Source organism: Hylobates moloch, unplaced genomic scaffold (genome assembly GCF_009828535.3).
Source record: "Hylobates moloch isolate HMO894 unplaced genomic scaffold, HMol_V3 SCAFFOLD_11, whole genome shotgun sequence".
NCBI lineage: Eukaryota > Metazoa > Chordata > Mammalia > Primates > Hylobatidae > Hylobates > Hylobates moloch.
Genome location: NW_026652286.1, coordinates 40962548 through 41034636, shown reverse-complemented (window position 1 = coordinate 41034636; position 72089 = coordinate 40962548). Strand labels below are relative to the sequence as shown.

The 72089-nt window shown below is 38.5% G+C and overlaps 3 protein-coding genes and 1 pseudogene across 3 annotated transcripts; 2 read left to right on the top strand and 2 right to left on the bottom strand.

Annotated features, from left to right (window-relative positions):
* The first annotated feature begins 7297 nt into the window (after positions 1-7297).
* LOC116476570 (olfactory receptor 2AG1) lies at positions 7298-9050 on the top strand. Its single transcript, XM_058446576.1, has one exon. The coding sequence runs from the start codon at positions 7910-7912 to the stop codon at positions 8858-8860; it is 951 nt and encodes a 316-aa protein (XP_058302559.1). The 5' UTR covers positions 7298-7909; the 3' UTR covers positions 8861-9050.
* Positions 9051-13745: 4695 nt separating this feature from the next.
* Positions 13746-22670, bottom strand: LOC116477317 (olfactory receptor 6A2). Its single transcript, XM_058446558.1, has 2 exons — positions 22504-22670; positions 13746-18861 (listed from the first exon to the last, which is right to left on the bottom strand). Exon 2 carries the CDS (start codon positions 18683-18685, stop codon positions 17702-17704), a length of 984 nt encoding a protein of 327 aa, XP_058302541.1. The 5' UTR covers positions 18686-18861; positions 22504-22670; the 3' UTR covers positions 13746-17701.
* Positions 22671-66172: 43502 nt separating this feature from the next.
* Positions 66173-67845, bottom strand: LOC116476568 (phosphorylated adapter RNA export protein-like; annotated as a pseudogene).
* An 844-nt stretch (positions 67846-68689) lies between these two features.
* LOC116476569 (olfactory receptor 10A5) lies at positions 68690-69652 on the top strand. Its single transcript, XM_032166718.2, has one exon. The coding sequence runs from the start codon at positions 68699-68701 to the stop codon at positions 69650-69652; it is 954 nt and encodes a 317-aa protein (XP_032022609.2). The 5' UTR covers positions 68690-68698.
* Positions 69653-72089: the final 2437 nt, after the last annotated feature.

Here is a 72089-nt window from a genome sequence, read left to right as displayed (position 1 = left end):
GGGCAATGGTGGGTGACCCTCCTCCAGCCTCGATGCAGCCTTGCAGTTTGATCTCAGACTGCTGTGCGAGCAATCAGCGAGACTCCGTGGGCATAGGACCCTCCGAGTCAGGTGCGGGACACAATCTCCTGGTGTGCCATTTTCCAGGCCCGTTGGAAAAGCACAGTATTAGGGTGGGACTGACCTGATTTTCCAGGTGCCGTCTGTTACCCCTTTCTTTGACTAGGAAAGGGACCTCCCTGACCCCTTGCGCTTCCCGAGTGAGGCAATGCCTCGCCCTGCTTCGGTTCGCACACAGTGTGCTTCACCGACTGTCCTGCACCCACTGTTTGGCACTCCCTAGTGAGATGAACCCGGTACCTCAAACGGAAATGCAGAAATCACCCATCTTCTTGTTGCTCAGTCTGGGAGCTGTAGACCGGAGCTGAATAGGAACACTTTTACACTGTTGGTGGGACTGTAAACTAGTTCAACCATTGTGGAAGTCAGTGTGGCGATTCCTCAGGGATCTAGAGCTAGAAATACCATTTGACCCAGCCATCCCATTACTGGGTATATACCCAAAGGACTATAAATCATGCTGCTATAAAGACACATGCACACGTATGTTTATTGCGGCACTATTCACAATAGCAAAGACTTGGAACCAACCCAAATGTCCAACAACGATAGACTGGATTAAGAAAATGTGGCACATATATACCATGGAATACTATGCAGCCACAAAAAGTGATGAGTTCATGTCCTTTGTAGGGACATGGATGAAACTGGAAATCATCATTCTCAGTAAACTATTGCAAGGTCAAAAAACCAAACACCGCATGTTCTCACTCATAGGTGGGAATTGAACAATGAGAACACATGGAGACAGGAAGGGGAACATCACACTCCAGGGACTGTTGTGGGGTTGGGGGAGGAGGGAGGGATAGCATTAGGAGATACACCTAATGCTAAATGACGAGTTAATGGGTGCAGCACACCAATATGGCACACAGATACATATGTAACAAACCTGCACATTGTGCATATGTACCCTAAAACTTAAAGTACAATAATAAAAAAAAAAGAAAAAAGAATATGGTATGAATGACAAAGAATGAATGAATGAAAAAAATAATTTTGTTAATGATATTTAAGTTTTTATTTCATCTCCAAATTATTTAGCTGTATTATGTATGTTGAGAGTTTATTATGTTTTCAAAAATTTTCCTGTTAGCATTTTTAGTAACCTTTGAAAATATATTATTATTTATTGTAATTGCTTGACCATATACTGACTTCTTATACATATAGTAATAAAGAGTTTTTCTGAGCTAGCTCTCTAGTTCCAGTAGTCTCTCAAGGCTCTCCTTTTCTGTTTCTCCTCACTGACCTTTCATTATATTTTATTATCTGTTATTTCTGATAAGCTTTTCATTCATCTGCCAAATGTCAAAAAATCTCATTATATTCATTGTGGTTATATTTAACTCATAAATTAATTTGGGAATGTTGGCTCTTTGCAATATTTAGTCTTCTGCACCAAGAACATAGTATCTTGCACAGCCCTAATAAAACCTCTTTCTTATTCTCTGAAAATACCATTTTATACCTTCACTCTCAGCTTCTGAAACTGCCTCATACATCATTGGAAAACTAGAAGCAATCATATAGGACTTCCTCATTTTCCACTACCAATTTACCACACATCTTCACATAGCTTTTCATCTTTGAAAATGCCTATAAGAGGCGAAATCCTCCACTAATGCTGTTCATATCTTATTCTCTTAATACCCAAAGAAATTGGTCTTGCAATTGCCTGATTCTCTTCTACATCATCTCTCTACTGGAAAATTACTATAGGTTACACACATGCTCCAGTATCTTCTATCTAAGGGAAGTATTCTGTCAAAATTACATTTCCCTTACAGTTCCCCCAATTCTCACAGCAAATCATCTTGAAAGATGAGTCTATACCCAAAGTTTCCACATCCTTTTCTACCATCTATGGCTCATGCCACTGTAATCAGTCTTCTCTGCCCTCAGCCCCACATTACTACAATTGTGCTTGTCAGAGTCAGCAATAACGTTCCTACACCAAACTCAGTATCACTTCTTTTATATATATAATACATATATATTTTATTATACTTTAAGTTCTAGGGTACATGTGCACAACGTGCAGGTTTGTTACATATGTATACATGTGCCATGTTGGTGTGCTGCACCCACTAACTCGTCATTTACATTAGGTATATCTCCTAATGCTATCCCTCCCCACTCCCCCCACCCCACAACAGGCCCCACTGTGTGATGTTCCCCTTCCTGTGTCCAAGTGTTCTCTTTGTTCAATTCCCATCTATGAGTGAGAACATGCGGTGTTTGGTTTTTTGTCCTTGCGATAGTTTGCTGAAAATGATGGTTTCCAGCTTCAGAATGATCGAATTCTCTCAAATGTGGCTGAATGTGTGAGCAGGTTGAAGATAAAGAAGTGATACTGAGTTTGGTATCACTTCTTTATCTTCATCCTGCTCACACATTCAGCCACATTTGACAGAATTGGATCATTCTCTCCTTTTGGGAGCATCATTTTTTACTCTCAGGCCACTACAGTCAACAGGTTTTCTAAGTACTCCACTGGATTCAGTCTTTACTTGGCCAACTTCTTCTCTTCAACATGACATCTAAATATTGAAGCAGCTTGTGGCTCCATTGCAAGCCTCTTTTTCTTCTCATTCAATATTCTCTGGCAATTTCATCATCCCATAGGTTTAAATGCATATCACCTTCCAAGGACATGACTTCCTCTGAAGCACAAACTCATTTAGCTAATTGCTGATGTGACCTTTCTGCCTGGATGGCTAGTAAGCATTTCACTTTTAATCCAAAACTGAGTGTTTGATTCAGTCTCCTACAATTTGTTAATACCACAATTTTTCTTGTTATAAAAAACAGCAGGCTGGGCGCGGTGGCTCACGCCTGTAATCCCAGCACTTTGGGAGGCCGAGGCGGGCGGACCATGAGGTCAGGAGTTCAAGACCAGCCTGGTCAACATAGAGAAACCCCATCTCTACAAAAAATATAAAAACAAAATTAGCCAGGTGTGGTGGCACACACCTGTAGTCCCAGCTACTCAGGAGGCTGAGGTGGGAGAATCGGTTGAACCCGTGAGGTGGAGGTTGCAGTGAGCTGAGACCATTCCATTGCACTCCAGTCTGGATGACAGAGTGAGACTCCATCTCAAAAAAAAAAAAAAAAAAAAAAAGTTCTGAAGATGGATGGTGGTGATGACAACACAACAATATGAGTGTACTTAATGCTGTTGAACTATACACCTTAAAAATGGTTAAGGTGGCCCAGAGATAAAAGGATGGTTCAGCATACACATCAAACAAAGTGATACATCATATCAACAGAATGAAGATTTCTTGTAATCTTATATATTTCAACAAGATAGACATGTTCTAACATTAACTATTCTTCAAATGCCTTTTGAATCAGATTTACCATCTTGCAAACTTTCTTATTAAGTTAACATATATATCATTCTATATTTGTGGGCATCATATTTGTAGCTTTCCAAAAATTATATTTTGACACAAAGACTTTATGACTCAAGGTTTATGACTCATGTGTCTGACAAAGAAAATTATTTTTTTATGTTTTATAAACAGTTAAGTGGGAATTTTCATATCATTACCTATGATGACAAATGAGTATAAAAGGGCTTAGAGATTAAAAGCTATATTCCATAGTAAATAAAATACATCTTTATAATTTACGTATCTCAAAAAATTTTTAAGCAATTTTGTAAGAACATTTTCAATGTTACCATGTAGAGAGCACTTAATTGTGATAATGTTTTCAGTCTCCAACTCTAAGCATGTATGCATGCATGTGTTTTCTTAGACGACTTTTTGTTTCGAATTGTACCTCCTTTATTGGCATGAATAATCCTGTTTCCTTTAAAAAACTCTTCTTTTTTCTTTGCGTGTTAATTGGGAAGACTTGAAATGTAAGGCCTCAGGCAATATTTCATTCATTTTGAGTTAAAATTTAAAAAGCCTATTCTTTACAGCTTAAAATAAGCAAAATGGAAATAAAATTGGGAATGCAAAATGGTTCGGTCATATGGAAAAGTCTGGCAAAGTTTTATAAACCTAGACATATACTTACCACATAACCAATCAGTTTTACTCTGAGGTATTTTCCCAAGTGAATAGACAATTTATGTTCATGTCAAAACCTGTACATGAAAGTTTATGATGGCTTTTTCATAATCAACAAAATAGGAAACAACAGAAATGTCCTTCAACTGGTGAATGGATAAACAAACGATGATAGATCCATACAATTGGGTACTATTCAGTATTAAATGAGGAAGGACTGCTAGTAGATACAAGAATATGGATGCATCTCCAACATATTATTCTAAGTGAATGAAGCTAGGCTCAAAATGTGTGATGTCATTTATATGACATTTTGGAAAAGACAAAATAATAGTGACAGTAAACAGATCAGACAGTTGACAGGGGCTTGGGAGGGGGAGGGGAGGAATACAAACAGGCACCTGAGAATTTTTGTGGCTGATGAAACTTCTGTGTCTTGATTTTGGTGGTGGTCTCATGACTATATACATTTGTCAAAACTTGTAAAACTGTATATTAAAAAAGGTGAATTTTACTGTATGTAGATTGCACTTTAATGAATAATGAAAAAAGGAAATTACAGTGTTAAATAAATGAGTATGAAGCTTTTAATATTCTGTTTCTACAGACTTCAAGTACCCACAGGAAAATTCCACTCATGTTATTATTTTTGTGAAGAATTTTAGTTTGACTCTTTAAAAAATATAAACATATTTTATTTTTCGTGAATTAAACTTGCCAATTCACTTATTGAATCAATTTCTAAGTTCATTATTTCTCCTTGTATACATTTTCTAGGTGCCACTTTTCTCCTCGCTGAAATTATTTTATTGGGAGTGTTTGGGGATAAACTTTTCAATGTCATTTTTACTTTGTCCTAATTCATTAATAATGGCTCAGCTGTGCCTAGAATCATAGGTGTGCAGTTAAGTTTCCTCAGCACTTTTGAATATATTTCTCCCTTGTCCTATTGCTGCTATTGATAGTCCACTATAATCTAGTTGTCTTTACTTAGTGGGTAATCTGTCTTTTATTTCTGGGAGAATATAAAATGTTTTCATTGATATTGATACTCTACAAGTTCAGTACAGTATGAATTCCTTTTTGTTTTCGTGCCCAATACTTGGAAAACTGTCTATTTACTCTTTAAGTATCACTGGTGGAAGAACACAGTAACACCAAGACATATAAGCCATACTGGATTGCCAAAGGTCAATGAGGGGAAGACCTCACATATACAGACTCCTCAGGGAGCAGTCATATTGAATAGGAAATAGTCCAGGGTGAAAGGACCATAAAGAAGGAAGCAGCATGCCACATAAGTAAGGAAACCCACCTTATTTTCTGGGACAGAGGGCTGGCCACATGAGGAGACTTTGTGTCCTGCTCTATTTAGTTAATTTAGAAACAAGCCATCAGTGCCTCCCTTGTGGAATAGAAACACAGAGCCTCGGAGCTTATATAGTGAAAGAAGAATACAGGAATACCAGGCCAGGAAACACACCCATGAAGATTAATTGTCATCCTGAATCTGGGCCAGCATTTCCAGGGAAGCCATTTGAGTTGAGAGAATAAGTCCCTCGGAATATAGGGGTAAAATAGAGGGAAGAGATCATGGATCAGAAGACAGGGCAGCCTCTCTCAGGACAAGGCTCTGGCTCACCTTTGGCTCCAGGGAGAGTGAGGCAGGGGACAACAGAATCTCCTTTGGGCAGCTCTTTCAATATCGACTCAATATCTACTTCCTCCAGGACCCTGCAGCTTTTATCTCTGCTCCCTGACCCCAGCAAGAATGAAGGAAAGTCTGAGTATCTGAACCCAAGAACTCAGTCTGGTAACTGCTCTAGGGCTAGAGGGGCTCTCTCCCTGGCAACCTGTATGAAAGTAGTTTCTACTAGTTCTTCACAGGTGTGAGACCAAGAAAGTAATCTTCTTCCTATATAGGAAACTACCCAAATTCTGTATTAGCTGTCTGTCTGCATCCACTGCTATCTCTAGGGTAGACCTGCAGATAAGTGGAAGGAATAGAAGGGCCCTGACATCTGATCTCACTAGGACTTTTCAGACACTTAACCCAACTTGGCAAAATTAAACCAACTGAACACTGCTGAAGAAAGCCATGTCCTTTCTTCCCATTTCGACTGGAACATCCTTGAACTTCAAACAATCCCTAGGAAAGTCTGAGTGGTCGGATAGCTAGGCTTCTCACAACCTGAGGTAAGGACTTTGTATTTATTTCAGGGAAAGGTGTGTCTCTAGGTAAGTTGAGTAGGAAAAGTGGAGTCCAAAGCATACTCTGAGAACTTAAACTACTCGGTCTGCCAGATTCCCTAGTATAATGTTTGGGCTTCATAGCCTATTCCAATTTGTCTATTCTTAATTTTCTGAACCTGAAAAGAGAACAAATAAGCACTGTGCTACAGCCCAGGCATGGGTATCTGCTTCCTGGTGGAAATTGCAATACTTGTCTTTAGACCCTGTGTGCTCTGCTGGCTGCCAGTAACGCGTTTTTGCATCTATCAAATGATGAATATCCTAAAGGGCCATCTAAAAAGTGACGATATGTCAATTGCATGTTCTTATACCTTTTAATCATTAAGGTACTAATGGCCCCATAAGAGGCCAGTGGAAACCAGTGAAATATGAAAACATAGATGCCGTATATGGGGAAATGATTGACAGAGGATGCTTCACTTCAAAATCTTTAACTGCATGTTCAGAGTTGGCTTTATCTATCCAGTTTCACAATGCACACAGACTCCTGTCAATCTTAGGCCCTTGTCCTTCTCCTTGGCTTCTCCATGGGATTGGGTACCACAATGCCAACAGCTGCTTTCTGGAAAAGGAGTTCCTCCCTATTCCTGTGGTCCTTCTACCAAGTTTAAATGTTCTGGCCCCGCAGAAGGGAGAGTGAACATCTGGTCAAAGGCAGGAGAGGGGATAGAATTATTGAGGATAATTACAGCATATAATGATGCTCTCTTGTTCCCTTTCATCATTTCTCCCAAACACAAACATCCTGATCTTCCTAGGAAGGACCTCATGTATTATATTTCGGAGCCCTTCCAAGCTCACATCTTAATATAACCTGTTTTAAATAAACAGGTTTGCATCGACCCTAAAGTATTTAGCTCTAAATGCAACACCTTCTCAAATACAACATTCTCTTGTCTCAGACAGTCCATTATCCCTTCTCTCTCAAGCTTCTGTAGAATGTGGGGCTGGCCAAGAGAGAGGGAACTAAGGTGGACAAGTTTTAGCCTACTAATGAGGCTTTCATCTACCGCCTTGAGTAATGCAAACAAATGTGGCTGTAAGTTCTATGGAAAAAGAAGTGAAAGTGCTTTATTGAAATTCAGTCTCTGTACCTGTCTGGAATTTCATATCGAAACAAGTCTATGAAAAAAACTAACTGGATAGTTACAAGGATAATCAAGGATGTGTGTGGCAGAATATTTCTTTAATCTTAAGAGAAAGATAATTTATTGTTTTTGGAAAGATACATGTTCAGGTTTAATGTCCTAAATAATATTTTATGTGTGATCTCTTAATGCTTAGTTATTACTGTGATGTCTGTTCTCCATTAAGATGGAACTTTTATCAAAATACAGTGAGAAGTCAGACATTCAGAAATCAAGAGGCAAAGTCAGTTATCAGTGGAAAGGGTATCATCTCAGTGGATTCAGGTCCTGGGGAGCCTCTGATATTACAAAACTAGAGTTCATCTTAGCAAAAATTCATGAAGTATCCATCTTGTTCTAGGTGATGAAAGAAACCACAGCATGGAGCTCCGGAACTCCACCTTGGAAAGCGGCTTCATCTTGGTGGGGATTCTGAATGACAGTGGGTCTCCTGAACTGCTCTGTGCTACAATTACAGTCCTATACATGTTGGCCCTGACCAGCAATGGTCTGCTGCTCCTGACCATCACCATGGAAGCCCAGCTCCACGTGCCCATGTACCTCCTCCTTGGGCAGCTCTCTCTCATGGACCTCCTGTTCACATCTGTTGTCACTCCCAAGGCCCTTGCAGACTTTCTGCGCAGAGAAAACACCATCTCCTTTGGAGGCTGTGCCCTTCAGATGCTCCTGGCACTGACAATGGGTGGCTCTGAGGACCTCCTACTGGCCTTCATGGCCTATGACAGGTATGTGGCCATTTGTCATCCTCTGAAATACATGACCCTTATGAGCCCAAGAGTCTGCTGGCTCATGGTGGCCACGTCCTGGATCCTGGCATCCCTAAGTGCCCTAATATATACCGTGTACACCATGCACTATCCCTTCTGCAGGGCCCAGGAGATCAGGCATCTTCTCTGTGAGATCCCACCCTTGCTGAAGTTGGCTTGTGCTGATACCTCCAGATATGAGCTCATGGTATATATGATGGGTGTGACCTTCCTGATTCCCTCTTTTGCTGCTATACTGGCCTCCTATACACAAATTCTACTCACTGTGCTCCATATGCCATCAAATGAGGGGAGGAAGAAAGCCCTTGTCACCTGCTCTTCCCACCTGACTGTGGTTGGGATGTTCTATGGAGCTGCCACATTCATGTATGTCTTGCCTACTTCCTTCCACAGCACCAGACAAGACAACATCATCTCTGTTTTCTACACAATTGTCACTCCAGCCCTGAATCCCCTCATCTACAGCCTGAGAAATAAGGAGGTCATGGGGGCCTTGAGGAGGGTCCTGGGAAAATACATGCTGCCGGCACACTCCACGCTCTAGGGAAGGATCATGGCTAGCTTCCAAAATTCCTTCTCCTGAGAGTCAAAAGATTCATGTTATGAATCAAATACTAATGGTAATACCAATACAGTGCAGAGTATAGCATTTAATAGAAAAGTGAAGGAATATAACTGGATTTGTCAAATGCTCTTTAAATCTTCTCTCCATGAAGTAATTTATAGGGCATGATTTACGCTATCTAAAATTACTCTTCACTCTATTTAAAATTTAATCTTTATTTTCCCAAGAAGGCATTTAGTTTTATGGGTTCCCACCTTGGGACATGACCCCTAACCTTGGAAGTTTATATTGGATCAGAGAAAGGAAAAGAACCAGAGAAAGGAAAGTTTCAAGTGAGTGGCATAAGCAAAACCCAAACATCAAAGGGGGAGATGTCTAGAGATTTGCACAAATTTAGACCAACTGACCTTATTAAAAGGTTATATAGACTTCTTGTCTAATGCCCCAACTGGTAGTAGTTTGCTTGTATTTGCATTGTACTTGCTCTTTTTTTTCTTTCTAAACATCAGCCGTATGAAACACTCTAACAAGTGTCTTTGCTTGTTTGTTTTTGTTTGTTGGTTTTTGACATGGAGATACTTTATAGTTCCTAAAATGCAATTATTAATAAAATGAAGAAAATAGGAGGTGAAGGTAGTCCATAAACAAGGTTCATGATAAACAACTCTGCTTATTTCTTGCTAATAAAAAAAAAAACAAGCAAAATAGTGGTTTTCCATTATCCAAGGCTATCTTGTAACATTCCAACCATTGCAGTGTTCACATGCGTGGTGGGTGTGTTAAGTCAGTGTGTCTGTGTGTTTGTGCTAAAGAAGGAGAGGACAACATAATGCATTTTCCCACCAGCTTAATTATAATGCACGACTATTAGTTTGTTTATAAGTCTGAGAATATTGAAAACAAAAGATGCGAACAAAAGCTGTGAGTTGCATTTTGAAGATTAAAAATAATATAAAATGATTTAGCTAATTAAATGACACTCTTTTGGGGGATATTGCTGTTTGAAGATTTGCTAACACTTTTCAAATCAATTCCTATAGTAATTTAAAACAGTAACTGAGACTAGGTTCAGAAAGCATAGTAGTATATCATGTTTGGAAGGCAAGGCTGAGTAGAGATAATTCCTACACGTATTTATATGAATTTCCTTCCATTTTAATACAGGCATGCATTTTACTGAGTTGATGTGTGTGTGTAAAACAGATTTTTTTTAACCTACTAGCATATAGTTATTTTCCTATATTATATAGTGGCAGTATACAGCACTGCAAAGAGTCTAGGGTCAGTTATCAGCGTACAGAAGTTAGAATTGAATACACCCTGCTTATTTCTATAAATTTTAGCATATTACTTAACCTGTTTGTGCCCAAGTCTGTAAGTTTGCAAAGTGTAAATTGACATTAACAATAAGACCTACTTTGTAGTGTTGTGAGGATGAAACAAGTTAGTAAATATAAATATAAAGACATCTTTATACTTGTAAACAGCGTGTGTCATATAATAAGTATTTAATAAATTTAACACCTACAGAATAAATGGCCCTGAAAATACTGTTGAGTGATGGTATAATGTTACATCATATGGGTGTTTTGTAACATTATTAGCTATTTTATCATTGTTTTATCTTTAACATTGTCGTGTGTGTGTGTGTGTGTGTGTGTGTGTGTGTCTCTGTGTGTGTATGTGTGTGTGAAATCAGTAATGTCAATCTCTTGGATGTGTGACCTTTTTTCTATAGAAAATTCCTATGAGTGAAATTACTCAAACCAAGGTTAAAAATCTGTTTAATACTCTTCATATGAAAAGACAAATTGTTTTCTTAAAATGTTAAATATTTTGCATTCTTACCAGCAATATATAAGTGTACTTAGCCCACTACATATTTTTTTCATGTTAAATTTTACATATAAGTAGTCTTCACTAATTGATAAGGTATAAAATTTGCCTATTTTAATTTGCTTAAGTAACTTGTTCACATTTTTCTTATTGATTTGTTGAAGTTTTTTACAGGTTAGGAACATGGAGACTTTGTTATATTTGTGGTAATAACTTCTTTTCAATTTGTTATTTGGCTTCTAATATCTGCATGGCAGAGATTTTTAGACAGAGAAATATTTAAAATATTTGTATAGTGAAGGATATCTTTTATTTTATTTTTTTTCCAGTGATTTTTACTGTTAGGATGTAATTTTCTATTCTCATTGACGTCTTTGCTGTCCATCACACAGTTCAATTTAGGTAACAATTTATATATTTTATACGTTTTGTCACTCACTCTATAATTTATGTTTAACTTTAACAATAAATGTCGAATTTATCTTTACATGTGAAAATGGTGATGTTTCAACTTTTGTCAAAGCTACCATTTTTCTAGTAATATTTTAAAGTAATCCTTTCATTTTCTGTTATTTTACTACCTTCATCAGACATGTTCTGGTAAGCTATATTTTGGCTAACTCTTCAGTTCTAGCTTCTTTCTCCTCTTTACTCTTTTGGAAGACATTTGATTCTATCATTCACATCTTAATAGCTCACTTGTAATTTGATTGTGAATATATTTAACTGATAAATTAATTTGTAATTTGAGCTTTTTTTTTTTTTTTTTTTTTTACAATACACAGTCTTGCCTTCCTGAACATGGTGCATGACTATACTTCTGGAACCTAGTCTCAGTCAGTTTTAAAATGACCATTCCACACCATCATTCTAAGCTGATGCCTTGCCTCACACTTCACTAGAACAGAAGCAGTTGGCTACAAAGCCCTCTTCAAATCTTCCACATATCTGTGCCTGCATGTACACTTCCTGTTTTCCCTCATTATAACTGCTTGAACCCGGGAGGTGGAGACTGCAGTGAGCTGAGATCGCACCACTGCACTCCAGCCTGGGCAACAGAGTGAGATTCTGTCTCAAAATAAATAAATAAATAAATTAATTAATTAATTTAAAAAGTAAGAAGTCTTTGCATGACTCCAATCCCCCTCAGTAACTGTAGCATTATTTTCAGCTTCTCTTCACAGAAAAAAAAAAAACAAAGAGAACATTTATGCCCATTTTCTGCTCTGCTGATCTTCTATTCACATCTTAACCCACTTTCAATCAAGCTCTGGCCTCTTTCTATGGACCTGTTCTTTGTCAAAATTATCATTAATGTGCTAAATAAAATGTTCACCTCCATATTCTCCTCCATCAACCTTTCAGCAACATTGATATAATTGACCACACCCTTCTGTTGGGAAATTTTTCTTCTTTTGGCTTCCAGACACCACACAACTCTGGCTTGCTTCTTTAATCCCTAACCTTTTTTGCCTTATTGGATTCGTTTTTCTTTCTGAATATTTCCACATTCAGATGATTCCAATATGGACTTCCCTGTCTTCTCAATCGAGAATCTCCTCCTGAGTAATTTCATCCACTTACATAGATTTAAGTTCTGTCTATATGCTTTTGAGTCCCAAAGACATCACTACTTGTATAATCCACAGGCTCAAAAAATTAGCCAGGTGTGATGGTGGACGCCTGTAATTCCAGCTATACAGGAGGCTGAGGCAGGAGAATTGCTTGAACCTGGGAGGAGGAGGTTGCAGTGAGGCAAGATCGCGCCATTGCACTCCAGCTTGGGCAACAAGAGCGAAACTCCGTCTCAGAAAACAAACAAACAAACAAACAAACAAAAAACAATGAGATACCACATCTTGCCTGTTAGTATTATTTTTGAAAACCAAAAAAGTCAAAGCAAAACAAGTGTTGTTAGGTATGGGGAGAAAATGGAACCCGTGTACACAATTCATGGGAATGTAAAATGGTACAGCCATTATGGAAAACAGTATGGAGGTCTAAAGATTCAAACTATCACTACTGTATGATCCAAGATTCCCACTTCTGACTATATATCCAAAGGTAATTAAATCGCTGTTTCCAAGACATATTTGCACTCCATGTTTATTGCAGCATTATGCAGAATAGACAAAATATTGGAAACAACCTAAGAGTCTATCTACAGACCAATGGATAAAGAAAATGTGGTCTATTTATAAAACAGAATATTATTTACCCTTAAAAGGGAAGGACACTCTGTCATTTGCAATGACATAGACCAACCTGGAGGACATTATGCTATGTGGAATAAGCCCAACACAGAAATACAAATGCTGCCTAATTTTGCTTAATGTGGAAACTAGAAAAGAATCTAACTCAGTAATAGAGAGTACAATGGTGTTTGCCAAGGGTTTGGGGTGACTGTGGGAGGAAATGAAAAATATTAGTCAACAGATACAAACTTTTATTTTTAAGATGAATAATTTCTGAGGTTCCAACATATAGCATGGTGACTGAAGTTAATAAAAATGTGTACTTGAAATTTGCTGTAGAAGTAGATATCACGTGCTCTCACAACACACACGCACAGAGGGTAAGTATGTAAGGTGATTGATATGTTGCTATGTTAATTAGCTTGCATGTGTTCATCACTTCACAGGGTATATGTATATCAAATAATCACATTTTATACCTTAAATACATTCTAGTCATATTTGTCAACCATATCTCAATAAAGTTGGAAAAAAAAGAAAACCATGGGCAAATTATACATAATAATAAACATAAAAAATCCTTTGAAAACATTTCTAAAGCTCCTTTGTCCTCATTACAGAAATGTAAAATATTACCTCTGCTGGAATATGAACTACACCCAGGATTTGAGTAGTACAAATTAGATGAGACGACTTGCAGTGTAGAGCCCTCTAGGCTTTCAGCCTAGAACAGGAAGGAACACAGAGTAATGACAGCAAACAGTGAAACTATAGGATAATAATTCCTCCTCAGTGACAAGAGGCCCCACCACTGCTTTGGACTCCAGGAAGCACTCAGACAATAACATCTGTGAAGTGTGCCCTGCATGCTAAGAAAAGGGTGAACTGACAGATCCTTCTCTCCATCAAGTCATCCACAGTCCAGTTATTTCTGTCTCTGCTGCTAATTGTGCCAAAAGTAACCATAAAATCTGGAGTCAACTGCTAGAAGTTCTGCAAGAACAAAGGCCAAGGAGATGCACTAGTGCCTTGGTGAGTAGCTACAGGGAGCTACAGGGAGTAGCTACAGGGAGCTGAAGCAAGGGACTGAAAAAAAGTTAGCTACAGGGAGCTACAGGGAGTTAGCTACAGGGAGCTGAAGCAAGGGACTGAAAAAATGAGAAGTCTTGGAAAATGTTCTCCAGTCCTTGAGGATATGAAGTCCTATGTGTGACTGATATTTGGTGGAGAAGAATGGACCTAGCTCTTTCCCCACTCCAACCAACCAAAATCTTTGTCGAAAAGCATATTGTGTATTGTCACTAATTCTGGGAAGGCTGGGGCCATTGGTTTTCATGAAGTGTGACTACGAAACATGAAAATCAGACAAAGCAATCTTGATCTGAGGAATGCTTCTAAGAGAAAATGAATACACCTGCCCTATAGGCCCGCTTCTCTACCAAGCACATGGAGATGTCCACTCATTCTTGCTGGCACCAAATGGTGATATTCAAAAGAGTTGGCATAATTTTTTAGAGTTGCTAAGTATATAAAGCACTAACTTTATCAATTTTGTTAATTATACTTCACTTCATCTCTGTCTTATCAATTAGCTAAATAATAACAGCATCAATTCATGAATATCATGATAATAAAAAATTCAGGTAAATATTCAAAAAAGTCAAGTGTTGGCTGTACATATTATTGTAACTATAAAGGAAGGGAAAATATATCTTTATTTTATGAAAGCCAATAAAATAAATCAAACTTCTCTTAAAATATTTGGTAAGAAAAACTAATAACGTGTTGCTTTTTAAAATAAACTTTTAAATTTTGGAACAATATTAGGCTTACAGAAAAATCGCAAAGATGCTAAAGAGAGTTTTTCACACACACATCTCTCAAGTTTGTTTCTTCTAATGTATTCATCCTTCATTAGCATATATACTTGTCAAAATCAGAAACCAAAATTGATACATCGCTGTTAAACTATTCAGATTTTGCCATTTTATTCAGATTTTATTATCTTTTCCATTAGTATTACTTTATGTTCCAGGATCCAATCCAATATACCGTACTCCATATGGGTATCTTGTCTCTTTAGTCAGCTTTGATCTGATATTTCTCAGTCTTTACTTGTTCATAACCGTAAGGGTTTTTTAATGAAGGGAAATAGGGTTTACAGAGCTGCAGAACAATTGTTATTTTTAAAATGCTGTTTATCAAGAAGGATTTTTGTTTCCTGATCCTGATCGATGTGATGTTTTAGCAAATAGCGAAATACACTGGCTTATTAGTCTCAAATAAAAATTGTTAATCACAATCTAGAATTCACCTGTACAAGGTTTGTAGTGGACAAAAAATTAAAATAGGGATGAAAAGGAAAATTAAGAATGTGCTGTGAAGAAACTTAAAAGGCAGACTGAGAAATCTGGAGTTTACTCAACATTGGAAACCACTAGACATCTGGAGCACAGAAGTCATTTATATTAATCCTCACTTGCCTGTAGTTGTTAGTTTCCTCTGGCCACCCTGAATAACCCGGGTAGATCCAGTACTCCCACCTCTTGTACTGATGCAAGAGATTAGAAGCTTCTCCAGATACTGTATTAGCAAAGGGGAATTATAAAAGACTTGTATTATCTAAGCAATACTTTGAAAGACTGGCAGATTACAAAGATGGTTGAAAACAAACAGGATCAAATGGAACAAGGATAAAATAAATTTCTATATCTAGGTTTATGGGAAAAATCAGTTACATAAATGGAGGATGGGGGATACTTAATCTGATGATCAATACTTCACGTGAAAAAGTTTATGAGGTTTTGTGACCTCAATTTCAATATGAGTCCTGAGGGTCATATGTTTACTAAAAATTCAGTCCCCATTTGGAGAGGTGTCAATCTCACCATAGTACACAGGACTCAAACTCATTCATGGTTTATTGAAAGGTGAGTATGTGAGGAATACTGTGCTAAACCCTATTCCAATACTTGAAATCAGAATTAGAGGTGTTTTAAAGCATTTTATACTAAAAAGCTTGGAAAATAAAAGAAAAGCACAATGAAGAAATTCAACATTATGCTTTTACTTCCTATTAACTGGAGTTAACTTACAAGAGAGTTTATATAAGAGTTGTAAATAACAATGCCTAGAGGAGGACTCTCCCATCCCTGATCACAACCCCATTTCAGAAACTTCTTCTATGGGGACACTTCGACAGTAGACTTTTGATGAACTTTATATCCAGTCATTTAAAAAATTATTACAACAAGATACTTATACTGTTTAGGCACAAACAGATATGCACATTATATTAAAACTTTTAATAAGTATGGGCTAGCAAATAATGCATGATATCCTTGGTAATATCCTTTTGTAAATTTTATTAAGTAAAAGACAGCAATAAAGTTAGATCCCACATCTTGAGCAACAGTTGGATCCCATATCTGGAGATAGAATCTTCACTGTCTTCAGAGTTCTGGTTGTTGGGTGACAGTAGGGAGCTAAATTTCTGAAAATCATACTGACATACCCTGTATCCATCTCCCTGTCCAGATAAATAAAGTTATATATAAGATGGGCTAAGAAAAAAAGCATTTAAATAAATATACTGATGGCAATTGCTTAGCCACAGAATGCAATTTACAGGCGTAAGCAGTCCAGCATTATCTAGTCAGCATTTTAGTCATATTCTTTCTAGTCTTGTTTAAACAAGCAAATATGGCTGATACTTTTGGCTGATACTTTTGATACTGTTATATAACATAATATTTTTATTAAGTTAGAAACATTTTTTCTTTCATTAACTCTATTTAGATCACTTTATTTCAATTTCTGCATAGTTTTCCATGTAACATATGAGCTACAATTTATTTGACCAGTGCCCTGTTTGCAAAAGTTGAGCATATTTTGCTTATTTCCTTTCCTTGTTTCTGTATTTATAAGTAAAAGTGTCTATCTGCACAAATCTTTCTGAATCACAATGGTTGCAATATTTTCAGGATTTGTAATACATATTTTCAAAATTTTTTTCTGGCAAGGCTGAGCCAATTTGTATCTCTCTGCATACTAGTAAAGTATGAGGAGTTTACTTGCTGCACCTGCCAACCCCACATATAAGCATGACACACATGCCTTGCCTACATGGTTCCAAACTATATTCATTCATTATACGTATTCATAGCCATCATGCACTAGATACTGTTCCTGCCCATGGTAATAAAAGGATGTAAAAGAAAATCTGATCCTGTTGCCATGGTGCTTATAGTCTAATCAGGGAGACAGAGTATTGATGAAACAACTGCACTCAGCCACTAGTTCAGTGTGGACACTGACCACAGTAAATTTGAAAATAAACCTAGAAACCATTATGTTTTGATAGGTGATATGTTCCCAAAACAAAAATTCCTAGTTTCTTATCTCCTTGCCTTGTAACACACACTAGAATGATACCTCCTGGGCCTCTGCTACCTAATAGAGATCTTATCAAAAAGTCTTGTGCTGCTTTTCCATAATGAAGCCTGTGCTTCCTTGATTGGAATCTTGTCTATGCAAATTACAAAGGCACAGGCAATAGTGGACCCAGCTCTATCCTGTATTTTATGGCCCTGTCCTGCAGAAATCCATTTTCTAGCTTGCAACCTATTCCTCTTTCTCCTCCTGGACTAGTTAAAGCAAGTATTCCTAGTTCCATAGTGATGCCTTTGAAACTCTGGCCCCCAATTTAGGCCCTAAGAACTCCATTGGACTTCATAGAACACATTGATCCCAAGTTTAATAGCATTTTATCAGATTTCACACATCCCTTCTATACATTTCTGCTAGCTTTCTTGGGGTCAGGATCCTGGTGCTGGTACAGGTGCAGAGTACAGCATAGGGCTCTCTTGACTTCTTGATTGCGCAGGCAGTAAATGATGGGATTGAGCAATGGTACAATGACAGCATACAGTACAGAGACCAACTTGTTGGTGTCAAAAGCTGAGAGTGCCTTTGGCCGAGCATAGATGAAGATACTGGCTGCATAGAAGATTATCACGACAGTGAGATGAGAGGCACAGGTGGAAAAGGCCTTATAGCGTCCAGCAGCCGAAGGAATGTGCATCACAGCACCAGTAATGGCCACATAGGAGGCCCCAGTGACAGAGAGTGGCCCTAGAAGAATAAAAATGGCCAGGATGAAATCTGTAAGCTCTGCCGTGGACATGTCAGTGCATGAGAGGTTGAGAAATGGAGAGACATCACAGAAAAAGTGGTTGATGATGTTGGGGCCACAGTAAGAGAGGCGAGAAATAAGAAAAACTTTGACCATGGAGATGCCAAAACCTCCAGCCCAAGAGCCAGCAGCCATCTGCACACACAGCTGGCCACTGACAATGACTGGGTAGTGGAGAGGATAGCAGATGGCCACATAGCGATCATAGGCCATAACAGCGAGAAGGACACACTCAGTGCAGCCCAAGCCAAGGAAAAAGTAGAGCTGTGTCATGCATCCCTCAAAGGAGATTAGCTGTCCATGATCCTGTTTGGACCCAACAAAGCCAGCAAGCATCTTGGGAATAGTAACAGTGACATACCAGATCTCCAGAAAGGACATATTAGCTAGAAAGAAGTACATGGGTTTGTGGAGGGTGGAATGGTTCCTAATTGCCATAATGATGAGTGTGTTCTCAGTCAGCACCAACACATAGGCCAGCAGCAAAAGGGCAAACAATAGGACCTGTAGTGGCGCAGGAGCAGGGAAGCCCAGCAACACAAACTCATTCACTCTCCCACTATGGTTCCTCCACTCCATGTCATTGGTCTCTCTTACTACTCTTCAGGAGATGAGAATAGAGAGTCTTCAGTAGGCTGCAACAAGAACCCAGCCTTTCTCTTAATGGGCTTATAATGGTCGAATGCCACGTAAGGAGTTGATGTAATTAATCACTGAGCTGAGGCCACTGCTCTCTTCTTTAATCTGGAAATGAGCTAAGGCAAACATACAAAAATAAATGTTTTTTTATTGGGAACAAGACAGGAAGGAGTCTGTTCTGACCTTTGGAGAAGCATGCATTGAGATGCACTGGGTTAAAATGACACTATTTTGTCCCCAAAGAACATAGATCAAAACCAAAAAATTGAAAGAGTCTCGGCTGCCCTAAAATGAGAGTTTGTCTTTGAGTTGGATCATGACTCTGTTTTGAGGAAATAAGTTACACAATGGAGGAATAACAATCACATATAACACAATTGAGTTATTATTAGTGCAGGCACTGTTATTAATGCAGGCACTGCTGTAAAACCTTTGCAGTATTAATTCGCTTGATCTTAACAACAATCCTGTGGGCTAGTAGTACTAATAGCTACAACTGTATGCCTAAAAAAACTGAAATATAGATTTAAGTGACTAATTCTGGGTTTCAGAAATAGCAGGAGGTAGAACTGGGGATCAGGACCTTGGAGCTTCCAAAATATTTAGGTGATGTAAAGGAGGGACTGTACAATACATCTTGGATGTACAGCTGGGAGACAGAATCTTTGAGACTCAGCTACAGAAACAGTTCCTTCCTGCCAGGAGGAAAGAAAGACAAAAGCAGAACACAAGAAGGTCACAGCACCTGTAGAGTGGAAGTCTACAGAACCCAGTACTTACAAGGAAGACCTGAGATTCACTGGGAAATCAGATTAGGAAATGGATGCTGGATGGCAGAAAGACTAAGAATTATAAGGTGCTGGAAGTTGTACTAAGTATATTGAAATGAGGATAGAGTATCTTCCTTTAACATTAAAGCCCATATAAAAACATACATTTACTAGGATACTCTGTTTACCTTGATATCAAAGATAAAAATTTCCCTTTCCCTTTAAAAACTTCAAGCCATTTTTGTGTCTCATGTAGAAAAGAAGTTGGGATTTTTACATGGGAGTGGATATGAAGGAAGGGTTATTTTTACCCTGTGTCCCTGTACAGTTATAGCATTGGGAGAGAGTGTGGAGTTTAGAAAGGAGAATGGGGTAGAGTCAGCTGAGCATCTGGGTGTGATTTCTTCTCAGATTTCTTACTTTTTAGTCTTAAATCTGTCCCTATGAGGTTAGTGGGGGCAGAATGTGCTCACAAATTAAAACAACCTGCTAATAATTTTATGCCTGACTTTCTCTTCTCTGTATGCTCTGCTGTCATTACTTGAGCATTACTCAGTACTTGAGCCCTTGAATTTCTCTTAATACTGTAATGCAATTACAAAATACCTATGTCCCTGGCTTTCATTTCCCATCATTCTCATTCTTTCCATTCACACCCACAATTTTATTTATTTCAAAATTGATGGTTGATCAGCAATGCTCTAGACCATGGGCTAAGAGCTGTGGTATACAAAGGTTCATAGACACATGCTGAGTCTTCAGGATCTTATAATCTAGTTATAGGGGCATATCTTCACCTTCTCATCCCTGAAAGTTTAAGCTACATGCCTATCCCAATGCCATACATGTACATACATAGATAAGTGGGAACATCAAACCTACAATTGCTGTTTATGACCTTAGCCTTGATCCTTTCTCAATACCTACCTCATACACCCTTCTTTTTGCTTTTGATCCTTTTGGCCTCGGACTTTCATTCATGTCCTTTGGTCACTTCAACCTTCATGTTTGATGCTCTGCACACTTGAAAATAACAGCCTTTCACACATGGACTCCCAACTGATTTTTCTGCTTATAGTCTTACCCTTAAAGGTGAAACCTTAGCTCAAAACTGACCATTTTACTCTCCTTAAAACTCATCCATAGTCCCTTTGTGTACACAATAAATGCTCAAATCATTTAGCCTACAGGTACAAGGCCTATAGGCACTTCATGATTTTGCCACTGCTTCCACCTAAACCTTATTTCTTACCACAGTCTACACTGTATTTTATACCTTGCAGCTCTCAACACACACCATGTGTATCACCTCATAGCTTTCCTCATGCTGCAATCTCCATGAACTACATCCTATTTAGCCTTCACATCTTGGTTTATAAGGCTTCTATCCATGGAGACATTAGGTACTTTTTTTTTTTTAAACTTTTCCCTTCACAGGTTCAGTGAGATTCCTGTGGTTACTTGTCTCATTAGAGTCCATGAAAGCCTATTTATCATTTTGCTTGCTATATCCCTGCAGCTGTTGATCAGGTGGATGTAAAGGGGGACCTCTGTAGCTGAAGTGGTTCCACATGTCCTTAATGGTGGAGTATGGAGTGGATATAATTCTATGGATGTCACAGGAGTTCCACATTCTACTATATCTAGAATAACCTTTCCCAAGCAAGTTATTCCTCTATTACAATAAATGGCATTAGCTTTCATACAGTCTCCTATGCAAGCCATCTGGAAGTTTCCTAGATATTCTGTACCCATCCACCCTTTCCCCCAACACACACCCCACACTTAACTAATCCAAGTTCTAGCTAAAATGCCTCTTTAATTATCTCTCATATCAGTCCCTTTTCTTCTGTCCTATTTCTACTGCCTTCCTCCTAGTTCCTCACAGCAGGTCCTTGGTAGTCCTTGATTTAACTATTTTGATAGGATCTTACCTGGTCTTTTTTCCTCCAGCCAGTACCCTCATCAGTATAACTCTTACTTGTTTTCAGAGTCATATTTCTCTATAGAAACCGCTGACAACAAGAGCATCCAGTTTTTGAGAACACATACAAAATCCTCCAGTAAAGAATCAAAATGTATTTCCTTTTAGCTGTTATACAGCAATCTAATCATTGCCTACTATTTAACTTTTTAAAAACATGTCATGACATTATATAATTCTGTAACTTTACACGTTTCTGTCAAAAACACCCATTCTCTTCCTAGGAATTTTTCTCGTAATGTTTTAGTCCCTTAGTTATTACCTCTCCAGAAGTACCCATATTTCTATACACTAGATTATTTGTTGGAGCATCTATCTCTCCTTCTGACAGTAGTTCCTGTTATAAGGTTTCACTTACTGATTATTAAAGGTTTATAATGTGGTTGCATGAATGCATGGCAAAATGGAGAAAGGTATAATGTGGGCAGAACAGATGAATTGCAGATAACAGGAATGGAATATAAAGAAAAAAGTATATAAAAAGGATTTTGGTGGAAATGGTCAGGAATAGAGAATTTAAGTGGGTAACTGAGAATATGACAGAGTTGGAATTATATGCAAGTAAAACATGCATTGATTGTAGATCTGCAGGGACCAGATAAAACATGAGGAAGTTAGATTAAGTGCAAGAAGATTGGATTTACATGAATAAGATATAATATTTGGGAAAAATGAACTTGCTATATAGACAATAAACCAATGAGAGATAAGGTGGAGATAACTAGAATATTGAAAGGATAGACTGGAAATGGATGATCAAAAATACTGTAGGGAGAGCAGGTAGATTATGAATAAGTAAAGGACCAGCTATGAGAGGAAAAGATAAAGAAAGTGATATTAGTCTAAGTATCAACAGAATTAATACATGTGGAAAATATTGAGAGGTTTGGGATTTTATTAAGTATAGAGAGGAATAAGAAGACGGCTATATTAGACGTAAGTAAAGAAAACTTGGGATAATTGACCACTTGAAGAGGAATCAGCAGATAACAGAATCCACTCACTTTATTCAGATGTCACTGACTCATCAAGGTCCTCCTGAGATGGCTGGGTTGGTTAGGAGAGGATTTAAAATGCATGCAAACAAAGTTGAGTCATCAGGACTAAGAAAGATGATACAGAGATTCCACTTTTTCTTCCTTCCATAGACAGAGAACACTGCCAAGCTAGGAAAGATTCCTTTATCCTGCACCTCACTCCCTCAGTCCCCATTTTTCCCTCCTCCTTCTGATGCTTTGAGATGTCTCTGAGGCAGAAGCTCAAGAGACAAAAAGAGATACAAGAGGGAAAAAAAGGCTAGGGCAGAGGACAGGGAAGGGGAATGTTTGGAAAGCTCAGGCCATAGGGTTTTGTCAGGAAATCTCACGAAAGAGAGAATGTCAAGATATCCCTACAAACTCATGCTTCCGTCTCTTGCTTTCCTGTTCCTTGTCAGTCTCCTCTTTCTATCATGTCATACTCCTGCTCAAAAGAAAGACACGGGCCGATATTCTAACTCAGATATATAATTTTGGGCAATTTATTTAACCTCTTCGGGCCTTACATTCCTAATCTATATAATAGGATTCATATGCCTGACAGGATTGTTGAGAGGAGTAAATGTCATTAATATATGTACAGATCCTGGAACATGACAGCGGCTCAACAATGCTAGACAGTTCCTTCTTTATCTCCTGATGCCATATAGGTGACACTCATTAACTCCATGATGTCATACGAGGAGCACTGAATTGAGAGTTAGGGTTTCTGGGTTTGAGTTCCATGTTTGTATTGGATTTTTTTTTAATTTGGGGTTTTGTTGTATATGTTTGTTTTCCATATAATGGTATCTATATATATTATGAAAATAACATACCTGATAAGCATTCTAAGTTTGTGACAAGATTTGGCACCCTACTCAATCCACAGTATTCTGTGTCATATTGAGGTCCAGCAAATTAATTACATGGGATTCACAGTCACATTGTAATTCACATTTGTAATGAAAGTAAATACTTTCATTACAAAAGGAAAAAAAAAATTAGCCAAAAGAAAGCAGCTACAGGCCCCATGAAAGTCTGAAACCTAGCAGAGAAGTTATTAAATCTTAAAGTTCCAAAATAATCTCCTTTGACTCCATGTCCCATATCCAGGACACACTAGTGTGAGGGCTAAGTGCCCAGGGCCTTGGGCAGCTTCACCCCTGTGGCCTTGCAGGGTCAGCCCCCGCAGCTACTCTCATGTGTTGGTGTTGATTGCTTGTGGCTTTTCCAGGCACATGATGCAAACTGCTGGTGGCTCTACCATTCTGGGTTCTGGAGAAGGGTGGCCCTCTTCTCACAGCTTCACTAGGCAGTGCCCATGTGGGTTCTCGGTGGTGGCGTCAACCTCACATTTTCCCTCTGTACTTCTCTAGTAGGGGTTCTCTGTGAGGGCGCTGCCCCTGTGGCAGGCTTCTGCCTGAACATCTAGGCTTGTCCATATACCCTTTGAAATCTAGGTGGGGGCTCCCAAGCTTCAACTCTTGCATTCTGTGCACCTACAGGCTTAACACCACTTGGAAGCCACCAAGGCTTACAGCTTGCACCCTCCGAAGCAGTGGCCTGAGCTGTACCTGGGCCCCTTTTAGCCACGCCTGGAGTTGAAGCAGCTGGGATGAAGGAAGCAGTGTCCCAAGGCTGTGCAGAGCAGTGGGGGCCTGGGTATGGCCCTTGAAACCATTCCCTCCTAGGCCTTTGGGCCTGTGATGGGAGGGGCTGCCACAAAGGTCTCTGAAATGCCTTCAAGTCTTCTCCTCATTGTCTTGTCTATTAGCACTCTGCTCCTCTTTATATATGCAAATTTCCACAGCCTGCTTGAATTCCTTCCCTGAAAATGGACTTTTCTTTTCTACCACATGGTCAGGCTGCAAATTTTCCAAACTTTTATATTCTGCTTCCCTTTTAAATATAAGTTCCAATTTCACATAATTTCTTTACTCACACATATGAGCATAGGCGATTAGAAGCAGCTAGACTACATCTTGAACACTTTGTTTAGAAATTTCTTCCAGCAGATACCCTAAATCATCACTACCAAGTTCAAAGTCCCACAGATCCCTAAAGCAGGGAAACAATGCAGCCAACCTTTTTGCTAAAGCATAGCAAAAGTGACCTTTACTCCAGTTCCCAATAAGTTCTTTATTTCCATCTGAGACTTCCTCAGCCTGGACTTCAACATCCATATCACCATCAGCATTTTGGTCACAACAATTTAACAAGTCTCTAGGAAGTTCCAAACTTTCCCTCATCTTCCTGTCTTCTTCAGAGCCCTCCACACTCTTCCAACTGTCAGGCCTCTGAGCCCAGGCTAAGCCATCATATCCCCTGTGACCTGCATGTACACATCCAGATGGCCAGTTCCTGCCTTAACTGATGATATGCCACCACAAAAGAAATGAAAATGGCCTGATCCTGCCTTAACTGATGACATTATCTTGTGACATTTCTTCTCCTGGCTCATCTTGGCTCAAAAGCTCCCCTACTGAGCACCTTGTCACCCCCACTCCTGCCCTCCAGAGAACCCCCAAATCTTATAAAATGGCCCCACCCCTATCTCCCTTCACTGACTCTCTTTTTGGACTCAGCCTGCCTGCACCCAGGTGAAATAAACAGCCTTGTTGCTCACACAAAGCCTGTTTGGTGGTCTCTTCACACAGATGCGAGTGAAACCAACCTCTGCCCATTACCCAGTTCCAAAGTTCCTTCCAGATTTTCAGATATCTTTATAGCAATGCCCCACTTCTCAGTACTAATTTTCTGTATTAGTCCATTCTTGCATTGCTATAAAGAAATACCTGAGACTGGGTAATTTATAAAGAAAAGAGGCTTAATTGGCTCATGGTTCTATGGTCTGTACAGGAAGCACGACACTGGCATGTGCTCAACTTTTGGGGAACACTCAGGAAACTTACAGTCATGGTGAAAGGTAAAGGAGAGCACACACCACATGGTTGGAGTAGGAGCATGAGAGAGAGGGGAGGGGAGGTGCCTTATACTTTAAAACAACCAGATCTCCTGATAATTCACTCACTATATAGTACGAAGGGGGGATAGTGCTAAACCATTCATGAGAACCCTGTCCTCATGACCCAATCACCTCCACAAGGCCTTACTGTTATAAATAAAATTTTGGTGCCACAAAAGAAATAGCACTTGAATATAAAATTTTCTTTTTAATTCTCAGCAAGGCAAGTTACTTCTATAGAAAGTTCCAACCTTACAGATGGAGCAATGGTGAGCACACACTTGGACAAGGGAGAGGAAGGGGTTCTTATCCCTGACACATGTGGCCCCTGCTGCTGTGTCATTCCCCCATTGGCTAGGGTTAGACAACACAGGCTAAACTAATTCCAATTGGCTAATTTAAAGAGAGTGATGGGGTGAGTGGTTTGGCAGGGAAAATGGTTATGACAGAGCAGGTAATCGGAATGAGTCAGGGTGGCACAGGTAATCAGAATGAGTCAGGGTGGAGTAGGTAATCAGAATGAGTTCAAGGTGGAGCAGGTAATCAAAAAAGGTTGCTTTACGAGGAAGTTAAGTTTGAAAGTAGAAGGTAAAGAATTGAACATACTGACATGTTGATGCTTTGAAAAGAAATTTAGAACTCATATCTAACATTACCTCCAGCACTGAGGATTACATTTCAACATGAGATTTGGGCAGGGACACAGATTCAAAGTATACCAGTGCTATTTTCTAATTTACAGCAAGTAACCATAAACCAGATTTGCACCTACTAAAGTCTAGGTACCTTTATGAGAGCAATAATTACACAATTAATTATTTTATATCTTCCCTATTAAGTTATTTAAGGTTTCTTAGCACTCAACACATCACTAGCTTGTAGTAGAGGCTCAAAATCTTATTGAATCAACAGTTTATTAAAGAACTTTGGGTGACTTGGTGTGATTACTGTCCAGAACTATAAATGGTAGAATAGCTGCAAATGAGGCCAGAAAAGTAAAATGACACAGTTCACACAATAATTTATGATTTGATAAAAGGTTATTATTTTATTCCATAGGTGATGAGGAGTCCTCACAAAGTTTTGAGGTGATGTAGATATAGATTTCAATTTGAAAATATTTCCCAACATTAGTGAGAAAGATGAGTTAGAGATGAAAACCTAGAGACAGAGATGACACAGGCTACTCTGTACTATATTACTATTATTGCAGTAGTCTAAATGATAACTGACAAGGATTCAACTTAAGATAATGTAAAAGAATGGGAATTAATAGATATAAGAGAAATATACAGAGAAGAGTTCATAAGATTTAGTGGACAATTAAGTGGACGAGATGATGGAGATGAGCTTATGAGTTATTTCAACACACATTAATTTGTTATATCATTCTTTGATGAATGAATATAATATTTAACGAGTTAGCGCAATGACAGCAAAACACAGAGTAAAAAGTCTTATTAATGGCTCAACTATGGGTAGTGGTAGTTTTCAACAAGTTATGAAACATGACAATAATAATATGCATTTGTGTGCTTATGTCAAGCATCCAATTACTTGATTGTATTATCTCATTTAATGCTAATAATTACAATATGAGAAAGTTAATATTATACCATATTATAGATGAGGATATATGTCATAGCAGTGAGTAATCTGCTCAAGATCATACAATAAGTGATAGAAACAGATTTTGAGTTCACATTCTGACTCAAGACCCCAAACTCAGATTCACCATACCATACCACCTTTTGATTAATCAGCTGCTAATTATGTTAGAGGACACTAGAGTAGAATTTATATTAGGGACATTTAACACTTAAGTTAAAAAGGAAGGAGGATTTCTGGTTCTCAAAAGTGACAGCTGAGCCAGTGTTACAGATTTGAAAAGCTGCATTTTTAAAACTATGCTAGGCTGAGAACAAAAGAAAACTTAGTATTCATTTGTAAGATCTTTATAATATGTTTCATATAATTGAAGAAGTAGTTGATATTTGAAAGAATGGAAGCAGAATTTCGGCATCAGCATTTCCTGATCTTAACAAAACTGTTACTTGCTCAGCACAGTGGCTTAGACCTGTAGTCCCAGTGCTTTGGGAGGGTGAGGTGAGAGGATGCCTTGAGACAAGCATTTGAGACAAGCCTGTGCAACACAGCAAGATCCTGTCTCCATACACACACACACACACACACACACCACACACACACACACCACACACACACACACACCACACACACACACACCACACACACACACACACACACACACAATTAAATTAGCTGGGCATGCTGGCTCATGCCTGTAGTCCTAGCTCCTTGAGAGACTGAGGAAGGAGGATTGCTTGAGCCCAGAAGTTTGAGTCTGCAGTGAGCTATAATTGTGCCACTCCATCTCTGCATTCAGCCTGGGCAACAGAGCAAGACACTGTGTCAAAAGAAAAAAAAACGAGAACATAACTGCCAGCATTAACAATTCCCCATCCGCTTGTCTTCCTATTACAAGTTTTTTTTTTTTTTTGGTAGGTGGGGCAAGAGATTAAACTGGCTCAGCTTAGTTCAAAGTCCACTCCAATATCTGGCTTGATTCAGTCAATTACGGCAAAAAGAGTCTTTGGGGTTGGGGCAAGCAAGAGCTTTACATGGTATTAATACATATTGGAAAAAGGTTATGAGAATGAAATGCACACATTGCATTATATATGGATGTTTTCTAAAATAAAACATCAAAAATTCACTTATATGTCTACCAACGTAGGAAGATTAATCTTCAGTTGCTCATCTTAACCTCTATCCAGATCGTTTTTATATCATTTGGTTATCATATATCTCAAGAAAAATATTGTAAACTTACTATTAACAATTTTAAAACAATCAATTTTTTTTCAAACCATGACTATTTTTTTTTTTTTTTTCTTTTTGAGACGGAGTCCCGCTCTGTTGCCCAGGCTGGAGTGCAGTGGCGCAATCTCGGCTCACTGCAAGCTCCGCCTCCCAGGTTCACGCCATTCTCCTGCCTCAGCCTCTCCTAGTAGCTGGGACTACAGGCGCCCACCACCACGCCCGGCTAATTTTTTGTATTTTTAGTAGAGACGGGGTTTCACCGTGGTCTCGATCTCCTGACCTCGTGATCTGCCCACCTCACGACTATTTTTTATGTTGGTCATTTTATAGACTGGGCAATAGTTGGGTATATTTCAAAGTATTTTAACTTATTACTACATGAGAATGTGCTTTTAATGACCATAACAGCAAAGAAAAATGTTACCTTTATTTACACTAGAATAATTATTTTATTTAAGAAAGTATTTACCAACTCAGTAAAAAATTACTTCTGTATTTATTAAAAAAAAACAGAAAAGGAAGTGTGTATTCACACTAAACTCCCTTTTCTTCTTTAATCTTTCATGTGCTGGAGAATGCTCTTCTGTTATGGTGCTGTTCAGCACCTTTGGAGGAGAAACTTGTTTAGGTGCCTTTTTTTTTTTTCCTGCATTAATGGGAGCTTGTAAATATCTTTCACATGAAGTATCCTCACGGAAGAGAAAGCACCTGAAGGAGTTGTCCTCAAGAGTCGCTATCGATATTGTCTAAGTGGTCTGAAAATTTTAACTTTGAAGTTTCTCTATGATCCAAGCACAATCTAAATGAAATGATTTCCAGTTAAGTCATCAGAAGTTTGCCTATTTGTATGTTTGTTCATTCATGTGTTATTTATTTGCTTTATATTCCTTTCAATTTCTGTTTTGTAACTTTACTAGTGGCTATGAATGTAATTAATTTTTGGAAATCAATTTTATATTAGGTATGTTTTCATTCTCTAGAGGAAAAATGTTATTTTTAAAATATAAGTTTATCACAGTTGTTTTAAGCTGATTATCTTTATCTCTAAATTCTGTAAAATCTGATTGTAATTTCATACATTTCTCCTTAATAAAATCTTTTCAAATATTAATCTTTATTTCACTGAATAAAAATAAATCACATTGAATCTAACTTTTTCGATTATTCTTTTTAATCAACAAAAATGCTATCTTTTTTTCTTTTTCAACTTTTATTTTAGATACAGGGGTTACATGTGCGGGTTTGTTACATGGATGTATTACAGCAGGTACTACATGTAGTACCCAATATGTAATTTTCCAATCCACATTCACCTTCCTCCCTCCTCCCTCTAGTAACCCACAGGGTTTATTGTCCCCATGTTTATGTTCATGTGAGCTCAAGATTTAGCTCCCAATTTTAAGGGAGGTATTTGGTTTTCTGTTTCTGCCTTAATTTGCTTAAGATTATGGCCTCCAGTTCCATCCATGTTACTGCAAAGAGCATTATTTCTTTTTTCTGGCTGCATAGTATTTCATGGTGTATATGTACTACATTTGCTTTATCTAATCCACCAAATTGATGGACACCTAGGTTGATTTTATGTTTTTGCTATTATGAATAGAATGGCAATGAACATACATGTGCACATGTCTTTTTGGTATAATGATCTATTTTCCTTTTGGTACATACTCAGTAATAGAATTGCTGGGTTCAATGGTAGCTCTGTTATAAGTTCTTTAAGAAATCTCCACACTGTTTTGTACAGTGGTTAAACTAATTTACATTCTCACCAAGAGTGTGTAAGCATTCCCTTTTCTCTGCAGCCTTATAATTACCCCTTGTTTTTTTTTTTTTTTTTACTTTTTAATAATGGCCATGCTGACTGGTGTGAAGTGGTATCTCGTTGTTTTGATTTGCATTTCTCTGATAATTAGTGATGAGCACTTTTCCATTATGTTTGTTGGCCTCTTGTATGTCTTATTTTGAGAAGTGTTTGTTCATGTGCTTTGCCCATTTTTTAATGAGGTTACTTGTCTTTTGCTTGTTGATTTAAGTTCCTTATATATTCTGGATATTAGACATTGACAGATGCATTGTTTGCAAATATTTTCTCCTATCCGGTAGGGTGTCTGTTTACTCTATTTATAGTTGCTTTTGCTGTGCATAAAGCTCCTTAGTTTAATTAGGTCCAATTTGTCCATTTTTGTTTTTGTTGCAATTGATTTTGGGAACTTGGCCAAAAAATCTTTGTGAAGGCTGATGCCAAGAAGGGTATTTCCTAGGTTTGCTTTTAGGATTTTTATAGTTTGAGGTTTTAAATTTAAATCTTTATCTTGATTTGATTTTTGTATATGGTAAGAGATAGGGGCCCAGCTTCATTGTTCTGCATATGACTATCCAATTTTCCCAGCACCGTTCACTGAATATAATGTCCTTTCTCCAGTGTTTATTTTTGTCAAGTTTATTAAAGACTAGTTGGTTGTAGGTTATGTGGCTTTATTTCTGGGTTCTCTGTTCTGTTTCACTGACCTATGTGTCTGCTTTTGTACCAGTACTATGCTGTTTTAATTACTATACTCTTGAAATACAGTGTGAGGTAAAGTGATGTGATAATGTCTTTGGCTTTGTTCTTTTTGCTTGGGTTTGCTTTAGCTACTCGGACCCTTATTTTTATTCCATATGAATTTTAGGATTTTTAAAACTCTGTGAAACATAATGTTAGTAATTTGATAGAAATTAAATTGAATCTGTATATTGCTTTGGGCAGTATGTTCATTTTTTAAATATTGATTCTTCTAATCCATGAGCTGGGATGTTTTTCCATTTGTTTGTGTCATTTATTTTCTTTTTCATCAGTGTGTCATCATTCTGCTTCTAGAGATCTTTCACTTTCTTGGTTCAATGTATTTCTAGGTATTTTGTGTGTGTGTGTGTGTGTGTGGGTGTGTGCGTGCGTGTGTGTCTATCACAAATGAGACTGAGTTTTTGATTTGGTTCTCAGCTTGAACATTATTAGTATATAAAAATGCTACTAATTTGTGTATGTTGATTTTATGTGTCTAGAAATATTACTGAAGTCATTTATCAAGTCTGGTCTTTTGGAGGAGTCTTTAGGATTTTCTAGGTATAAGATCATGTCATCAGCAAACAGATAATTTGATTTTTTGTTTTCCAATTTAGAGGCCTTTTTCTTTCTTTCTTTTGCCTAACTTCTCTGGCTAGGACTTTCAGTACTATTTTGATAGCATCAGTTGTAATGTCACTTTACTATTTCTGATTGTGCTTATTTGAATCTTCTTTATTGATTACTCTAGATAGTGGTTTATCATTTTGTTTATCTTTTCAGAAATTCAACTTCTCATTCCATTGATTCTTCTTCTTATTATTTTTTTTTTAGTTGCAACCTCATTTAGTTTTGCTCTGGATCTTTGTTATTTCTTCTTCTGCTCGCTTTGGGTTTGGTTTGTTCTTGCTTTTATAGGTTTTTGAGGAGTGAAATTAGGTTGTTAATTTGAGATCTTTCTATCTTTTTGATGCAGGGATTTAATGCTATAAACTTTCCTCTTAACACCACTTTTGCTATATTCCAGAGGTTTTGGTATGTCATGACTTTATTTTAATTCATTTCAAAAAATTGTTTATTTCTGCCTTTGTTGTTATTTACCCAAAGGCCATTCAAGAGCAAGTTGTTTAGTTTTCATATATTTGTGTCATTTTGAGAGTTCCTCTTGGTATCAATTTTTAATTTTATTCCACTGTGGTATGACAGGATAGTTGATATAATTTTGAATATTTTGAATTTATTCATTATGGCCAAGCATATGGCCTATTGTGGAGAATGTTCCATGCACAGATGAGAAAAATATATATCCTGCAGTTCTGAGGTTGAATGTTCTGTAAATGTGTTAAGTTTATTTGGTCTAGAGTCCAGTAAGTACACAGTTTCTTTGTTGATTTTCTACCTCAAAGATATGTCTAGGGCTGTTGGTGGGATGTTGAATTCCCCCACTATTATTGTATTGCTATCAATTCCTTTTCATAGGTTTCATAGTATTGTTTTATGAATCTAGGTGCTCTGGTGTTGTGTGCATATATATTTAGAATAGTGATATTTTCTTGTGGGATCAAACAATTTGTCATTATATAATGACCTTGTTTGTCTTTATTTCTTTTTTTTGAGACAGACTCTTGCTCTGTCACCCAGGCTGGAGGCAGTGCAGTGGCGTGATCTTGGCTCACTGCAATCTCTGCCTCCCGGGCTCAAGCAATTCTCTGCCTCAGCCTCCCGAGTAGCTTGGATTACAGGCACCTGCCACCACGCCCAGCTAATTTTTGAATTTTTAGTAGAGACGGGGTTTTACCATCTTGGCCAGGCTGGTCTTGAACTCCTGACCTCGTGATCCACCTGCCTTGGCCTCCCAAAGTGCTGGGATTATAGGTGTGAGCCACTGCGCCCAGCCATTTGTCTTTTTTTTAACTGTTGTTTCTTCAAGGTATGTTTTATCTGATGTAAGTATAGCTACTCCTGCTTGTTTTTGTTTTCTTTTTTCATAGTATATTTTCCCCAGCTCTTTACTTTGAACATATAGGTATTTTTATCTGTTAGTTGGGTCTCTTGTAGGCAGCAGATAGTTGGGACTTGTTTTTGTATCCAGTTTGCCAGTCTATATATTTTAAGTGGAGCATTTAGGCCATTTACATTTAAGGCTAATATTGATATGTGAGGTTTTGTTCTTGTCATAATGATGTTACCTAGTTTCTTTTAGTCTCAATTGTGTAATTGCATTATAGGATCTGTGAGCTTTATACTGATGAGTGTTTTTATGATGGCAAGTATTGTCCTTTTGTTTCCATGTGAGAACTCTTTTGAGCATTTCTCATATGGCCAGTGTAATGGTGATAAATTTCCTTAGGGTTTGATGGTCTATAACTTTATTTCTCCTTCATTCATAAAGCTTACTTTAAGCTTTATTGAAAAACTCTTAAAGAAATTTTTTTCCTTAAGAAAGATAATAATAGGTCCTCAACCTCTTTAGGCTTGTAAGGTTTCTGCTGATAAATCTTCTGTTAGTCTGATGGAATTCCTTTTTAACTGATTACACACTTCTCTCTAGCTATCTTTTTTTTTTTCTTTTCTGAGACAGAGTCTCGCTCTGTTGCCCAGGCTGGAGTGCAGGGGCGCGATTTCGGCTCACTGCAAGCTCCGCCTCCCGGGTTCACGCCATTCTCCTGCCTCAGCCTCCTGAGTAGCTGGGACTACAGGCGCCCGCCATCATGCCTGGCTAATTTTTTTTTTTGTATTTTTAGTAGAGACGGGGTTTCACCGTGTTAGCCAGGATGGTCTCAAACTCCTGACCTCGTGATCCGCCCGCCTCGGCCTCCCAAAGTGCTGGGATTACAGGCTTGAGCCACCGCGCCTGGCCTCTCTAGCTATCTTTAGAATTTTTTCCTTCATGTTGACTTTGGACAGTCTGATGACAATATACTTTGATAAGATTCATCTTGCAAAGAATCTTCCAGATGTTCTTTGAACCTGTTGTATCTGGATGTCTAATTTCTATCTAGACCAAAAATATTTTCCTGAATGATTTTATCAAATACATTTTCCAAGGTTTTTACTTTTTATTCTTATCCCTGAGTAATGGCTATTACTCATAGATTTGGTTGCTTTATATAATTTCACATTTCCTGGCTGCATTTAAAAAAAATTCTCTTTGTTTTCTTTTTTATATATAACTGGGTCAATTCAAAGGACCAGTCCTCAAGCTCTGAATTCTTTCTTCTACTTTGTTTAGTATGTTGTTAAATAGTTCAACTATATTTTATAATTCCTTCAATGAACATTTCATTTCCAGAAGTTCTGTTTGGTTTTCTTTTAAATATTTACCTCTTTAGTAAATTATTCTTCCATACTCTGAATTGTTTTTCTGATTTCCTTGTGTTGCTTTCTGACTTTCTCACAGATCTCATTAAGCTTCCTAAAATCCATGTTTTGAATCCTTTTTTTAGTCATTTCAAAATTTTCATTTTGTTTAGGATGCATTGCTAGAGAGCTAGTGTAATCCTTTGGGGGTGTCAAAAAAATCTGTCTTTTTGTCCTGCCAGAGTTCTTACATTGATTCCTTCTCATCTAGAGAAGTTATGACCTCTGATTTTTTAACTTTATTCCATTTGAATGGTGCTTTTAACTTTTTTATTCTTTTCTCCCTTGAGGGTATGACTGTAACATATATTCTGTATGATACTTTGGCTTTGTTTCTCAGTGCTTTCAGGGGGCCAAGGCTATGTATGAACTCCTTAGTTATAGATAGCTTTTGTGCAGTGGCTTTCTCAAATGTTGACTGATTTAGTGATATATTGGGTATATGAGTTGACTCATTATCTTCTGTGGTGCTGGGTGGGGAGGTCTCAGGGAGCTTATCTCATATCCTAGAACTATGCCCTTCTGTCAGCAGGTTTATTTGGTGGTGCAGTTCAGTCTCTAGTCCAGTAGATGGCGATTAGGAGTAAGAGTGGGCTCATCTCTGATGACAAATGGAAGCACCTGCTTTGACAAGACGCCGTGGAAGGAGCTCATGGTGGGATGGGCTGATGTCTTCAACGTGAGGGGTGCCACGGTGGGGCCTCACCAACTCCTTATCCTGGGCAGCCAGGAACACAACCTACATGTCTATTACACCCCTGTCACCAGGCTTGCTACTTTCAGTTCAGATAGACACTGACCCTTTTCTCCAGGTCTCAATGTAACTAGGGTCCGTGGAAAATGCCCATCTGCAGGTACCACTGAGATAGACTTGAGGCTGAACCTCTTTTTCCAGTTTAAGACAGGTAACTCTGTGGCTGGTCTGCATTTCATTGCAGGAACACAGAAGCTCTGTGTAGGGAGGCGGAGATGAGCTCCATCTTTATGCAATTCCAGGAGGCAGGTACACTTTCAGTGAGGGTGTAACCACCTGGAATCATGCTGGAAAGGCTCACTCTAAGTGCACTCATGCCAATTCACAGTGGAAAAAACCGTGGTTCTGTCCACAACAGTGGACTGGGGGAGTGGGAGAAGATTCCCCTCATCCATTTCCAGCCACTGGTATTGCCTGTCTGCTTGGGCAGAACAACACTTTTCCCCTTCAGAGACAACCACTGCACCCATCACTCTTCTGGGAGGGGCACAGTCATCCACTGGACACAAGTAGGGGGCTTTCAGGCAGGAGAGAGCTTTCTATTTAGTTTCCTTTGTTCCAAAGGGTGTTTTGGTGGGCTGCACTGTGCCTTCTCCCAGCAGCAGCCCATGCTGTGAACTGGATATCCAGGGATCTTGCAACTCCCAAGGATCCCACTGTTCCCCTGTGTTTGCTGCAGTTAGAGCAGCATCTGGAAAATGTTTGTTGGGGATCTAGTGGTATAAAGAAACAAAGACTGAAATTCTCTGGGCAGGATAGTAGCCCAAAATGGGTGTACAACCAACATGGTGCCTCCATTTCAACTTGGGTTCAAGGGGAGTGTGTGTGAACCTGCACAAACTGGCTACCAAGTGCTGGGCCCCCAGGGAGTTTCCAAATTCCTCTGGACCGCAGTGCCTGGGCTTACAAGAGCAGAGAGGCTCTTCAACAATTTGGTCCTCAGCAGCCTGCCACAAGGGTAAGGAGAACAAAGAAACACTCCCACCTACACTTTCTGTGGGATTGCAAGTTCCTCAGGAGTCAATCTCTGCCAGAGTCTTGCTGCCTTCCTTTTCTGCACCTGAGCTGCTTCCTGTGGCTTCTCTGACTGGTTTTGCATTCTTCCTTAGCATTCCACTCCAGCCATGATCACTCACCTATAACTTTGTCTCTTCTTTCTGTAGAGAACTCACATCTGACATCCCTAGTTAGCCATCCACAGTGGATGCCTTTTGTTGGAACACAAATAATTAATAGTCTGTGCCCATTCAGAAAGTTCACCTACATACCTCTTTCCCAGACTTCTTTATCGCCAACGTTCAAATCCTGTTCTTTCCAAGTCCCTTATCATCCAGCCAAATCACTGGCAACTGCTGATAAATTTGTGTAGGTCCATACTTTTGACCAAAATAACAAACTTCTGAGGCATGAAACAACATGGGCGAAACCTAAAAGCATTATGCTAAGTGAAAGAAGCCAGACACGATAGATTACCTAATGTGTGATTCCATTTACATGGAATTCAAGGAAAGGTAAAATTATAGTGATAGAAAGCAAGTTATTGTTTGCCAGTGTCCAGGGAGCACAGCTAGAGGATTCATTGCAAAAGGGATGAGATAAATTTGGGGGGCGATAAAAATGTTTTGATTTTGGTTAGGCACGGTGGCTCACGCCTGTAATCCCAGCACTTTGGGAGGCTGCGGCGAGTGGATCACAAGGTCAGGAGTTCGAGACCAGCCTGGCCAACGTGGTGAAACCCCATCTCTACTAAAAAAATACAAAAATTAGCCAGGCATGGTGGTGTGTGCCTGTAATCCCAGCTACTCGGGAGGCTGAGCGGGGAGAATTGCCTGAATCTGGGAGGTGGAGGTTGCAGTGAGCCGAGCCACTGCACTCAAGCCTGGGCAACAGAGTAAGACTCTGTCTCAAAAAAAAAGGTTTCGATTTTAAATTATTATTATTATTATTATTAGAGATGGAATCTCACTCTGTTACCCAGGCTGGAGTGCAATGGCACGATCTTGGCTCACTGCAACCTCTGCCTCCCAGGTTCAAGTGATTCTCCTGCCTCAGCCTCCTGAGTAGCTGGGATTACAGGTGTGTACCACCACACCTGGCTAATTTTTTTTTGTATTTTTAGTAGAGATGGGGTTTCACCATGTTGGTCAGGCTGGTCTCAAACTCCTGATCTCATGATCCACCCGCCCCGGCCTCCCAAAGTGCTTGGATTACAGGCATGAGCCACTGTGCCCGGCTGATTTTAAATTATTTTTAAAATTAAAATAAAAATTGTATATATTTATGGTATACAACATGATGCCTTGACATATGTATACATTATGAAATGATTAAACCAGACTAATTAACATATCCATCACTTTACATACTAATTATTTTCTTGTGATGAGAACATTTAAAATTTACTTTCAGCAATGTTTAAGTATACAATACATTAATGACACGGTTTGGAAACTTGTCCCCCGTAAATTTTATCCCAATGTGAAATGTGATCTTCAATGTTGGAGGTGGGGCCTAGTGGGAGGTGTTTAGGTCACTGCTAATAGATGGCATGGTGTCCTTGTGGTAATGAGTAAGTTCTCACTCTGAATTCATGTGAGATCTGGTTCCTTAAAATAGTGCAGCACCTCCCTCCCGCCCCACCTCTTGCTCCTACTCTCACTATGTGGTACACAGGCTACCCCTTTTCCTTCTGCCATGACTGTAAGCTTGCTGAGGACCTCGGCAGAAACAGATGCTGGCACTATGTTTCCTGTACAGCCTACAGAACTATGAGCCAAAATAAACATCTTTTCTTTATAAACCACCCAGCCTCAGGTATTTCTTTATTGCAACACTACACAAGGATGGACTAACACAATTAATATTAGCCATAGTCACTATGGTATACACAATATATCTCCGGAACTTATTTTTACTGCCTAACTGAAACATTAAGGTTTTATGAGTAGGAAGGTCATTAGATACTGTATATTTTAAATTAGTAAATTTTATTGCATGCAAATATTTCCAAAAAAGCAATTAAAAAGAGAAAGCACACTTAGCTCAATTTTCTGTGGTGTGAATTGCTTCCTTCACTTATGATACTTTTCCACCTAATGTAGAATGGTTTGCTGACTCACAAATACGTGTATGAGTCTACTTTTGTGTTTAGCATGTAATACAAGAATGCAGGCTGGGCGCGGTGGCTCACGCCTGTAATCCCAGCACTTTGGGAGGCCGAGGCGGGTGGATCACGAGGTCAGGAGATTGAGACCATCCTGGCTAACATGGTGAAACCCCGTCTCTACTAAAAAATACAAAAAATTAGCCAGCCATGGTGGCGGGTGCCTGTAGTCCCAGCTACTCAGGAGGCTGAGGCAGGAGAATGGCATAAACCCGGGAGGTGGAGCTTGCAGTGAGCCGAGATAGAGCCACTGCACTCCAGCCTGGGTGACAGCGTAAGACTCCATCTCAAAAAAAAAAAAAAGAATGCATGCAGAAATGTAAGAATCTGACATCTTGAAAAACTTCACTGTCATATGTTTGCTCTCCTGAACCATTTATTGCCTAAGTTAAAATTTGTGTATGATTGTAAATTAATTTCTTTTCCTCATCTCCAATATAAACAATCACCTGTTTATTACATCTCCTTGGCAAAATAATAGATAATATTGAGTCATAATGATGTGCAGTATTCCAACTGCTTTAAATGAATTGACTCATTTATTTCTCAAGATTATCCTATAGATAGATTATATTACTATCTCCATTTTTCAATGAGGAAACTAAGGTACGGTGAGGATAAACAACTTGCCTCAAGGCACACATCTAGAAGACAGCAGAGCTGGAACTTAATCCATGCAGTCTAGCTTCAGGTTCTACAGCCTAGTCTTCTGATGTAATGCACCTCTCATATCTTCACTTCTCTTCACAATTGCAATATTACTCACGTAGTTTAGCCTCCATCTTTGATCTTGCCTGTGTATAACTCAAGATACACACTGCTGCAAAAGTGATTTCTTAGTGATACAAGCAAAAAAAAAAAACTTCAAAAATCTTCTCCTCTCTAAAAGCAATAAAAATAGTACAAAAAATTGTCAAAACAACATTTTCAGAACTATACAAATGAACTAAAGGCTTACAACTATGCAAGGAGCATTTATTCAATAAAATAAACTGAAAAAAAACAGTAAGCTTTGCATCATTTTAAACTGGTCTATTCCCCTCCCTCTCTCTCCAGTTCTACAGTAGCTTTGAAAACCAACAATCCTGCAGCATGGTAAAACCAGCAACCCCTTGATTTCAAATTTTAAAGCCCTCCATCAAAATGGGTCAGCAGAACAAGCCTTAAGCAGAGACGACATCTCAGAGATAAATCACTGCTGCTCTGGACCACATCTACTCCTATATACCTGCAGGCCAGCAGGGACTTGAGCTGCAAAGGTGGCTGCTTGCCAAGATGAGTTTATGTAGAAATTGAATCAGTAAAAAAAAAATCTTTCATCAAAAAAATTTTAGGACCTGATGGCATTACTGCTGAATTCTACTAAATGTTTAAAAAAAGAACTTACACCAATCCTTCTCCAACTCTTTAAAAAGAATCAAATAGGAGGAAGCATTTCCCAAACTCTTTTTATAAGGCCAGCATTACTCTAACACCAAAGCTATAAAAGGACACTGCAACAAGAGAAAATTCCAGGCCACTATCCTTGGTAAACATACATGCAAACTTCCTCAGCAAAATACTAGCAAACTCAATTAAACAATGCCTTAATAGGATCATCCACCATGATTGAGATTTTTCTTTGAGAAGTAAGAATAATTTAACATAAATAGGTCAATAAATGTGACATACTACATTAACAGAATGAAGAACAAAAATATGATCATCAGATGCAGAAAAAGCATTTGACAATATTCAACACCCTTTCATAATAAAAATTCTCATCAAATTAGGTATAGAAGGAACATAGCTCAATACAATAAAGGCCATACTAATGGCAGCAGTGGCCTGTCTGAAGCAGCTGCTGCAAAGATGCCAGAAGCAGCAGGGGAGGCATGGCAGAAGGCTGTGGGCTCCAAGGAGCCAGCAGGAGCCAGGAACAGGCAGGAGCCCCACCCACTTCCAAGTTGACCAGGTGGAAGCCCTACCCTCCCAGTCACAGTTGCAGCCACCTAACTGCAGCTACAGACCCGGGCATCCCTACACTCTTGGGGGCCCAGGAAGCCCCCTGCCCTGCAGGCTTGGAAGTGCATGTTCCTGCTGCCTGGCCTCTCCCTGCTCACAGGCAGAGCAAAGCTGTGGCTGAGCCTGGGTGCTGTTGCAACCTGGCCAGTTGTTCATGCAATTGGGGCAGTGCTGATATGCCAGCCTCCTGTCACCTCGGCCTCCTCTGAACTTTGGGCACCAATGAGCATGGGAGGGGGACCGAGGTAGGCCTGAGGGCAGCTTGGCACAGGCCTGCAGGCCCCTTTGGCACAAACAGCCTGGGTGCTGTGGACATTATTGATGGCAACAGGAGGCAGACAGGCTCCTGGGTGGAAAGGGGCACATTCCTGGTGAAGCCCCACCTTCAAGCCAGTGACAGCCTGAAGCATGGGGGCTGGGCTGCCAGTTTCAGGTGGAGTCCATGGACCACAGTGAGAACTTGTGGTACTTTTTCTGGGCCCACTCATGGTCACGGACTAATCAGCATGCACTTCCTCCCTCTGAGGCAATAAAATCCCCAGACTCAACCAGACTCATTGGGATGACCTGCCTGCAGATAGGAGCTACTCACTCTGGGTCTCCTCTCTGCTAAGGGCTGCATAGACATCAGTATGACCTGCCTGTAGATAGGAGCTACCCACTCCAGGTCTCCTCTGCTGAGGACTGCACACACATTGGGATGACCTGACTGTGGATAGGAGCTACCCACTCTGGGTCTCCTGAGAGGTGTTCTGTTGCTCAACAAAGCTCCTCTCCACCTTGCTTACCCTCAAATTGTCCACATACTTCATTCTTCCTGGACTCAGGACAAGAACTTGGGACCCACCAAATGGCGGGACTAAAAGAGCTGTAACACAAAGAGTGTTGCTGAAACATGCCCCACCCAAGCTCACCACATTGCAGGCAATGAGGAGAAAAGAGCTGCAGCCCTTCAGGGAACCTGGATTTAGGGGCTCCAGAGTCAGGGCTGTGACACTCTCTTTGGGGCTCTGCAGTTCCTGGCATCTCCAAGCTTCTGGTTGCCACTGTGTACCCCTTGTCCAGATGCAGGTGCCTGCAGCAGAAGCTGTATGCAATACATCTGGTCCAGACACAGCCTCACATGGAGCAAGCACCTGTGATAGTGCCTGGAGCTGCCTGCCCTGCCACAGCAACCAGTGTGCCTAGCTGTGCACAGTGGCTGGACACCATGCTCACTCACCCACACACCCCTCGCCACTCCGCACCTGGCTTTCCCTTGACAGGTGTGGCATCCAGGCTGGTAGCATGAGCTGAGCACAGCCAGCCAGGCGAGTGGGCAGAATGAGCCCAGCAGACATGAGAAATACTCAGGCAGAAGGCGCTGCCAGTCACAGAGGTTTGTGGCTGGCAAAGCAACATCCCAAGGATCCTGTGACAATACGTATAGAACAAACCCACAAATAACATTATACTAAATAGTGAAACATTGTAAGCCTTTCCTGTAAGATGTGGAACAAGATAAGGATGCCCTCTCTTACCCTTATTATTCAACATAGTATTGGAAGCCCTTGGTAGAGCAATCAGGCAAGTGAAAAAAGGGCATCCAAATAAGAAAAGAGTAAGTGAAATTGATAGTTTGCTAATGACATGATCTTATATATAGAAAACCCTAAATTACTCACGAAAAAAAACTGTTAGAACTAATAAATACAGTAAAGTAACAGTATACAAAATTAACATGAGAAAAAAATTAATAGCATTTCTATACACTAACAATGAACTATCCAAAAAAATCAAGAACCAATAGCTACATGAAAATATAAACTACTTAGGAATAAATTTTACCAAGGAGGTTACTATGGTTTGGTAGCTTGTCCCCCAAACCTTATGGTGAAATTTAATCCCAATGTTGTAGGTGAGGCCTAATAAAAGATGTTTGGCTCATGATGGTGGATTCCTCATGATTAATTAATGTTCTGCCTCAGAGGTGAGTGAGTTCTCACTCTATTAGCTGATTGTTAAGAAGAGCCTGATGCCTCCCACTTCTCTCTCGTTTCCTCTCATGTCATCTTACTTCTGCACATGTGGGCTCCCCTTTGCTTCCACCATGAGTAAAAGCAGCAATCCCAGTCAAAATTCCAATGTCACTTTTCAGAGAAAAAAAAATCCTAAAATTTATATAGAACCACATAAAATCTCAAATAAAGCAATCATGAGCAAAATAAAAAGCTAGAGGTATTCCACTGACTTCAAACTATACTACAAAGCTAAGTAGTTAAAACAGCATGGTACTGGCATAAAAATAGACACATTGATTAATAGAACAGATTGAGAGCCCGGAAATAAACCCATGCAGGTAGAGTCAATTGACTCTTGACAAATGTGGCAAGAATACACAATGGGAAAAGGATAATCTCCTGAGTAAATGATGTTGGGATAAATAATCTGCATGCAGAAGAGTGAAATTGGATATTTATCTCACACTATATACAAAAATCAACTCAAAATGAATGAAAGACTTAAATGTAATACCAGAAATTGGAGAAGAAAACATAGGGGGAAAGCTACACAACATTGGTCTGGACAATGGTATTTTAGATTTGACCTCAAAAATAGCACAGGCAACAAAAGTAAAAATAGATAAGTAGGATAACATCAAACTAAAAAGCTCCCACACAGCAAAGAAAACAATTAACAGTGTGAAAAGACAACATATGATTAGGAGAAAATGTTTGTAAGTTACACATCTGATTGGGGCTAATATCTAAAATAAGAAGGAACCCAAATTTTAAAATGGGTGAAGTGCCTGAGTAGACAGTTCTCATAAGCAGACATACGAGTGGCTGGTATACATATGAAAAATGTACAACATTGCTAATAGTGAGAGAGATGTACATTAAAACCATAATGAGATATCATCTCACACCTGTAAGAATGATTACTATAAAAAAAAACATGACAAGTGTTGGTGAAAATGTGGGAGAAAAGGGAATTCTTGCATACTGTTGCTAGGAATGTAAATTAGTACAGCCATTATGAAAAATTTTATGGAGGTTTCTCAAAAAACTAAGAATAGACTTACCATATGATCTACTTCTGGGTATTTAGCCAATAGATTTGAAATCAGTTTGTTAAGAGATGACTGCGCTCCCATGTTTATGGCAGCCCTTTTCACAGTAGCCAAGTTGTGGAATCAACTGAAGTGTCTATCAACAGACGCATGGATAAAGAAAATTTTGTATACACTCATGTGCTATGTAACAATATTTCAGTCAACGTGGAATGCGTATATAACCGTGGTCCTACAAGATTATAATGTTGAATTTTTACTGCACCTTTTCTGTACTTAGATATGGTTAGATAAATAAATATTTACCATTGTGTTAGAATAGTCTACACTATTCAGTACAATAGCATGCTGGTACAGGTTTGTAGCCTAGGAGCAATAGGTTATACCATAGCCTGGGTGTGTAGTAGGCTATACCATCTAGGTTTATGTAAATATACTCTATGATGTTCACACAACAACAAAATTCCCTAACAATGCATTTCTTAGAATGTATCCTAAGATACATTGTTAGACAATGCGTGATTGTATATACAAAATGAAATACTACTCAGCCTTTAAAAAGAAAGAAATTCTGTCATTTGTGACAATATAGATGAAGTTAGAGAACATTATGTTAAATGAAATAATCCATGTACAGAAAGGCAAATACTACACGTTCTCATTTACATGTGGAATCTAAAACAATCGAATTCCTAGAAGCAGTGAGTAGAATGGTGGTTACAGAGGCTGGGGAGGGGAGAATGAGGAGATGATGATCAAAGCATACAAGGTCTCAGGAGAAATAACAGGTATTTTTGAGATCTATTGCACAGTGTGGTGAATACGGTTAAAATGGTGTATAGTACATTTCACAGTTGCTAAGAGAGTACATTTCAAATGTTCTAATCACAAAAAATGATAAGTATTTGAGGTGATGTATATGCTAATTTGCTCGATTTAATTATTCTACATTGTAATAAATTATAACATCAGTTTGTACCCCAGGAATATATACAACTATGAAAGGTCATTTTACACCAACATTTTAAAAATTAAAAGGAAATATTTCAAATAAATATCCTAAGATTCCATCTTAAGAAATTAGAAATAGAACAGCAAACTGAACACAGAGTGAGCAGAAGGAATAAACTAATAAATATTTTTATATAATGATTTTTAAAATCACAGCAAAAATTAATTAATATAGAATAGAAAATAATAGAGAAAATGTAATCAAAAGTTGGTTCTTGGAAAACACTCACAAAATTGACCAACTATTAGCTAGACTGATCAAGCCAAAAAGAAAAAAAGATTCAAATTACTAAAATCAGAAATGAAAGGGGCGGGGGACATTACAACCAACTTTACCAAAACAAAAAGGATTATAAGGGATGCCATGAACAACCGCATGTCAACAAACTAGAGAACCTAGATAAAATGCAAATTTCCTAAAAGACACAAAACCAAACTGACTAAAAAGAAATAAAATCTCAATAGACCTGTAACAACTAAAGTGGTAGAATTAACAATAAAAAATCCTCCCACAAACAAAAGCCCAGGGCTAGATGGCTTCACTAGTGAATTCTATCATACTTTTAAGATGAATTAACACCAATTTTTCACAAACTGTTCCAAAAAATTAAAGAGAGAACACTTCCCAGTTCACTCTGTGAGGCTAATATCACCCTGATTCCAAAACAGAAAAAAACCTATTTGAAATTTTGTGAATAAGAATGAAACAGGTAAAATTAGTTGTACAGGTAAAAGAGGTCAGATAAATGAGAATTTTTTGGACCATCTTATAGATTTTAGATCTTAGTCTAATGAAATGGACAGTTATGAAGCATTTTGAGCAAAGAGTGGTATTTTTAAAGATAAATATGTCTACTGGGTTGATAATTTATTGCAGGTGGCAAGAGTATAAAGAGATTAGTGTAGGACTCTATAGCAGTAGTCCAGGTGAGAGCTTCTGATAGTTTAGTGTTAGACTGCTGTCAAAGACTACACCCATATTTCTGGCATAAGCAACCAGTTTGGTAGAAGTTTATTGAGATAGGAAAAAATGGAGGATGAGCAGGACATGACAGCAATATAAAGGGCAAGAGCAGTTTCCAGTTTCCCAAAGAGGATATAGTATTGTATATTTAAACAAGTATAATATACACTAAAATATTCAGTAATACCACTATAAGTTACTGAACCCAACTAAATACTTGATGTGCAAGAAGTCTCAGTTCAGTGGGGAGATGGACATGTCAACATTAGGATACCAGGTCCTAGTGTCAAATGATCAGAAGTAGCAAATTAAGAAGTGTAAGAAGGAATGGGAGCCATGATTTGAGGTTGCCTGTGAGATGAGCATTCCATGCCAAGCCGGTAGTGAGTGCAAAAAGCACAGAAGCCTAAATCTTCATGATGTACAACATCATAAGTAAGAGCATACACTCTGGAACCAAACACCTGGGATGCAATCCTGTTTCTCTGAGTAGCTGTAAGACATAGGTCAAGCTACATGACGTATCTGCTTCAGTGTTATTCTATTAAATGAGGATTAGCCACAGCACCTATTTCATGGCATTGTTGCGAGGTTTAAATACACTGAGGAACATTTAAGAACTATACAAATATTAATTATGATGATACCCATGAAGGTGATGGTGATAAAAGTAGTAATAATGATGAAATTGATAACATGGGAGATGAGGGTGGAAGGGCAGAAAGGAAAAAAATATTGAAGGGATTGGGTGCAGTGGCTCATGCCTGTAGTCCTAGCACTTTTGGATTGAGCAGGAGGCAGGAGGATCCCTTGAACTCAAGAATTCAAGACTAGCTTGGGCAACATGATGAAACCCTGTCTCTATAAAACAATACAAAAATTAACTGGGTGTGATGGCATGTGCCTATAGTCCTAGTTACTCAGGAGGCTGAGGTGGGAGGATCACTTGAGCCCTGGCGGTCCAGGCTGCAGTGAGCCAAGATGATGCCACTGATGCATCTGGAGTGCAAGATGATGTACTCCAGCCTGGGAGACAGAGCAAGACCCCGTCTCAAATCAAATACACACACACACACACACACACACACACACACACACACACACACACACTCTCCTCAGCATACAAGGCCCTTCTATATATAGAATGAATTGCAAGAAGACACAGCCTGTAAGATAGAGACCAATCAAAAGGTTTATACGATTGTTCATAATCCACAAACTCAGAGCAACACAAAACCACCTCTTGATTTCAAATGTTAAAGCTCTCTATCAAAATGGATCAGGAGAGCAGGCATTAGGCAGAGCTGACAGCTCAGAGAGAAATCGCCACTGCTTTGAACCACATCTACTCCTGTCTACCTGCAGACCAGCAGGGACTTGAGCTTCAAAGGTGGCTGCTTGCCAAGATGAGTTTATTTGAAGCTATGGCTCTGCAGCCTCAATCATTAGCCCTCTCTCCCAGATCTGATCCCTTCTATTCACCTAAGCTTTCCCTCCACGCCCCAAGATAGGCCACTGGGAACCTCAGTAGACTGCTTCCTGAACAACAAAGTGCCTCATTAGCTACTTTTTAATGAGGTCACAGCCTGTGACTGCTCATTAATAGAGTGGTTAGTCAGCATCCCTAGGGGTAAAGGAGACTGAAGACAGAAGTCAATGATAACAGAGCTCGGCCCAGGCGTAGCTGTCCTAGAGGGAGAAAGAACTTAGCAGAGACTCTTAGGCTTGTACTCTGATGTCTCCAGGGTCCCTTCCAGCTCTGAGACTATGATTCTGGAGAAGGACATCCAGAGGGACCAGGTCTTTGGTGGGAATAAGTGACAACAGAGTCAAGTGATCCAAGGTTAAGAACAGCTATTGGTCTAAAGATATTCTTGAAGAAATCGAATGCTCTTCAAGTTCTCTTGGATGCTTTTGTAAATGGAATTTAGCTCTTGAAACTTTTTATAATCTTGCCTTCTATAACCATAGATTCTCTCGGTATTTCCCCATGTGTCCAAGTACAGATTCTTTGTGTTATTTTCCAAGTCTTTTAAAATTATATTTGTCCTTGGAGTTAATACATTGGCCCTCTTCTCTCCTCCCTGTATACTGTCCCCTAGACATCCTGTCCATTCATGGGGTTCCAACACATCACTCCTGCGGAGATGAAACTTTGGCATTGACTCATATCTTATATCTCCCACCAGGATTAATATTGGAGCCTCCTAATGTTACTGAGCAAGGGCTCACTGCCCAAAGAGCATAGAAGCCAATACTATGTCACTAGCTTTTGAGAAAAACAGCTTTATTGCAAGTCAACTGGCAAGGAAACAGAAGGAAATGCTCAAATCTGTCTCCCTGAGCTGGGGACTGGGGCAGGTTTCATAGACAGAGTAATGAAGTGTTAATGAGGTAATGCTGGGAGGCATGATCTGACTGGATTATGCCATGGGGTAGTGCCAGGGCTCAATCTGATTGGATCATGCATTATGCCATGTGTTGTCTGCTTGTTAATTCCGTCCCTGTTCCTTGGACTAAGCCATTAGGTTCCACTCACGATTGTGTACTTTGTTCATCTGGGCATGCTCAAATTACCTAACTTGCAACTTAGGGTCTATGGCAACTGAAAAATGACTCATTCCTTTGTTACATAAAAGTTGAACCAGACTGGTCTGGTTTCACGGTTACACTAATTGGTCTTCCTATCTCCCAGCCTGCTGCAGACTTACACATACAACTCATTCCAATTCATACTCTTTATCATCCCCAGAGTTTTTTCTAAATACACGTATGATGATTTGTCATTGTCATGCTTAAAAACTCTTGATTCACTCTCATGATCAGAATAAAACCAATGTTTTTAGTGTGTCATACAAGAACCCTTATAGTCAAGTTTTAGCGTATCTTTCCAACTTCAATTCCTACCATTCACTTATTCATTCAATTATAGTCATACTGAACTTTTTTCTTTCCCCTTATACTATGCATTTTTAGTTTCTTTAAACAGTCTTTTTAGGCTGGGTGCGGTGGCTCACACCTGTAATCTCAGCAGTTCGGGAGGCCTTGGTGGAAGGATTGCTTGAGGCTATGAGTTTGAGACCAGCCTGGGCAACATAGTGACACTCCATCTCTACCACAAAAAAAAAAAAAAAGAAATTTTTAAAAATTCACCAGGAATGGTGGTGTATGCTATATTCCTAGCCACTTGGGAGGCTGAGGCAGGAGGATTCCTTGAGTCTAGGCGTTCAAAGCTGTCAAAGCTGCAGTGAACTATGGTTGTGTCACTACACTCCAGCCTGGGTGACACAAAGGACCCTGTCTCAAAAAACAAAACAAACAAAAAACAGTAAAACAAACAAAACTGTATTCTGTTTTCTTCCCCTCGACAATTTAGAGTCTGAAAGGTCTAGGTTCAAATCTTGTGTCTACTACCTACAAGCTATGCAAGTTGATACATATTACTCTGAATTTCTGTCTTTACATTTGCAAATTTGTAAGTGGGCTATAATATAGTTATCTAAGTATAATAATATTTTATAAATAATACTATACAATAAAATAGGAATAATATAAGCCAACCACATCTACTTGTGGATCTATATGAACCTTTCTTTTTTTTTTTTTTTTGAGACGGAATCTTGCTGTCACCCAGGCTGGAGTGCGGTGGCACGATCTTGGCTCACTACAACCTCCACCTCCTGGGTTCCAGTGATTCTCCAGCCTCAGCCTCCTGAGTAGCTGGGACTACAGGCGCGCACCACCACACCTGGCTAATTTTTGCATTTTTTAGTAGAGATGGGGTTTCACCATATTGGCCAGGCTGGTTTCAAACTCCTGACCTCATGATCCGCCTGCCTTGGCCTCCCAACGTGCTGGGATTACAGGCGTGAGCCACCATGCTCGGCCCTATATGATCCTTTCTATACTTTTGTATTTCCTGCAATTCAATGTGGGAGTTTGGTTATGCAGAACTCTCAAGGATGTTGACTATAATTGTGACATAAGAAATCTATGTAAGCTCTACCTCCTCCCAGGAAGCAGGGTACATTAAGTAACATCTATTGACAAGGAAATATGAGTTAATATTTTAAAATAAAGTCTTGATTAATTCCTACAAATATTACCACAATTTATAAAATAGCAAATCTGCTTCAAAAGAGTAACTTGTTCAACAGCTGCAATTATTTGTCAGAGCAACGATTTTAATGTAGGTCTAAATCTGAAATAGCCTTTACTTTTAAAATATTGCATATGCCTTCTCTACAATGTAGCGGTAGACACTAGATATAAGAGGAAATAGAATGAAGTTTAACAAGGTTATTTTAAAAAAAAGCATGATAAGAAGAAACAAAACACAACAAAAAAGAATGTTAGGATCAATTTAAATGGAGATTATCTGATCTATTGTATGTTGAGCTATTTCTTTGGAATCATTAAAAGTACTTATAAAGTGACTTTTATTTTCTAAAAGAAAAACTTAGCACATAGTAAATGTTCAATAAATGGTAGAAATTCTTATTAAGCCCTTATGTCTTTATAAAATTTTTCTGTCAAAAATTCCTTCTTTTTCCTTACATCTTCCCCAATGTGTTTCTTCGAGAAACTCTCTGATTTCCTTTAGACAAAGCTGAGTTTATTCGCCTTTGTCACATATACTGTTAATGCACTGAAGACAATGTAATCGTATTTTATATACATATCACGTGAATGTAAGGACAACTTTTCCATTTATGTTCATATTCCTGGGCTAGCACTCATGAACACTCAATAAATATTTTAATGAATGATTAATTCTTAAATCACTACCTCTAGCAGTAACCTCTCACCCAACTGTGAATTTTATGCTTCCAACTGCCTCCAAGACATTTCTGCTTAGGCAGCAAGGTATCTGTATAGCACAATGCTCCCAAACTATAATGTATGAAATAAACCTTTATGAAGGATGCCTCACTCTCCCTACTAACAGTAACAGTAAACATGGCAAATACAATTGGGATTGGTAAGCAATTTCCCATAAAAATGTTCTTGGATTTGCAAATATGTATTTCTCAAGAGTCCCCCAAATTTTAACCCCGAAAGGCCCCAGAAATGTTACCCAAAATGTGTGCCCAAAGATGTTTACCCCTCTGCTAATAAGCATATATTGTTTGTGAGGGTTTGTTTGCATACACTGAGATGAGTAACTCACCCAGAAGGGATTAACATCCTGTATATCCCAAAGTTGTAAACAACTTACATTACCCATTATGTGACAGTAATTTGAGTATAGCCAATCAAAGCATGAATGATGCAACTGAGAGTCAATACAAAAGTCCACACCTTGTTAAACAGGGATCTAGGATCATGGTTTGTCAGAAGTGTCCTGAGATGGTTAACTGAGGGTCACATACAGACCAGAAGACAACTCTAACTCTGTGGTATGCCTGCATGATGACATTCTGAACCCCAGGTTTACCTAGAATAGTGTACGAACAAATTCATTGTTCCAATGACCAAATTTGGACCGTTTTTCTCTTATTATTTACCTTTTTTTTTTTTTTTGAGACGGAGTCTTGCTCTGTCGCCCAGGCTGGAGTGCAGTGGCATGATCTTGGCTCACTGCAAGCTCTGTCTCCCAGGTTCATGCCATTCTCCTGCCTCAACCTCCCAAGTAGCTGGGAATACAGGCACCTGCCACCACATCTGGCTAATATTTTGTATTTTTAGTAGAGACAGGGTTTCACCATGTTAGCCAGGATGGTCTCGGTCCCCTGACCTCGTGATCTGCCTGCCTCAGCCTCCCAAAGTGCTGGGATTACAGGCGTGAGCCACCACGCCCAGCCTTACCTTTCTTTCTGACTTAGTTTTTCACTGACTTAATTTTACATTCCATCAGAGAACATTTGATATACTGGGTCCTGAAGACACAGTTGTGATTGAACTGCTGCTCTCTAGTTGGTGATGGCCCAGTAGATAAGACAGAGAAGTAAACAGACAATCATAAAATGAAATTTCATCGATGTACTTCATTCACCATGTGATAATACCACACTTCGATCATTGCTATCATAAAAGTATTCAACCAGTCTCCAAATTATTCCTTGGAAATATGTTTTTTTACTCATCCTCTATGGTTAATTCCTATTTCCATTGTCACTGCTACTGCCTTTGTTACTTATTCCTTTTTTCTTATTCCCATCTTTCATTGGCATATTCATTTAATCAATGAATATTTATTACTATATACTAAAACCCAAGAGTATAACAATGAGCTAGGTACTGCCCTCCAGGAGCTCCTGCTCTTTCAGACAGACAAGTAAATCAACAGCTATGGAACAAAAAGTGCCATGCAAAGGGCTTTACTATGTTATAATCTTACTCTGATATATACTATCATAGAAGTGTTCAACAAGTCTCCTAATCTTTGTTTTTTTTTTTTTTTAGATGGAGTCCCCCTCTGTCACCCAGGCTGGAGTGCAATGGTGTGATCTCAGTTCACTGTAATCTCTGCCTCCCGGGTTCAAGCAATTGTCCTGCCTCAGCCTCCCAAGTAGCTGGGATTACAGGCACACACCACCATGCCTGGCTAATTTTTGTATTTTTAGTAGAGGCAGGGTTTCACCATGTTGGCCAGGATGATCTCGAACTTCTGACCTCAGGTGATTCACCCGCCTCGGCCTCCCAAAGTGCTGGGATTACAGGTGTGAGCCAAGTCTCCTAATCCTGTTAATTCTTCGTTGGAAAAATTCTTACTCAAACTTTGGTTCAATTCCCATTTTCATTGCTACTGCCATGAGCCTAGCCAAGCCCTTATTTCTAAATTGTTATCATAAAGGCCACCTCACTGTCCTCAAATTCCATGCTCACTTCCGAATCCTCCTTTACATATACTAATAAGTACTGGATTTACAGTAGTGACCAAAACTGAGTCCTTGCCCTTAGAGACACTGTCACCCTATGAAAATTAAATAAAGAATTTACAAATAAATATATAATTATATATTGCTATTATTGCTATGAAGAAAAAGAACAAAATTATCTGAGAAAGAATAAATGGGAATCCAAATACAAAAGAGTTAGAAAAGTGCTTTCTGGGGAAATGACAACAGAAAATGACAAAGTGGTATCAGAAAACTGAATAGGAGTTAACAAGGTGAAAATTAGGGGGAAAGACATTAAAAAATAAATGTATTAACTTACATAAAGGTCCTGAGGCAGGAGAGTTTGGTGTATTGGAGAAAAAGAAAGAAGCCAATCTGACAAACATTGAGTGCGATTAAAGAAACAGTGTTGATGGCAGTAATAGTGGCAGTGATAGTCATCATATAGTCAGCTGGAATGCCCCTTCTCTTCCTTGAGAACTTCCTTCAAGTTCAAGGTCAAATAGTATCATGATACAGCCTAATCATATATGACATTCACCAGGGTTTGGCATGTTTCCTACACTTTATCTCATTTCCTTTTCACAATGGGTATTGAGACATGGATTAATTTTAGTATGTTTATTTGAGTCATAAGGCAAGAAATTATTGGGGAAATAATCAGAATGAAAGTGTTGTTTTGTTTCAGGTATCTCTCTTTTTCCAAAAATTTTAATAAACATACATGATAAAATTAATTAAGTATGAAACAACACATAATTAAAATATTTCCCTCTCAATGCTGACCTTTCTGGTTCCCCACATCCCTGTACCAAAGGCAATAATATTAACAATTGTTTTGTGTATCCTTCCACAAATTTTCTATTTACAGTCAACTCTCTATATCTTGGGCATTGGTTCTAGGAACCTCTCCACATGAACTGATATCTGTGCTGTGGAGACAAAAGTGACTCCATCTTGGATACTAATTTGTCATGTTGACTTTGGATTAGCCCAAGTTTCATGAATACTTCCTGATTCCTATTTTATTTTCCATCCTTAGTGTAAGAACTTGTACTCACTATAAATTCTGCCTTTGTGATATTATCATACAAGTTATAGGCTATGATGAATATAGCATTCTTGTCTGTTCCAGAAGGTTGCCTTTAATTGTCTTGCACAGAGGACATACACCCTTTCCCTATGGTATATAAGCCCTTGGTCTGAGGGTAACAGGTGCACAGATCTACCTGTTTTGCTGCTGCCCAAGACCATACTTCTAGCCATAAGTTCCCCAATAACCCCCCTTTTACTGACAAACTGGATTTGTCTGCCTTGTTCTTTGGTTTCTCGGCTCTTTCTGCACATTTGAGGGTTGTTTTCCATATCGTGCCTAATAGAACTCAAGTGATAGAACAAATAATGCACAATATAGCACCTATGCTGTATTAGATTTGGCTTCTGCCTTCTTTAGCATCCCTTTAGCCCTGACTCACAGGCATTATATTGATGACTATGCTAACCCCTGAAGACTTGTCATTGCTACAGCAACACCTGGATGCATTGTGTACCATTCTCCAACGGATAGGATAGGTCATCAACCTGCAAAAGTTACAAGGCCCATGGCTGGCTGTAAAGTTCTCAGGGGTCACTTGGTTGGGTAAGACACATCTTATCCCAGGCACACTTTCCTTGGGTAAGACACATCTTATCCCAGGCATAGTCATTGACAAAATACAAGTTTTACTCATCTAAGACAGTTAAACAGTTACAAATTTCCTAGGTCTTTTTGGATATTTACTTGGCATTTAACCTAATGTTTGTGTCCCCTATGCCAACTAGTAACGAAGGAATCTAGTTTGTGCTGAGATAAAGAAGAAGAGGACGCACATTAGAAGGCTAAAATACTAGTGGCTCAGGCACAAGGCTTAGGGTCCCACCTTCTGGGGATATCAATGTCTTTGGATGTGACCATAATCCCTGAGGGACCAGTTGGGCCCTCTGGCAAGTCCAGCATGGGACAACGGTTCCCTTAGAATTCTGGTCACAACAATGAAAGGATGCTGAAACCTACTATTCCTTGATGAAACAACCAGTCCTGGGGGTAGGCAAAGCTTTATAACAAGTTAAACCAGTAACTGTTGCTTTTCTGGTAAGAATAAGAAGAGTTTTCCCTACTAAAGCCTGAATAGAAGTGTTGTTTGCTAGGTATGTATCAGCTATTGCTCAAGCCTCCACTTTACGAAGTGGCATGCATACCGGCAACCTGTAGTGGCTTCTCCACAAGTCCCTTGGGGAATGAACTACATGCTATCTTAGGGCCAGTATACTATGAGGCCTGTGCTGCCCTTCTTGTGAAACCCCCACAGGAGATACCTCCAATGGTAGACAAAGGCATGGCCCCCTTTCCTGAAAATATTTGGTACTTAGATGGATACAGCTGAGGTAACCCTTGTGTATGGACAGAAGTTGCTGTACAACCACAGACAGATGCTATGTGGTTTGAGATGGGAGTGCAGCAAAGCAGACAATGGGCAGAACTCTGAGCTATATGGTTGATTTGTACCCATGAGCCATGGCCTACAGTTATCTGTATAGACAGTTGTATAAAAATATACAATTTTTTATCAATCCCCTATTGATGGAATTAAGGTAATTTTCCCATTCTTTTGCTGTTAAAAATTGTAGTCCAATAAAAAAAATCATACTTTTTCCTCTCTCTAAAATTGTGATTCTGAAAGCCTGAATCACTATTTCTATCTTGTGCTGCTCACTAACCATTTCAAAATCTTAGAGCCTCAATTCATTTGATCAACATTTGGACAAGAAATTATATCTCATACACTTTTCTTAACCATGACCAGCCTAAGATTAGCCAAAAACCCCCCAAATTTTATACTAAAGGAAGCCTACTTGACTGAGTCCTTTCTGTCAGCAGTGTCCTATTTCTCTCACCTCAAATTTTGTTTATAATGACTAGTCTTATGTACTTAATCATTCATTTGTTCAACGCCTGAATTCTGCCATTCAAATTTTGCTTTATGAGCACAGAGACTTCACATGTTTTGTTCATTTCTCTATCTCAGGGTCTAGAGCAATGCCTGGCATGTAGCAATTACTCAATACATATTTATTAAATAAATGAAAAATTATTGCCATATGATAGGTTATAGTAATATAATGTTAATGTGAGATATTTATATGTATATATGTTGTAACATAATATATTAATATGATTGCTAATATATGTCATCTCATCACACCAATCCTATAAAATAAGCCTTATGATCTTTGTCTAAGCCATATGGAAACTGAAACTCAGGAAGTTTGATAAATGACTAAATACCTAAAGTCAGTGAGTTTGAGAGCTGGTTTTAAACTTAGATCACTAAGAATCCAAAACTTTTGTACTTTACTTTGCACAACCCTATATCCCTAGAGTATGGTTTTTCTTTTTGAATTCATCCTTTCGACATCCAATATTTCTTTGGGCCCCAAAGGACAATAGATTCAAGAAAGGTCAGGTCCTCCTGAGGAAGGGAAAGAAGAGGAGCTTTGGTGAGCCCAGAAACATCAGGGAGGTGGCCGATGGGGATAGAGGTGCCAGCCCTTCAGCTGTCCCTGAGGACAGAAGAGGCACGACTGGGAATAATTTTCTGAAAGCCAGGACAGGGAGCACGGCCAACCCTCCTACTGTGCTCACTCACCTCTGACATGCCACTGACACACAAGGTAGCAGTGAGCAGGCTACAGCTTCAGCCATTAATAGCTCAGCCAGAACAAGGAATAGGACTTCCCTGATTTCTCTTTTGACTTTGCTGAAACAGAGAGAAAGCTCTTCGATTACATTTATGAAAGATGTGCATGAAGGGCATGCATGAAGTGTGGAAGTCAGGCAGAGCTGAACAAGGCACATGTTCTTGTTGGACACAGGTAAGCCTTTTTGCCAAGGACCTAATTTACCAGGGGCCACTCTCCAGCTTCAGTTGCTCAACTGGACAAGGTTTGAGCAGGGTTTGCGGGATACTTAATTTTATTCCTCTGCTCACACTAGGAAGATCTCATCAGTTCCCCTCTTCTCTAGGTCTGTTTTCTTTGCCTATATTATAAGGTAAGTGAGATCTAAGGCTGCAGAAGAAATAAATGACTTAGGATTTTTTTCCTAACTCTACCCTGTAAAGCTTTCCAGGTTAGAAAAATTTTAGTAGCCGGAGCTTCCATAGGACATACACTTCTTCCAGGTCTTGGTTTTCCTCAGATTAATTCAGGGAAGACTTGCCTCACTAGAACATTCATGAGGCAGAGGACATCAGGAGACACTACTTCTTTAGGGAAGTTTTATGGTTACAGAAGGCCTAGGAGAGTAGGTTTCTATTCCAGGGACAGTTGCTCAGATGATTAGCAAATAGCTGCTCCTGGGGAAGTTCTAGAGGAACTGTCAAGGAGCCTGGGGGCTGGCCATGGGCCATCAGCTTCTTCAATGTCTCCCACACTGGACATAGGTTGCCAGCTCTTCTTCCCCAGTAGGTTCCAGAAGTTCTATAGGAACCTCAGCAAGCCCTTTCATCTCTGCCATTCCTCCTCCACAATCCTCTCCACCACCATCACACACAACACAGCCGTCATAAAATGGAGCTTCTAGTGAAAGTGGATTTTTGTTTGTTTGTTTGTCTGTTTGTGAGATAGAGTCTCACTCTGTCGCCCAGGCTGGAGTGCAGTGGTGCGATCTCAGCTCACTGCAACCTCCGCCTCCCGGGCTCAAGCAATTCTCCTGTCTCAGTCTCCCAAGTAACTGGGTTTACAGGTGCCCGCCACCATGCCTGGCTAATTTTTGTATTTTTAATAGAGACAGGATTCACCATGTTGGCCAGGCTGGTCTTGAACTCCTGACCTCAAGTGATCCGCCTGCCTCAGCCTCCCAAAGTGCTGGGATTATAGGTGTGAGACACCGTGCCTGGCCTGAAAGTCGTTTTAGTAGGATGTAGTTGGATATGAAATCCAATGGAAACTTAGGAATAACAAACTTCCTGAAATTCATGTATTTATTCTTACACTGATTCATCCAAAAATACACATTAATTGCTTAATATGGACAAGCATTAGGATTATTCCTATAAATAAAATAAGCAGTTTCTGGTCTGAAGGAGTTTACAGATTAAATTTAAAAATTCAGATATCAATAGATAACTAAAATACAACTGAATAACTAAAGAATTTTAAAAGCATACAGGAATAACCCTATCTGGAAGCATCACAGGGGAGACACATTTTAGTTTTTAAGATGAGAAGGAAGAAGTCAGCCAGGTGGAGGAGGGGGCACATGCAACCACAGGTGATGTCATGAGCAAAGATATAGACAGGGATTAGCAAACTACAACTCATGGGGCAAATCTATCCAGCCCTGTTTTATATGACCCACAAGCTAAAGATGACTTTTCACTTTTAAAATTGTCAAAAATGTCAAAAGAGTGACAGTTTATGGCATCCTAAAATTATATAAAATTTTAATAAAATTTTGATGTCTATAAAGTTTTATTAGAACTCAGCCATGCACATTTGCTTAGGTATTGGATATGTTTATATACCTAATTATATATTTGTATACCTATATTATATATGTTAGGTATCATATATGATATTTATTTATTTTATGTGTGTGTGTGTGTGTGTTTGTCTAGGTATTGAATAGTTATGACAGAGATCACATGGTCCACAAGCATGAAATATTTTATGTCTGGCCTTTTACAGAAAAAGTTTTCCAACTCCTGGTATAGAATCATGAAAAGAAGTAATTTGTTCAATAACACACAAATATGTTTATCCTCAGCATTAGTGAAGATTAAGGTACCTGGATGACAAAGGGACAAAAAAATGAGACCTAAGGAATATGTTGTATTCATATTGCATATCTTGCTAAAAACCCAGGTGTTGCTTTTATTATATTTTTTCTGATTATGGTTTTGAATGCAGACTCTGCCTTTTACTGCCCATGTAAACAAGTTACCAAATTCTTTAACTAACAAATTACATAATGTATCTGAAGTTCAGTTCATTCAGTGGCAATAAGGGGAGAAAAATAACAGCGTCTAAATATTGTAAGAAGAATGTGAAAAAGGAAAAAGTAACATACATAGCATAATTCTATTATGTATTAGGCAAACGCTTCCAACTTGAGGTCATAATTTTTATTTTTATTATTACTGCTTTTATTACTGCTATATAATATGTGTAGCTCATTTTAGAATGCTTGAAAACCCAGAAAGCAAAATTAAGGAGATAGTCCCATCTCTCTTCCTACCACTTGAAAGTTACTATTGCTAAAAATTTGCATATTGCTATGCACATATTGATGAGTTTGGAATTTTACATGTAATCATATGTATTTTTGTGTTTTTTTCCATTTACTATTATGTGGTGAGTATTATTCAATAGTGGTAATGTTCTTTAAAAATGACATATGATTACATGACATTTCCTTAAATGCTTGGGTCATAATTGACCCAATAATTTGTAGATTACTGACACAATTTTGACACTATAATGATGCAACATTGAACACACTTATATGCGAAATCATTGTGCCTTTTGCTTGTGCGTATGTGTGTGTGTGTGTGTGTAAAGAACACTTAAAACATGGATCTACTCACTTCAAAAAATTTGAGTACACAGTACTGTATTGTTAACTATAGGTACCATGTTGCAGAGCAGATCTCTAGAACTTACTCATCTTTCCCAACTGAAACTTTACACCCTTGGAAAGCAACTCCTGACTTTTACCCTCTCCCCAGAACCTAATATACACCACTCTACATTCCGTTTCTGTAAGTTGGATTATTTTAGATACCTCATGTAAGTGGAATCATGCACTGTCCTTCAATGACTGGCTTGGTTCACCTAGTATAATCTTCTCCACATTTATCCCTGTTGTTGCATAGAGCAGGCTTTCTTCTTTTAAGGCTAAATAATATTCCATTGTAGTTACATACCACATTTTCTTTATTCGCTAACCTGTCAGTGAATGTTTAGGTTGTTTTAATATCTTGGCTATTGTGAACCACGTTGCAGTGAGCATGGGAGTGCACATATCACTTCAAAATCCTGATATCAGTTCCTTTGGATATATTTCCAAAAGCAGGATTGTTGGATGTATTTTTAATTTCTAGAGGATCCTCCATAGTTTTTTCTGCAGTGGCTGCAACATGTTACATTCCCACCAACAGTGCACAAGTGTTCCAATGTCTCTACATCTTCGCTAAAACTTGCTTTGTTTTGTTTCTTTGTTTTTGTCTGTTGGGTTTATTTATTTGCTAATAGCCATCCTGACAGGTGTGAGGTGATAACTCGCTCTGGTTCTGCTTGGCATTTCCCTGATGACTACTGATGTGGAGCATCTTTTCGTTGCCTGTTGGCCATTTGTATGTCTTCTTAAAGAAATATCGATTCAAGTCTTTTTGTCCATTTTAAAATCAGCTTACTTATTTTCTTGGCTACTGAGTTGTAGGCATTTATTACATATTTGGGGTATCAATCTTTTATCAGATATATGGTTTGCAAATATTTACTTACATTCTGTAGGTTGTCTCTTTATTGACTTTGCTGCATAGAAGCTTTTTAGCTTGATGTTCCACTGGCTAAATTTTGCTTTTATTGCTTGTGATTTTGGTGCCATATCCAAAAAATCGTTGCCAGATCCAATGTCATAAAGCTATTTCTCTATGTTTTTTTTTTTCCAGGAGTTTTGTAGTTTCCGTTTTTTTTTTTTTTTTTTCGAGATTACGTTTCCCTCTTGCTGCCCAGGCTGGAGTTCAATGGGGCAATCTTGGCTCACCACAACCTCTGCCTCCTGGGTTCAAGTGACTTTCCTGGCTCAGCCTCCCAAATAGCTGGGATTACAGGCGTGTGCCACCACACCTGGCTAATTTTTGTATTTTTAGGAGAGATAGGGTTTCGCCATATTGGCCAAGCTGGTCTTGAACTCCTGGCCTTGGTGATCTGCCCACCTTGGCCTCCCAAAGCACTGGGTAGCTTCAGTTCTTATATTTAAATTTTTAATTCATTTGGAGTTGATTATTGTGTGTGGTATAATAAAAGGTAAAAGAAAATTTCATGATTTTGCATATGAATATTCAGTTTTCCCGAAATCTTTTGTTGAAGAGATTATCCTTTTCTCTATTATGTGTTCTTGGCACACTTGTTGAATATTGGTTGACTATGTATGTGTGAATTTATTTCTGGTTTCTCCGTTCCACTGGTCTATGTAGGCTTTTATGCCCCCTCTACCTAAATTCCTACTCTTTGAAAATCTGTAGGAATCTTTTGCCATATATCTTAAGACATTTTCTTATTTTTAATTTTAATTTTTTTAAGTTTGGATTTTTATGTTTAAAATCATTTAATTTTTTGGGGGGCTAATCAATCATCTTTTTTCTTTTCTTTTCCTTTTCAATCATCTTTTTTCTTCAGGAATTTTGTTTTAGTATACTGCTTAGAAAGACCACAAACATATATAATAAAATATAAACATATTTTCTTCACACTCAACTAAAGCTTAATTTCAACATTTAAATCATCATCTATATTGAATGTAATTTTTTATAATAAAAGGTGAGAGTTTAACTGGGCTTGTTTTTGCATTGCCCCAGAGCTCTTTATTGTATTTTTCTTGTATATACACTATTTCTGGCCTTCATTATGTTTTCATGACTTATCTAATACAAATACACTATACTTAAAGCATGTGTAGAGATATTATATAATATTTTCATGTTATAAATAATGTAATAAAATTTTAAAAAGTTACAAAGTATTTTAACATATGGTCACAAACAGGAACTTTTTAATTTTGGAATTACTTTAAATATTTTTAATAATTTGACAAAAATTTATGTTTATAAAACTATTTCTCTAGTCATAAACACAGTATGACACTAAATTTGTTCAAGATTAGATTATGACATTTCATAAGGGCTTTGATTATTTTAAATAGGATACTAATTATTTCCTGATATGTTTATTTCAAAATTTTTGAATTTTATTGATAACATGAAATTTATTTTTTGACTGTTTTTTCCTTGTATATAAGAAAAATAATTCATTCTTAAAATACGTTGTATTACTTCAACAACTTAGTTGTCTGTCATTGAACAAGTTTTCTTCTGAAAGTAATAATTCTGTATTCCTTTTTTTTTTTTTTTTTGGAGACAGAGTCTCACTCTGTCACCTAGGCTGGAGTGCAGTGGCGCGATCTCAGCTCACTGCAACCTCCATCTCCCGGGTTCAAGCAATTCTCCTGCCTCAGCCTCCCGAGTAGCTGGGACTGCAACCTCATGCTGCCACGCCCGGTTTTTTTTTTGTATTTTTAGTAGAGATGGGATTTCACCATGTTGCCCAGGCTGGTTTTGAACTCCTGAGCTCAGGCAATCCACCCGCCTTGGCCTCCCAAAGTGCTAGGATTACAAGCATGAGCCACCGCACCCAGCCCCCCATTTTCTTTTCCAATGTTTATACCTTGTTTATTATTCTTATTACTTTGGCCAGAATTTTTAAACCAATACTGGGATTAAAATTTCAACAATATCTATGATCTTCAGAATATCCATAAATTCCCAAAAATTATATGTAAAATTTTGTACATATGAATATATGTACATTTGGGAGGAGAAAGAGTTCATAACTGTTGTCAGATTGTAAAAGGGTTCCATAATCCCCCAATTCTCAGAACCATTGCTCTATTATTATACTACTAATCTCACAACTGGCTGTTGTTTATATAATATTCAGGTTTCATTAAGAAAGTAGTTTTCTCTTCAAAAGTTATAAAACTTTGCTGTGCTGGATTTTTTTTTACAGATGAATGTTGAACTTTCAAATAGTTTTAGGATTTACTGAGGTTAACTTTTTTTTATTGAAATGTTGATGATATAAATTATATTTGATTATTTCTTAATTACAAACCATATTTGCATTCCCATAATAAATCCTACTTGGCCATACATATATAGTTTTGGATTTAAAATGATTGCATTTTATGTCTTAATTTTGCACTTATATTTACAAGTCAGATTGGTCTTTGGGTTTTTTTTTGTGTGTATTATATTTACCGCCTTGAAAACAGGTATAGGTAACTGTCATAATATTAATTGGAAAACACTGCACCTTTTTCTTTGTTCTGAAACAGTTCATCTAAAGATAAATCACAAGATTTACCTGTTCCCTGAAGGAATAAATTACCTCATCCATTAAACTATCCGTGTTAATGGCCTTTTTCATTGTAATCTTTTGATAAAATTACTTCAAACCACTTGTTTTTTATCTGTTTTATTCAAGGCTGAACCTTACATGCTACTAGAAAGCATTTCATTTTAAAAATCAGACATTTATTAATATAGTAGTATTTGCTTATAATTTTAAAAGTTTCATTCCACATCTGAGATTATTTTACATATTTTATTCCTAGATTACATATTTTTGTTTTCTCCATTATTTCTTCAGTAGATTTTCCAACAATTTACCTTTACTTAATTTTTTTTTTTTTTTTGAGACAGAGTCTTGCTCTGTCGCCCAGGCTAGAGTGCAGTGGCACCATCTTGGCTCACTGCAACCTCTGCCTCCCGGGTTCAAGTGATTCTCCTGCCTCAGCCTCCCGAGTAGCTGGGATTACAGGTGCGTGCCACCACGCCTAGCTAATTTTTTGTATTTTTAGTAGAGATGGGGTTTCACCGTGTTAGCCAGGATGGTCTGGATCTCCTGACCTCGTGATCTGCCCGTCTCAGCCTCCCAAAGTGCTGGGATTACAGGCGTGCGCCACTGCACCAGGCCACTTAAATCTTTCTCTACCCTCAAAATTAAAAGGAAACTAGAACAATAATTAAGATATTATTGAGCATATTTCCATAAATTTTGTTGTATAGTAAGAAATATTTTGTTTAAAATTATTAGCTCAATAATTTTTATTTTTTGCTATCATTTTGTCTATCATTTCTCTACTTTGATCTGCCATTCTATGTTCCTAGAAATTTATCTATTTTTATTTCCTGAATTTTTTATTTATTCTATAATTTTTATCATTTCATAGTATTCCTCAATTTCTCAAACATTCTCTTAATTCAGTTTCCTTCAGTATCCAGGACTGTTTTTCACAGTCTTTTAATTTCCTAATGACATTGTTTTATTTCCAGGTGTATTTTTCTTACAATATATTGAACATATTTATGACTACCTATTCAACAGCATTTTGTTTTATGCTGTTGGTAGTACAGATTATAGATGCTTACATGTTTCTCCTATTATTAACATTTCTTTTTCAGAAGAGGGCCATCTCCTTTGATATCTTAGGTATGTCCCATGAGTTTAAATTGTTACGTTCCTATCTCCCATGACTTTACTCTGTTTATTCTGAAGTACAAAAGTCTAGATTGTCTTATAATAAAACAGTAGTTTCTAATTTATATACTGTGTTTACTATCATGGATCCTCTTGTTTTATTCAAAATTTTATAGGTTTGTGTGTGTGTGTGTGTGTGTGTGTGTGTGCATGCATGTGTGTGAAAGAAGGAGAAAGAGAGAGAGCTTGAGCAATTACACTTGCTCAAATCTCCAATATTTTACTCAAAATTATAAATTTTGGTTTTTTGCTTGTTAGTGCCACAGAGCAGTCCAATTTCAGTGTGATATGTATTATTTTAAGAAATAATTTTTTTCTGCATAGATTCTGCAATGTTTTGAATATATTCTTGAAAACCAAATTGTTCATGGGGGCACACTGGTTGTTAGTCATTCTTTGATTTTGCCTGCTGCTTCATGAGTTCTTGCTATTATCTAACTGATTTCTCTTTGCTTAGTAATATCTTCATTATCTTTCTTACTATTTATTATTCCAGCTCCATCTGTTTGGCTCACTTTTTCAGGGACATTAATTATTTGTTAAATTGTTTTCTGCTTTTTAAGTTTTATCTTATATTCATCTATTTCCCCATTTTCTGCATCTTATAGGAGAGAACTTCAAGCCTTTCCATGTAAGTTTTCTATTTTAGGCAGAGTCAGAGTCAAATCCATTCTTTACTGTTTTCAGTAAAAGTTTTGTTTCTGCTATTGCAGTTCAGTTTCATTACAATACTTTCATAATTACATATAGCACCCTGTTTATGCCTATTTTTTTAAGGACTGCCCAAAATGTAATTTTATTTTTGCATTCTTTATAAATAAAAAGCAACTGATAATCATTTTCCTCTTAACTTCGATGACCATATTTTCAGGAACTACTGAAAGACTTCAAGTATGTTGTTTGCAAGGAATAGTTTATAATTACTGAATTTTACATTTTTGCTTAATATACAAAATTTCTGCTTAATATGTTAAGCATATTTTTGCTTAATATATTTTGTAAACTATAGTTAGCTCTCAGAATGTCTAAAGTAAGCTGCCTTTATTTTCATTAATAAAAATGAGTAATTTAAAACTTCATGGACGTGTAACATTTTAAATACCCAACTTCCTTAACATAAGGTAAAACAGTCTCAGGCAGGCTGCCACTGGCATTTTTTTTTTTTTTTTAATTAGAGGCAGGGTCTCACCATGTTGCCCAGGTTGATCTCGAACTCCTAGGCTCAAGCGATCCTCCCATCTCAGCCTCCCAAAATGTTGAGATTACACGTGTGAGCCACCACACCTGGCCTGGGAAATTTTTTTTAATGTATGTGGTAATACACAGGTATAGATCACATTTAGTATATGACCAGGTTAATTAAGAAAACACATGAAGAAATGCTCATCATCACTGGCCATCAGAGAAATGCAAATCAAAACCACAGTGAGATACCATCTCACACCAGTTAGAATGGCCATCATTAAAAAATCAGGAAACAACAGGTGCTGGAGAGGATGTGGAGAAATAGGAACACTTTTACACTGTTGGTGGGACTGTAAACTAGTTCAACCATTGTGGAAGTCAGTGTGGCAATTCCTCAGGGATCTAGAACTAGAAATACCATTTGACCCAGCCATCCCATTACTGGGTATATACCCAAAGGAGTATAAATCATGCTGCTATAAAGACAAATGCACACGTATGTTTATTGCGGCACTATTCACAATAGCAAAGACTTGGAACCAACCCAAATGTCCAACAACAATAGACTGGATTAAGAAAATGTGGCACATATACACCATGGAATACTATGCAGCCATAAAAAATGATGAGTTCGTGTCCTTTGTAGGGACATGGATGAAACTGGAAAACATCATTCTCAGTAAACTATCGCAAGGACAAAAAACCAAACACCGCATGTTCTCACTCATAGGTGGGAATTGAACAATGAGAACTCATGGACACAGGAAGGGGAACATCACATTCCGGGTACTGTTGTGGGGTGGGGGGTGGGGGGGGCGGGGACAGCATTAGGAGATATACCTAATGCTAAATGACGAGCTAATGGGTGCAGGAAATCAACATGGCACATGGATACATATGTAACAAACCTGCACATTGTGCACATGTACCCTAAAACCTAAAGTATAATAATAAAAAAAAAAAAAAAAAAGAAGTCAAAAAACACATTAAATTTAAGAACAAATAGACTGGTTGCGGCGGCTCACGACTGTAATCCCAGCACTTTGGGAGGCCAAGGCGGGTGGATCACTTGAGGCCAGGAGTTCTAGACCAGCCTGGCCAACATGGCAAAACTCTGTCTCTATTAAAAACACAAAAATTAGTCAGGCATGGTGGGGCGCCCGTGATCCCAGCTACCCAGGAGGCTGAGGCATGAGATTGCTTAAACTTGGTGGGCAGAGGTTGCAGTGAGCCGAGATTGCGCCACTGCACTCCACCCTGGGCAACAAACTGAGTTTCTGCCTCAAAAAAAAAAAAAAAAAGTACAAATAGTTATTTGAAAAACTTCTGACATTTGTTTACTTCTGGACAAACAAATAAGTGGGAAGAGCCATCAGTATAAACCTCTTTTAATTTTAGTCTTTATCATTAAAATTGATAAAGTTCTTAGAACTGAGTTCTTACAACACAGAACAAATTTGAATGCATTTGTGACAGTTTAATAATTTATATGTCTCATTATGATCTTTTAATGGGAAGTTTTAAAGCCAAAGCATAATTTACTGCAAAGATAAATCAGAAAAGGCAAATAAACTTTTGAATAATATGTTATAATGACCTGGACAAAACTGATTATTAACTAGAAATACAATAATTAGCACATGCAACAGATTGAGAAATTGAATCCTGTGCTATATACTTGTAAGTATTTTGTAAGACATGATATATATTTAAATGTTTCTATCAATTGCATTCCTTTTGCCACATATATTAGTTTTTATTTAAAACAAGAAAACAATTCTCTTTCCTCCAGATTCTCATATTAATTGGTATAAAACATTGCAATTTTAGTAAAAATTGTTTATTACAATGTTATTTTAGAGAGGCTTATTCCTTGAACTATCAAAAATGTGCTTAAAAAATCCAAATTATGAGAATGATCAACTTCAATGGCTTCCTCTACATCCAGCTTGGCTTCTCCATGTCCCTCATCTGACTCATCAAGAGAGGCCAGGGCCTCATTTTTGTCACTTGTAAAAGTTTCTCATGATATATCATCATCTTGAAAATTTAGACTTTTAATAGCTTATTTAATTTTTTCATTGTGTTCTCCTCTTCCTAGCAGCTTTTTAATTTTCATATTCCTTTTGATTTTCAATGTAGAAAATATCCTTAGTTTCTTCCTTGCTGATACTAGGAGTGTTTTTCAAGAGATTCAGAAAATCTCCACCCAGTGTTCTTCTTCAAATACTATTTATTATAAAGAGGCTGCCGTTTTGTTCCACTTCAGCAGTTTCCAGCAGAAGTTCAATTGCCTTTTGTTCCCAATAATCCTCACTGCTTGAGCCATCAGATCTTTCTTTGGTTCCTGTAACCTGAATAACATTTCATCAGCCACTTTCTCTTGAGAATCTTCCTCTGTGATCTCGTATCGAACTTTATAGTTCATTTTTGGTTCTGATCTGTTCCCTAGCCTGTCTTTGACAGGTCGTTTCCTTTTGAGATGACTTTGCCCTTTTTCCTCTTCCTTTGATCCCGTTTTTTTGTTTGTTTTTGCCACCATGCATATATTCAGCTAGTTCTTTGTCTCGTCCTTTTGTATGCTCTAGAGATTCCCGCTTAAGTTTCTTAGCAAGCAAATAATCATAGGCCTCGGATTGTCTGCTTCTGTCAGTAGTGCCCTCCATTCCCAAGATACCAAGTTCAGTGGCCACTGCATCTTAATTCTGTTCCTGCAGTACAGCACCCCATATGTTGTTAACCTTCTTTCCTCCAGAAACAGGTGGTTTCTGACTGCTCTGGCCAAACTGAAAAGACTCTGGTTTGGGAGGAGAGTTTAGATATGTCCATTCTGGTTTGGGAGGAGAGTTTAGATACTTCCGCTTCCAAAGACAGCTATCATCATCTGAATCAGAAAAACTCTCTTCACTTGAATCCACACTTTCAACAACTCGGTAATGTGATACTGGTGCACATGCAGTTGCCCTGCTCTGGAAGGCCCTCATAAGCACTGTCCCCGCCTAGCACTTTCCACACTTGCTGCAGCCTGTTGCTGGGTGTGACCATTACGTCGGAATCTGAATCAGGTTGGAAAGCTGCCCATCTTCCATGTTGCCAGCCTCCAACACCATCTTCCCATGGTGCCTATGCCTATATTTTAGCCAACATTATTTTCATCTCTGTTGCCTAGAAAGCCTTTAAAGATTACGTTATGTGTCCCTGTGCCCCTTTAAGGTACTATATATTTTTGTATTTTGACTTTCATTGTGATGTGTTATAATTGATTATTTAAATATTTTATCTATTAAATTCTAAGCTTCAGTGAATAATCATTGTATCATCAGTGCTGCCATAGAAATTGAATAAATACAGACTCTCCTTTTATATCATTTAAGATTCTATCTCATTTCATAACTTTTTATCCTTGAATGTTTTCCTTTGAAACTTCACTCTAATGTTTCTTATATTTTTTATAGTTTTTTTTTTTTTGTGGGAGTGTGTTTTGTTTTTTCCAATTTTCCTGTTCTTGAAAGAGAAGTAGTCAGAATCTCCTTGGACACACTCACTTTCCACAGAATTGTAGTACAATACTCCTCTCAGATCTTAATTTTGAGGGTCAGTGGATTATGCAGGTACTAAGAATCAGTTGTCAATTATAGATATGCTGGACCAAAGAGGAAACTGCTAACATTGTTTCCCATAGTCTGATTTGGCAAGAAAGAATAAGTATTATGTGATTTGAAGTGGTCTACAATTCTTACACTGAGTGAGGGGGAAAGTGCATTAAAACAATCACGCCCTATAAACATTATTCTCACTCATCCTTTCCCCTCTATTATTTCTACTTTGAATAACTTCAAAATAAAATATGATATAAGATCAGATTTGTTTTAGTAAATAGGCTAACAAGATATAAAATGGAACATAAAAGAGAGGAGAAAGGTGACCTATTGCTCATTTCAGTGCTTAGGCTCTGATCACACTTTACTGTGTCTTTATTCTTAGCCAACACAAGACCCTTCCTCTTCCAGCTGAGGTGCTGACCTTGCCTCTATCCCTGACAGTAAGAGAAAATCTGAAAAACAGATTGAGAATCTGACTTCCAATCAAGAATCTCTCTCCAGGACCACAGCTGGGGATTTATGCCCATACTTATGGCTATAGGAAACTGGACAGAAATAAGTGAATTTATCCTCATGAGCTTCTCTTCCCTGCCTACTGAAATTCAGTCATTGCTCTTCCTGACATTTCTAACCATCTATCTGGTCACTCTGATGGGAAACAGCCTCATCGTTCTGGTTACCCTAGCTGACCCCATGCTACACAGCCCCATGTACTTCTTCCTCAGAAACTTATCTTTCCTGGAGATTGGCTTCAACCTAGTCATTGTGCCCAAAATGCTGGGGACCCTGCTTGCCCAGGACACAACCATCTCCTTCCTTGGCTGTGCCACTCAGATGTATTTCTTCTTCTTCTTTGGAGTGGCTGAATGCTTCCTCCTGGCTACCATGGCATATGACCGCTATGTGGCCATCTGTAGTCCCTTGCACTACCCAGTCATCATGAACCAAAGGACACGGGCCAAACTGGCTGCTGCTTCCTGGTTCCCAGGCTTTCCTGTAGCTACTGTGCAGACCACATGGCTCTTCAGTTTTCCATTCTGTGGCACCAACAAGGTAAACCACTTCTTCTGTGACAGCCCGCCTGTGCTGAAGCTGGTCTGTGCAGACACAGCACTGTTTGAGATCTACGCCATCGTTGGAACCATTCTAGTGGTCATGATCCCCTGCTTGCTGATCTTGTGTTCCTATACTCGCATTGCTGCGGCCATCCTCAAGATCCCATCAGCTAAAGGGAAGCATAAAGCCTTCTCTACGTGCTCTTCACACCTCCTTGTTGTCTCTCTTTTCTATATATCTTCTAGCCTCACCTATTTCCGGCCTAAATCAAATAATTCTCCTGAGAGCAAGAAGTTGTTATCATTGTCCTACACTGTTGTGACTCCCATGTTGAACCCTATTATCTATAGCTTGAGAAATAGTGAGGTGAAGAATGCCCTCAGCAGGACCTTCCACAAGGTCCTAGCCCTCAGAAACTGTGTCCCATAGACCTTAGGAAGTAAGGCTAAATTCTATTGAATGGCAATTAGTTTGATGTTTGGGACACCTCTCTGCCTCTCTTCACATAGCTATTGGAATGAAACCCAGCTATTGAAATGGCTACTGGAAAGCTCTGTGGAGAGAAGAGAGCCCAGTGTTGGTGTAAACCTGTCATTATCATCTGCCAAATTTCTTTACCTGCCCATCGTAGATTTACTCTGTTTTTCTTATTGGTGCAATTGGCACTTTGAGACTTCTGTGGCCAAACAATTCGAGATATTTACTTTGCTAATGAGCACAAATGTGACATATATTGTGGACAATCTGAAACCACTTGTAATATGACTTTGGGGATACACAATGGGCAAGACAATGACAAGTATCAAATGTCATCTTGGCCATCATCTTGGTTTGGAAAATTCTGACACCATTCGGTAGAAAACCCTATAATACTTCTAGTACGTAATTCTTGCTCTTCATTTCATTTTACATACCCCTAAGGAAATGTTGGCTTTTATGTTTGTTGATATTTAGCATGGATAGAGAAAACAGGATCACTAATCCCCATACATGTTCCTTTATAAGCCCAATAGCCTTAAAAGACTCCTTCCTTAGGCTATTTTTCCCAGGTAGAATGAGCTGTTTCCAATTGTCTCTTGCAAATTCAGTTTCAGGTTCTTAATCCTTGTTAAAGTAATTTCAAAATTTCACAAACATAATTTCAATCATAATGCTGCTTTTTTCAAGGCTTACAGTGTATTTTAGCTGACTCCTATATTTGCTTAGTGCCTTTAAATTTTAAGTTTTTATATATTGTTGATATGAAAATACAAAATATCATAAAGCACAATCATTGCCATCAGAAGTGAATAATTTAATCAACAATGAGGGATTTAGATGAGGTAATTGCTAAAAGCAAATTCATTTTACAATTAAGCAAAGTAAGATTCAAGTTCTTCCTCCCCAGAAGCCAAGCAGATGCCAGTGCCATGCTTTTACAGCCATCAGAACCATGAGTCAATGAAATCCTTTTTCTTTATAAATTGACCACTGTCAGGGATTTCTTTATAGCAACGCAAGAATGGCCTAACACAGAAAATTAGTACTGGCAGTGGGGCGTTGCTATAAAGATACCTGAAAATATGGAAGCAACTTTGGAACTGGGTAATGGGCAGAGATTGGGGAGTTTGAGGGGGCTCAAAAAAGACAGAAAGATGAGGGAAAGTTTGGAACTTCTTAGAGACCACTTAAATGGTGGTGATCAAAATGCCAATAGTGATATGGATGGTGAAGGCCAGGCTGCTGAGGTCTCAGATGGAAATGAGAAGCTTATTGGGAACTGGAGCAAAAGTCACACGTGTTATGCCTTGGCAAAGATCTTGGCTGCATTCTGTTCATGCCCTAGGGATCTGTGGAAGTTTGAACTGAAGAGTGATAATTTAGGGTACCTGGTGGAGGAAATATCTAAGCAGCAAAGTGTTCAAGATGTGATCAGTCTGCATCTAACAACCTATGGTAAGATATGGGAGCAAATAAATGATTTAAAGTTGGAATTTATATTTCAAGGAGAAGCAGAGCATAAAAGTTTGGAAAATTTACAGCCTGGCCATGTGGTAGAAAATAAAAGCCCATTTTCAGGAGAAGAATCCAAGCAGGCTTTGGAGCAACAGTTTGCTAGAGAGATTCACATAACTAAAAATGAAGCCAAGTGCTAATAGCCAAGACAATGGGGAAAAAGTCTTGAAAGCATTTCAAATACCTCTGTGACAACAACTCTCATCATAGGCCCAGAGGTCTACGAGGGAAGAATGGTTTTTGGGTTCAGGACCAGGGCCTCATTGCCCTGTGCAGCCTCAGGATACTGCTCTCCACATCCAGGCTGCTCTGGTTCCAGCTGGGGCTCAAAGGGGCCAAGGTACACCTTGGGCCACCACTCCAGAGGGCACAGGCCAAAAGTGTTCGTGGCTTCCATTTGGTGTTAAGCTGGCAGGAACACAGTACAACAGTGAAAGAGGCTTGGCAACCTCCACCTAGATTTCAGAAGATGTACGAGAAAACCTGGGTACCCAGACAGCATCCTGCTGCATGGGTAGAACCCTCACAGAGAACCTCTACTAGGGAAGTGTTGAAGGAAAATGTGGGGTTGGAGGACCCACACAGAGTCCTCACTGGGGAATTCCCTAATGGAGCTATGGGAAGGGAGCCACCATCTACCAGACCCCAGAAGGATAGATCCACCAGCATCCTGCATCCCACACCTGGAAAAGCACAGAAACAGAACTGCCCAAAGCCTTGGGAGACTACCCCTCACACCAATGCACCCTGGATGTGGGACATGGCATCAAAAGAGATTATTTTGGAGCTTTAAGATTTAATGACTGCCCTCCTGGGTTTCAGACTTGCATGGGGCCTGTAGCCTCTTCCTTTTGGCCCATTTCACCCCTTT

Coding starts and splice junctions, on each gene's coding strand:
- LOC116476570 (XM_058446576.1), top strand. CDS start 7,910: ATGGAGCTCCGGAACTCCACCTTGGAAAGCGGCTTCATCTTGGTGGGG.
- LOC116477317 (XM_058446558.1), bottom strand. CDS start 18,685: ATGGAGTGGAGGAACCATAGTGGGAGAGTGAATGAGTTTGTGTTGCTG.
- LOC116476569 (XM_032166718.2), top strand. CDS start 68,699: ATGGCTATAGGAAACTGGACAGAAATAAGTGAATTTATCCTCATGAGC.